The following is a 55,212-nucleotide window of genomic DNA, read 5'->3' as shown; positions in this document are numbered from 1 at the left end:
TAATATGAGGAAATGAAACCAAAAACATTCACCATTTGAAAGTAATAATTGTTATAACTTCTGCAGTTTAACATTATTGCATCTGACTGGAACAACCCAGTGCTGGGCCCTTCATATATAGTGCAGCATGTTGAAATATACACTTCACTGCACCAAAACAGTAACATATACATATACAGTAACATGTACATATGCATGTAAAGTGTGTTTCTGCCTGTATGTCCCATATGTATAATCCTCTGTCTTAGTGCCATACATGTAGTGCTGAAAGTGATACCGGACAGGTCCTTTCCTGACTTTGCATAATCCACTTAACACTGCTTCTTGATACCAGAGATTCACATATAAAGTAGGTGACTGACCTGATTGTGGTATATATATATATATATATATATATATGTATATAGCATCATGTATAAAGTTACTTTGTGCTCAATTTTGAATTCTGTTTTTGGTTGTGACAGAATTCAGCAGATCTTAATGAATAATCTCATGGTACTACTTTTTATTCTGTTAAAGTTAGTAACGTATTAAAGTCAGTAACTTACATTAAATGCAGATTGATGACATTTACAGCAAAATTAATATTAATTGATGCAGCACTTACTGTACTTTCTTGATGTAGCAGGGAATCAATTAATTAAATCCAACTGGGAGGATCCAACATATAATTTCTTCTTGCCTTCTGCTCCTTTTCCTTCTATTAAATAAAAGGCATGTCTGTCCTGTCAGAGTCTCGGTCACACTTGCTCTCTCCTTACGGCACACTCGAACCTGCAGTGCAGCGTGTTGAAAAGAGTGCAGAATCAGGTTGAAGTTTACTCTGCACCTGAAATCCTACTTTGCACTTCATTAGGTGGTGAGGATTACACCCTGACATTATTGGAGAGAGCAACTAGGCAGAAGCTATTAGTGTAACTCAGGAGCAGTGGCAGTGATTACTAATGAGGAATCCTAATCTAACTCTCTAAGCACCACTGAACTAGAAAGAAGAAAGGCATATTTAATATTAAAAAGGGGCAAAAATATGACCCATGACTCCTAAATTATACTATCATGACTGAAACAGTGCAGCTGATGAATATTACAAATACTTTGTCTCAGTTTTCACAATAGAATTTAATTTAGCATAGGAAAACTTTGACTTCAACGTCTAACAAAATATGTTGTATCCTCCAGTCCAGCAATGCAAATAATGCAATGTGTCAGTTTATGTGTTCTGTTCTGAATTAACAATAAAGTTTGCTCTTACTCAAGACACCAAATCTTATTTTAGTTTCATCATCTAAACACTCTACATTAAATAAATATGCTGGAGAGTTTGTGCAACAATGATACATAACAACATATAATCAAGATGCAATACATTTTTCAGTGCATTTCAAATGTGGTAGTAAAGAAATGTGCAATAAGGAGAATTATTGATGCATTTCTGCGCAGACTTTAAATGCTTGCGTTTCCACCTGTTAACTCCCACTTGCAGGTTAGTTGAGCTGATTATTCTAAATTCCATGTATGTGTGAATGTGAGTGTGAATAGTTGTCTGTGTACGTGTGTTAGACTGCTGACCTGTCCTAAGTGTACCCTGCCTACCACTCAATGTCAACTGGTAAATCCTATTTAAAGTGGGCGAGGGTGGGGTGAAACAGGTTTTACTTTCAGGTCTAATCCAGCTAAAAAAAGAAGAACACACCTGAACAATCACATGAACAGATATCAGTACCAAAACTTATCTGGTTACTCTTCCACCAGGGCACTGCTACAGTTTTATTCAGCTCGACTGGTTCAACTTAACAATGTCATGTTTCTGTTTCGCTGTGCATTTGCAGCTAGTGGATAATCTTTTCCTGTAAAATTCCCATCACATACACACACACACACTGAAATTGTGAAAATGTCTTTGAACCTTGGACAGCTGGGCTCTTGAGCTGATTAAACAGAGATGTGGTTAAAAACAGCATTGGAAGTCACAGTTATCCCTCAGACAGTAATCTAATTGATTTATGGCACTGTCCTAGTGACCCAGTACTTACCTGAGCTCACTTCACTTCACTAAGGAGAACTCCAACAGAAATACTAAAAAAAACGTGAGTCAAGTGAAGGTCAGCATCAGCATCACACATCAGCGTTCACTGTCATAAATATGTACATGTATGTTCAGCTTAAATGTTCAATTCAAACTGTCGCAGATAGGTGAACTGAGAAGCTTTTCGCATCTTTAATGGTATTAATGATCAATTAACTTCTTGCAACCAGCCTTAACTTACACAAATGAGGCAAAGACACATTTCTGTCCACATCCAGTACATAACAACTATTGCAAATAGAATTGTTCTCTTCTGATAGAGGCGGGATCATGTGTAGATAATCTTAGAGAGACTATCTTTCCTTAACCAGAGCACCAACAGCTTATCTGCTAGGAGCTGACATTTGACCTCCAAATGTGTCCAGTCCTATGTACATCTCACTTGTGGCATCATGCAGGCAGCAGATAAATATTTTATCAGAGATTCTGGTATTTACCTAAAAGATTTCAGAGACAGTTGATCTATAACAGTGTATTTAACTGGAATATTTAAGTATCATAAAGCGACATAAAACCTTTAAGTGATGTTTGTTAAACTTACACTACTTTCTTTCTTGTATTTGAACTACTGGTGCAGAATTTCTTTATTTGAGAGAGTGAGTCTACAAGGCTGGCCAGCCCAAATCAGATTAATGTGATTGCATATAAACTGAAGCCAACAACAATTAGCCCTTTGGAGAGTGCATACAAGCAATAGGTTTGGTTTGATGACATTAAATCTGGATGGGATCTAACGCATGTGTGTGTGTGTGTGTGTGTGTGTGTGTGTGTCTCTGTAACTGCATGTGCAGCTGTTAAAAGCTGTCTGCTCCACTGCAGCTTCGCGTCTCTGCCACCTGATGTCCCTCTCTGCTGCCGTACGGACGAGGCCTGTTCAAGGAGAACTCCTAGTCCTCCAGCCCGAGCAGCTGAAACCGAGGCTGAACACCAGTTTTCATTGGCTCATGAGACGAGCGTCAAACCTACGTACGCGATTGTTACGACTGTGGAGGACCAGTCTCCGAGATGAGGCGTTCAAGGGATGGATAACGTGTGCGCACTTAGGCTACTCAAACTTAGTATTTAATTTATTCTTACAGTTACCTCATATAAACAACGCTGTTCACTTATTTTTTTTTGTTTTAAGTCAGAAGATGTTTTTTTCTGTATCTCTACCTTTTCATCCAGCGTTAAAGGATTGTCCGGAGAGTTCCTCTTGGCCAAAATGCATGCGGTCAAACGGTGATGTAAAATGTACAAATGTAATACAATACAATTAATTAAACCTTTTTTTTTTGTAAAATTGGCAACAAAATGTAAAAATTGTTGTTGATTTTAAATGCAAAGAGCTGAAACAGAAATCCTATTTTCCTTGGACATTTACAGCAACAATGACAATGAATCGTTGTTTTTATATATTTGGAAGTGTGTTAAATGTGAAAGCTAATTAAATCACCCCAACAATGCCTCAATACCACTTACTGATTACAAATATAAGAAGTATTTATATTAAAGTATAAAAGACAACTGGGAATTTCCACTTTACGCAGAGCCCCTGAAGTACTCCTATGTCTGCACCCTGATGTAACTCACTGTTGTCTGTGTGAGAAAGATAGTACAGTATGTCTTTATGTGGGCGGAGGAATCGCTGCTGAGGAGACGTCCACAGAGGTGGAGGACAGATCGGAGGACAGCTCCTCTGAGACCCACATGCGTCCTCCTGCCGGCCGGACGCGATGGATTTCGCTCTGAGCGGCGTGGCGGCGTGCGCAGCCTGTCTGTTCACCAACCCGCTGGAGGTGGTCAAAACGCGGATGCAGCTGCAAGGGGAGCTCCAGAGCCGGGGCACTTACCAGGTTTATTATCGCAATGTGTTCCACGCGTTTTACACCATCGGCAAAGTGGACGGACTGGCCGGCTTACAGAAAGGACTGGCGCCCGGGCTGGTGTATCAGTTCTTTATGAACGGAGTCAGACTCGGCTCTTACGCCATCATCGAGTCCTCTGGATACATACACACAAATGGAAGAGTGAGCACCGTCAAAACCACGATAGCAGGGGCTGTAGCTGGAGTGGTGGGAGCCGTGATGGGCAGCCCCGTATACATGGTAAGAAGCTGGATCCACTGTGGCCCCCCCCCGCAGCTTTCTGTGGCTTTACATTGTTGGAGGTGTCACATTTCAAGGTGAGCTGTCACTGTGGTATAAACAAAAGTTGTGGTTCACAGGTGAAGACTCATCTACAGAGTCAGTCTACCTCCTCTATTGCAGTTGGACACCAGTATAAACACCAGGTAACAACACAATTCAAAGTGAAGGTATTAAATATGAGTCAGGGCATCATCAGTCTCCTCACGTGTTCCTCCTCTTTCTGTCAGGGGATGATCCATGCTCTGGCAGCCATCTACAGGGAGCATGGTCTTCTGGGACTGTGGAGGGGCTCCAGTGCTGCTGTGCCAAGGGTCAGCGTGGGGTCAGCTGCACAGCTCTCCACCTTCTCCTCTGCCAAGGAGCTCGTGATTGACTTAGAGGTTAGATGCAGCTCGCGGTGGGTTGATCTCAACGTGAAAGGCATCCACACTTAGTTTCCGCAGCCGTCCACCGTGTGTGCAGACTTTCAGATGACGGCTCTGTTCAAGAATACACATGACTGCTTTGGGGGTTCAGACTGTACTCAGTATAGTTTAATTCATTCATTTAATTATAAATAGCTAAAAAAGCTTAAATACTAAACATGCTCAGATTTTAGCTTGTAAAATGTTAGGATTTGCTTTTCTTTGCCTTATGTGATCATAACTCCAATATCTTTGGGCTGTTGGTTGGATAAATCAAGTGATCTAAATATGTCATATTAGCTCTGAGCATCTGTGATGGACAGTTTTCACCGTCTGAATCGAACTTATCATAAAATGATCATTACTTCCAGCCCTCAGTTCAGACATGAAGGCTTGAGAAGGGATCATTTACAGTCAGTAGCTGTGTACAGAATACAAAAGCAGCGATTGTGGCATTGACAAAGCACTGCTCTCTTCTGGAATAGGAATTTGACACCTTTCATTGGCCCCATTCCTGAAAACATCGAGCTCACTCAACCAGTGCACTGGTCTCCTGGGTGACCAGGAGTTGTTTGCTGAACCCCAGAGTCTTTCATACTAAATGCTAGAACCACACTGACAACAGACGTGTTCAGAAAATTATCCAAACGATGCTGTGAATGCTTTTCTTGTACTACTCTCGACATCTTTAGCTGTTTAGCTGGTTGTGGAGGGTGGGGTAGGTGGAGTCTTTTGACTCCACACTTCCCAACATCATCTGCAACACTCACACTGCCTCTTGCATAAGTTGCTACATTACTGCTGTGAAGTGCAGTTTTGTTTTTAACATTACCCGCTCTGATATTTCATATTAACTTGTATCACAATGTTAATACAGTCGTCTGCAGGTGAAAGACTTGTGAAAACTGTCTTTACTGTAGCTATTGGTAGAGTGTGTGAGTAACATAAGCACTAAAGATAGAGCCATTCTGTTGTACTTCATATGGGAGATCATGACCAGTTAAAATTAGAAATGGCTGCACACATGGTGGTACCCTGATGACTGGTCTAGTTTCACTGCACTGGTTGGAAGAATGTGCCACATCTTCATTTCTCACGTGTGTCACGCTGCTTCCTGATCCTCACATAATCTTAAGAGCGCTCACTGTCTTCCCTTTTTTTGAGGTTGTTGTCTTACAGCATTATTTTTCTTCCTCCCAAGGTCTTCTCTAAGGACAGCTGGTTGGTGGCTCTGAGTGCCGGCTTGATGAGCAGTGTGGTGGTGGTGCTGGCTATGACACCTTTTGATGTGGTGAGCACACGACTGTACAACCAGCCTGTGGACCACCTGGGCAAGGTAAGAAGACACACCTGGAGCATTATAACAGATGCAGTAATCATGGGAGCTCAAATGCTCATCATACTGTATCTTGCTGTGACATGGGATGACTGATCAGATCCTTGCTTAATTTCAGGGGCAGCTTTATAAAGGATTTGTCGACTGCTTTTCTAAGACACTGAGGAAAGAGGGCTTGACGGGACTCTACAAAGGATTGGGAGCGTCTTATTTCCGACTTGGTCCTCACACTATTCTGTCTTTGTTCTTCTGGGACGAACTGCGCAAATTGTACAAGCAGTTCAGATAACAGCAGGAACAAGGAACTTGGAGGTGGTCACTCATTAAGCTCAGACTGCATAGTTTAGATGAGTCCTTTAACGAAAAACCAGGGGATGCGCTCCTTTCTTGATGGGAAAGAGCAAAGGTAATACTATACACTCCCATTAGAAAACACTGTAGAACAAACAAAATGTGTCAGCTAGGAAGGTGAACATGCTGAAATCCACTCAGGAGCTCTAACAGATATCATAAATGCATTTTTATGTGACATGCGCAGATATGATGATAACCTTCATGGGAACGTATGTTAGTTCTGTAATTCCAAAACGTATGAAAATACACACAAAAGCAATATGTATCTTCTACAGAAAGCATCAAATATGGCCCACAGAGGCACTTTTATATAATGTTAAATGATAATGCCAAAGTAACACAGGCAACAGTCTAAACCAATGTGTTGCAGTCACACTGATTATGTGCAACAGAGGCAGCTAATAAGGATAATATGGACAGTAGTAAGGATTCTGTGGGTGGGGGGGTTCTGTAAGAACCATTCAAGTAGAAAGTGTGAAGTCAGTACCTTGGGAAAAAAGGGAAAGTCAGTTTTTGAAAGGACAAAACATTTTAGGTAAATAAAGCATGTGCAGTGAAACTGCAAAAACCAAACTGATAGCAAACACAGTTAGTTTGCAGCTGTTGTTTGTTCCCTTTGGGATGTTAAGAAAAATTTACCATTACAAATATTTGCTTTAAGGCCATTGGTGGGAGAAATAGAGATACATTTTCATTAGTCTTTGTCAACATAATACAGGAACATACAGTAAAAAGGAACCAACTGTTCTACAAGGGCAAAAACAGAATATTTTCACTCTCACTACATTTGTGATCAGTATCTTTGTAAATACTATACTTGTACAACATACAGTTTAGAACATCTTCATTGTCAAAGTTACTTATCTGTTCATCCATTTTTAAAGGGACACATACTGAACTGTCCAAATCTGCAGTTAGAAGCAAATAGACTGATGTCATACAGCATTTCACTAAAGCCTGAGCTAATGCATTATGCCTCATCTGGCTTTTCTGAAAGAATGAATATACAGTGCCATAAAGAGCCAAACTGTAAATAGATAATGCTAGTTTAGAAAAAAAGCACCTGCTGTTTGACGTGTTTTTTTATATATATATATATATTTGCCATACGTGCCAACCTGAAGCTTACAGTGTGTTTTTTTAATAACTTGCTTCCTGTCCAACAGCATTTTCTATAATTAGATCCTTGTGATTTATATCCATTGTTCCAGTGCAACCCTCATAAAACTGTTGCTTTGTGCCCTAACCTCTCAGCAAGAGTAAAATACGATAAAGAAAATTGTTTAAATTCAAGTTATTTAAGTCAAGCAGTCGTTTTCTTTTTGATATGTTTAGGTCATCAGTTGTTATGAAAGAAATCAAGAATGAATACTTTCAATTTAGGGAATACTGTTGATCGAATTACACAGCTGTGCCAGAGACACTGACATTTATTCTGTACCAATTGCCTTATTTATTGGATTTGACACACACATATTAAATGACTTACTAACAGCAGTGTGGTACAGCCAGCGCTAAAGAATCCAGCTAGTCCAGTTTTTAGCATTGTTCTTCAACAGCTTTCTGTCCTCTTAGGTATGAGCCAGATTTGATGCTTTCTCCACAAAGTGAACAATATTCTGCAAAGTGTCAATTACATTATTAGTTATAAGTAATTTTACCAGTGACTGAACATCTGTTGACATGACAGCACAATGTGTTTGTCAAGACATGATAATAAAAACGCTGTAGCTATGACAACACCATTAAATTTACCATTTAATTTCCATAACAGACTTTTAGTTTCCTATGTAATGTGAAGTTGAAGTTTTGATCTTCTTAGATACAGAATATTCTTGCAGCGTGTGTTCTCTTTCTGCTCTCCACACATGGGGAGGGGGGGGGACGGGGGGGGGGACGCCACAGCGGATTATGGTCAGCACATTTATTTGGCGCAGGTTTTACACCGGGTGCCCTTCCTGACACCACTCTGAACAGCATGGAGTGTTACGTTCAAGGACACTAACGTCCAGTACGAGTCGGGCTGTGAACTACTGCTTGATGGGCACAGGATATTCTTGCAGCAAGTGTTGAAATTTTCATACTTGGACTTTGTCTTCTCATTGTATATGGGTCATAAGGGAGATTTCTTAGGTCTGTTCATTTTTTTATTATCTTCTAGGGTAAAGTCAATTCAAATGGACCAGGACACTGTACTGTACAGTGCACAACTTAAAAGAAAAGCTCCAGCAATTCCAACCAGAAATGATTCCTGTTAGGGAAGAATTCATGTCAAACACATGCTAAACATACTTTTGATGGTTCCCGTGTACCATCTGCAGATGGACACAGGACAAATGTGATAACAGGGGGTTGAATGAATGTTACACGCTGTGGCTTGGTAATGTTTCATGAACGTTTAGCTAAATGCATTTATTATTATGGACAGCCTGTATTTCTGTGCACTTGACATGAAGAGCAAATAAATTATCTGACTTTTTTTTTGATTGCCAGACCTTGTGGCGTCTCTGTGATTCATATGGCCTGAACTAAAGATGAGGCATACTCATCTTTAGTTCAGCTAAGCCGTGGGTGGCTTGAGATTCATTTCCTAAATTTCCAAAAGAATTGTAGCAATCATCACCACTACATGCAAAATTGACCAACTGATAAATTTCCTGTCAGCTGATGGGAGAAGAGAACAGAAAGTGCAGCACACATTTTTATTTTGTTCGTTTGTTTCATGTGTCTGATGCAGCCAGCAAGTGACATCACAAAACTGAAAAGTTCATTCCTTTTGAATGACAGATTGTGGTTAGCGTGCAGAATTGTTAAAATAAGGTAACTAGTTTGTGTACAACCCCAGGAGTGCCTCAGGCGTGTGCAGTTCACAATGGTTTACTGGCAGTTAAAACAGTGTTGTTCAGAAAGTTAGCTGTATGAAACAAACATATTACATAATCTTAACAGGCTGGGGTGTAACATGACTCTGAGAAATGCATGTACACACAGGCCTGACTGAAGGTGACTGAAGGTGACTTAAGGTGACACCTCTGTTAATTCTGTATTCTGCTTTCTGTCAAAATAATAATTCTTATATTGGTGCGTTATGTTTTATTAATGAATGTAGTAGAAATACAACGTACAAATCTAAAACTACCTGTGGAGCAGAAGTCGACGCCAAAACAAACACGGTTAACATATCACCGGTGCATGTGTGCTGCCACAGTTAGTTGTGTCTTTGTAGAGCTCCTGCTCAGTGTTAATCAGCAACAACCTTCACTTTGTGGCAGTAGCAGAGGAGTTTATGAAAAGATACTCACATCGAAGCTTGCAGCTATAAACAGTTAACACTTCTGGTATTTTCTAGACTGTGCACAGAGGAAAAAATGGTTTTGATCACCTTTGGCATAATTTAAGCAGGCTGTAGCAGTACGTTCTCACAGAGCAAGGTTAATAATGTTCAATCTCTCAGACCAGCAGGGAAAAGCAGAGCAGAGAAATTATTGACTAACATTTACACTTAACCTTGATGTGAGTTGTCATATCAACAGACAGTACGTATGAGGTTTTATTTTTTAAATTCCTAGTTATTGTAGGTCTGTTTAGAGTTCAGAACAAGCTTTATCTTAAACTGGGTGGTCTGACAATCAAATGTGTAATCTGGAGAAGGCCTGGTTTGCGGTAGACCCATTAAAAAGCACCGTACCTAAAATTTATCCTTGAATATAGTGAAACCAAATGGAAAACAGCGCGAGGCCACAATCAAAGAGCAATTGGTTTATTCTGACAGTACCCTGCTGCCTCCTTGAATTCTGTTCCCCCTGAGAGTAAAGTCATTCTTATTTCAATCACTAGAGGGCAACAAAACCTTTATTTTTCTGAATTACAATTGTAGGATGGAACAAGTGATGACAAATAACAGAAACACCCTCAACTCTTGACCCCTACAGATCCGGTGTTCGTCCTGTGTTGCGGGGGTGTTTTGCAGACATGGTTTGGTTCCACTTGTTCTTTTTGAGTCACTGCCAATCAATAGAAAGTTGTTCTGAATAATCGCCTTTATCCTATGGTAAAACATTCTTATCCCGATCCATGTCCACATCCATGCCCCACCCCAAATGGTGTGAAGGGTCACTCGGTGGTTTAATGAGTATGAAAATGATGTCATTCGATCTCAAAACAGTTAAACACCTATAAGGGATTTTGGACCGACATGCTAGACGCAATAAAGAATGGTGTTCCCTCTCTGAGTTCTCGAGACTTGTAGCAATGCCAAGGCACTTGGCTGCTTGTGGTGGTCATTCTTCTAAAAGATATTCTGTACTTTGTATTGATTTGCAGGTTGTATTTCTTCCAAGAGCTCAAAGAAGCACCAGGTCAGGCATTAAAGGCTTTCCTTTTAATTCACCCAGCTGTAACTGCAAAATTGAAATTTAAAAGCTATTGAACAGAATAACAACGAGAGTTTTAATTTACACAAATGCCAATATGTTTCACAGTAGAAAAAAAAACAGTGTAAACTTTTTCTCCATAGCACAGAATAAGAAAACATTTCTAGAGTATATGTTTAAAAATCAAGTGTTCACTTTGCTGCTGTCCTCCTCGTCTATTCACGCTTCGCTTTAGTGGTGGTGCTTCTCTTGTACCAGAGGGCCTGGCCCAGGAGGACGCAGCTGAGACAGGCTGACAGTGTGTGTGACAGGGTCGCAAAAGAGCCTCCCGTCTCCTATATGCAACATTTGAAGCAGCCACAGTTAAGGAAAAGCAACAGAAACAGATTAGAACAGTGTAAAATAAGCATTTAGCTGCCATGTTGGTGTGTGATTCCTGACTGTGTACCTGTAGAGATGTAAAGCAAACTCCCAGAGAGCCTGCCCATGTTAGTAACAGAGACAGAGTGGACAGCTGGCCTGTGTGACCATTGCAGTAGTTAGTTCCAGCCTGGAGAGCCTGGAATCAACACACCCAACAAACAAATTCAGCTTTTGTCACATTTACTGTGAATAATCACTTTGCAATTAAGGCTCACGTGTCTTAATCAATCATAGAACAGCACAGATATTGAGCTATGATGACAAGATAAGGCACCTTGCTTGCAATTAGAGCCGCCAAGCTGGATGTCTGCATCGATGATATGACTGCTGCTGCTGCACAGGAGCCGAGGAGGAATATTACACAGCTGTAAGCCGAGAGGAACAGCATGCCTGCCAGGTAAAACACAAAACAGGCTTATAAAACGTGGATGAGGATGTTGATTCTTCCTGCACAGGAAACACTAAAACATGAAACCAAGAATTACAGACAGATGGCTGCTGCTCCATCACCCAGATTGGTACACACAAAATCAGTAGTTGCCTGACACAATGAATTTTTGAATAGCCACATATACATCTACATTAATACAGTTTTATACAAATGCATGTCAAGAGAACTGTTGTTATTACTCACACAGCTCACACAGATACAGACAGAACTAATATGGTTATTGTTTGTGAAGTTTATGGCTCCTGTAATGTTTGATTAATTGATTAAATTGATTCATTTTTTAAAATGTCTCACAAAAGTTCACTTTAAGTAGAAGCAGACACGTGTGTGCTTTGTCAAGTCCTATGTAGAGTCAACTATTATCTGAAGCCAAACTTTGCATGTGGATTGTGTTTGCTAACCTGTGAGGGTTTCACCGCGGTAGTGCAGGACGAGAAATACAATTGAAGCTGTCTGAGCCAATGTGAGGAACCTCTCAGCCCAGGCACTGTGGAACAGAGTGAAACACGTGAGAACAAAAAATATTGTCTTATCTATTAAAGGTTTTGAAGGTGATTGTGAAACACAACACGTAAAATCACCAACAGAAGGCAAAAAGGAGTTTCTGTTCTAGACATGTGTGTGCTAAGGTACAGCAACACGTCGACCAGTGTGACCATAACTTGGTCTTTGGCTTAATTGCTGATTACATACAAGAGAGGGAAGTTGTTGGCCATGGCGTAGACGACAGGACATGAGAACGCATAAAGTTGCAGAAGAACAGAGGCCAGACTCAGGCCCTCTGCACTTCCTCTCCACAGTATCTTCAACAGCTGAGGTAGCTGAGCTGAAGGGAGACAGCCGACAAGGTGATATGTGTGATGAAGAGAAGATTAAAAAGAATTTGCTGGTTGCACAAGTAGCAAATTAACAATCAATATGCAAACAGTAAGAATTACAGTATCAGTCTATTCACTCAAAGAAGTTAATACAATAGAAATCTGCAGCTAAAAAAAGCACAATTTCCTATGATCATGATTATTGTTGTCCATAGAAAGAGTGGTGAGACAGTAGTGTTTGTACATAATAACAATAATAATAATAATAACACTTAAACAGTTAAGTGGGGGATGGGAGCAGGAACTTTTTTTTTTATCCCTCCTGCTGTGTCCAGCTGCAGCTGTCATGTGATAGGTTTGGACTGAGGAGAGATCTTACCCAGTAGTATGTCCAGTAAAATCCAAAATCCGGCAAATTTATTCAGTACAAACTTAAGGCAGGGAACTGTGACACAAACAACAGAGGTTAGACAACAATCACATTTCAGCAGATGTTCATCGAGTTAGTTAGTAAGTGAAGAGAACACCAGATATCTCAGTTTTAAGTTACTAAATATGTTTGTAATGTTGAATTGGTAGAGAGAGAGAGAGAGAGAGAGAGAGAGGCGAAAACATCTTCAGTCCGCCCCACATCTGGAAACATGTGTTGCAACATTTCACCCGTTTCCGCCGAGAGTTCCTCGACAAACCTCACCGTGCAAGTGGAAGTGGACCAAAAGCTCCTCGTAGCATTTCTCTGGCATTAAATATGTGACCAGGAACTCTTTGACGGGAGACGAGGACATTGTAACGCAGCTATGTGGCCAGGAGCGATCCTCGGTGTCGGGGGGTGGGAGTAGTTCAAAGGTTGTTTACTGCGTTAAGAGGGGCTCTCTGCGGTATTTGTAGTCCGGAAGTCCACGGTGAAGAAAGTCACAGTCCTGATAAAACTCCATTAACTCTGCTTTCATGTTAATAAGCTACAAATGCAACTCTAAAAATAGTATAGTCTGTGTATTTGAATTTAAAACTAACAATATATTTTGCTATACGTGGGCGAGCAGAGTAGAAATATGAAAGAATGCAGCTGCACCGTCAGTGCAACAAGAAAACATTGTGTACAACACCCACCTCCTCCATACCCTGCACATTATGACAGATTTATCACAGGGATAACACCTACTGTCCCCATGCTGAAGTTCAATTTGACAAAACATTTCACATACAGTATTTTGAACACAATTTAAAAGGTTATAGTGCATCTAAAAGCCTTAATTATTATTAAGTGTGATGCAAAAGTTCAGAGCATGTGTTGAAATTTACATTTACGAACATTGGTGCTTGAAAGTTAACTTTTCAGCACCCAAAACATCATTTGTATGCAACTCCTAAAACAAGATGAATTAATCGAAACACACAGAAATATAGATTTTATTTATCTAATATGGAAACTTAGAATTGGAAAAATGTGCATTGCACTGTCAACATTAATTTACTTCGGTTTTAGAACAACTTATAAGTTTAGTCATTATCTTGGAGCATGAGCTGAGTGTTTCAGTTCAAATTCAGTGGGGTGGTGCACAAATTGAAAAACATATCGTTGTCAACGTTATCAACATAAAATTTGTATTTAGCTGCCAATGCAGCTGAAAGGTCAAAGAGGAGGTATTTAGATGTCGTGAGAGAGGACATGAAGTTAAATGGAGGCATTTGATTCGATGTGCAGCCCCATCAGACAGAGAACAGAGGGAAGGAGAAAGAAGAAGAAGCTGCAAAAACCAGACTTTAATCTATTTCAATGCACTTCGAGTGGAGCTACTCTGAGGAAGAGGAAGGATTTAAGCTGAAGCGCACACAACAAGAGGTTTAACAGTTAGTTTTTTACTCTGACAGCATGTGTAGTGGAAAATGCTCCCGTGTCATTGCAGGTAGTCTGTACCCGTTAGTGCTCCTTTCCATCATCTGCAACATTATGTTGTTCTTTCCCGGCTGGGATGTCAAGTATGCCAAAGAAGGACATGTTACTGAGGAGGTGAAATACTTGGGGGGAATCGCTGGAGGGGGTATACTGGTGAGTTTTTTAAATTTGTTTGCAGTGGTTGCTGCTAATTTGGTGCCTCAGTGATAACAATCAGAGTTCGTCTTAATCCAGCAACACTTTCAATAAACTGCGTGAACACATTTCTTTCAAAGATTCTGACTTTTATATTTTCTTTTCCACAAAGTTTCTCAAGTACAGAATTGTTTCACCAAAATTTATGAACCTATAATACAGTAAGATGATGCTGCAACGTATTTCCTGTCATTACAGGTGTTGGTCGCAGCACTTTACATCCAGGTCACTGGAGAACATGGGTGCTGTGGGAATCGCTTAGGGGTGAGTCAGTCAGAAGTCAGACATTTCAGAAAGCTCGCAAGAGCATCATCAGTTCAAGAATGAACATTTATACAAATTTAAGTGTCCAGCTGTAAAATGGCTCAGTAAGAAATACCGCTGTGTCACTATTGCAAGTCATACTAACAGTTTGTCCTCTTGAGACATCGCAACCACACAACACAGAACGTTTCTTGTTTTCTCGTCAGAAATAGAGTTTATTTACAGATAAGGAGTTAAAACTCACAACATCACTAAAATAAATGATCGCATAACTTTCAAAACTATGGAAGATTGACATTGCAGAAAAAAAATTAATATACAAAATGAGACACATTGCATATTGCACATATTATCATACACTTATCTTTATTTATGATTACCCTGTCACAACATAATGAAAAGCAATAGGATCAAAAAGGATCAAAAATAGGATCAAAAGTTAACTTTAATTTTTTTTAACATAATGTTCACTTACAGTAAATGTATAAATGTATGTTCACATGCAGAATGTTCATCAGTTTATTAAGGAAACATTGAGCTTACATGGCACGCGTGTGTGTGTGTGTACAACTACAATAAATAATATTCCCGACTTTTGGTTGTCCTTTAACTTCTGCAGATGTTCTTTTCAATTATATTCGCTGCAGTGGGTGCGGCTGGTGGTCTGTACAGTTTTATTGTGGCAGCGCTGGGTTTGGCTAATGGGCCTCTCTGCTACAATGGTAAAGAATGGATAACGCCTTTTAAAAACAGGTGATTCACAGAAATAATTTTATAATAATATTTAACATTATGATGTTTTGGTGTCTAATACTTTTTTTTTTTGTAGTTCAAACGACGCCGACCTAACTAAGATTTCCAATCAATGCACTGAGCCCAAGAATGTAGTGATGTTCAATACTGCACTGTTCATCACTCTGATGGCTGCCAGCTGTTTGCAGGTGTTGCTCTGTGCCATTCAGGCGATCAACGGCCTTGTTGGCTGCCTGTGTGGAGCCTGCAACAAGAAGGAGGTAAAGACAAACAAGTCTCACAAGTTTTCCGCGCCACTTTGATATCTGAATCCAGACATTTGTTGCAAAAGTTGTGTGTAATTTGAGAGAAACTTCTGTTCTACTCTATTCAACTCATTTTACTGTTCATTATTTGTTTGCTCTCTAACTTACAGGAAGCCTCTGATCAGTCATACCGCATGTGAAGAGCTGACTAGATCTCTCTTCTGGAGGACTACGAGTACTGTTTCTTGCTGCATCTGTATGAAATATTCACTTTTTGTTGGCACGTCGTTTCTGTTTTTATTCTGGGATGTATTTCACGCTGCTTCATGCTGCAATGCATTGGAAATCTTGTGGGAACAGCACAGTAGTAATAAAAATATAAGCTCCTGCTTTATCATTTGTCTTTTTAAAAGCAAATTCCACTTTATTGTGTTGAAATGTAAAATCTGATATGATTCAGGTGATGAAAGAGAATAAAGGACGTTGTCCAACGCTCATTAAGAATCAATATTTCCCCTTTTCTGTCTCCTCCTCTAAATATTGTACAGTATGTCTTTACTACAGCATGTTTTAAATGTGATAGAAACATGTTATAAAAAAAGAAGAAGGTGGATATAACCAAATGAGTTATTGTCATAGTGAATTCGTAGGGGGAGAGGGTTCCATTATCACAGGAGGAAGGAAGCTTATAATTTGCATACTTTCTATATTAACGTTTGTTAATCACTGATGAGTAATGCTGCCTCACCCAAGTGTTGCTTAGAAACAGCACATGTTTTGGGACACCTGACCTTTTGCCTTCCTTTTTTTTAACTTTTAAAAAAAGTGCTGTTTGAAGAGTAATTGTTCAAAATGACCGAAGACCGACTTTCACGATGAAGTACTGACAACCCATCTGTCCTGTGGCAGGTATTGCCAGGAACACTTTGACGGGAGACGAGGACATTGTAACGCAGCTATGTGGCCAGGAGCGATCCTCGGTGTCGGGGGGTGGGAGTAGTTCAAAGGTTGTTTACTGCGTTAAGAGGGGCTCTCTGCGGTATTTGTAGTCCGGAAGTCCACGGTGAAGAAAGTCACAGTCCTGATAAAACTCCATTAACTCTGCTTTCATGTTAATAAGCTACAAATGCAACTCTAAAAATAGTATAGTCTGTGTATTTGAATTTAAAACTAACAATATATTTTGCTATACATGGGCGAGCAGAGTAGAAATATGAAAGAGTGCAGCTGCACCGTCAGTGCAACAAGAAAACATTGTGTACAACACCCACCTCCTCCATACCCTGCACATTATGACAGATTTATCACAGGGATAACACCTACTGTCCCCATGTTGAAGTTCAATTTGACAAAACATTTCACATACAGTATTTTGAACACAATTTAAAAGGTTATAGTGCATCTAAAAGCCTTAATTATTATTAAGTGTGATGCAAAAGTTCAGAGCATGTGTTGAAATTTACATTTAGGAACATTGGTGCTTGAAAGTTAACTTTTCAGCACCCAAAACATCAGATTTGCATGCAACTCCTAAAACAAGATGAATTAATCGAAACACACAGAAATATAGATTTTATTTATCTAATATGGAAACTTAGAATTGGAAAAATGGGCATTGCACTGTGCCTTAACTAATTGATGCTACCACTTTTTCCAGCCTTAAAAAGTCAACATTAATTTACTTCACAAATTGAAAAACATATCGTTGTCAACGTTATCAACTAAAAAATTGTATTTAGCTGCCAATGCAGCTGAAAGGTCAAAGAGGAGGTATTTAGATGTCGTGAGAGAGGACATGAAGTTAAATGGAGGCATTTGATTCGATGTGCAGCCCCATCAGACAGAGAACAGAGGGAAGGAGAAAGAAGAAGAAGATGCAAAAACCAGACTTTAATCTATTTCAATGCACTTCGAGTGGAGCTACTCTGAGGAAGAGGAAGGATTTAAGCTGAAGCGCATAGAACAAGAGGTTTAACAGTTAGTTTTCACTCTGACAGCATGTGTAGTGGAAAATGCTCCCGTGTCATTGCAGGTAGTCTGTACCCGTTAGTGCTCCTTTCCATCCTCTGCAACACTATGTTGTTCTTTCGCGGCTGGGATGTCAAGTATGCCAAAGAAGGACATGTTACTGAGGAGGTGAAATACTTGGGGGGAATCGCTGGAGGGGGTATACTGGTGAGTTTTTTTTTATTTGTTTGCAGTGGTTGCTGCTAATTTGGTGCCTCAGTGATAACAATCAGAGTTCGTCTTAATCCAGCAACACTTTCAATAAACTGCATGAACACATTTCTTTCAAAGATTCTGACTTTTATATTTTCTTTTCCACAAAGTTTCTCAAGTACAGAATTGTTTCACCAAAATTTATGAACCTATAATACAGTAAGATGATGCTGCAACGTATTTCCTGTCATTACAGGTGTTGGTCGCAGCACTTTACATCCAGGTCACTGGAGAACATGGGTGCTGTGGGAATCGCTTAGGGGTGAGTCAGTCAGAAGTCAGACATTTCAAAAAGCTGGCAAGAGCATCATCAGTTCAAGAATGAACATTTATACAAAAGTGTCCAGCTGTAAAATGGCTCAGTAAGAAATACCGCTGTGTCACTATTGCAAGTCATACTAACAGTTTGTCCTCTTGAGACATCGCAACCACACAACACAGAACGTTTCTTGTTTTCTCGTCAGAAAGAGAGTTTATTTACAGATAAGGAGTTAAAACTCACAACATCACTAAAATAAATGATCTGAAAATGTTTTGAATGAGATAAAAATCGGAATTTTCATTTTATGTTGCGCATAACTTTCAAAACTATGGAAGATTTACATTCCAGAAAAAATATAAATATACAAAATGAGACACATTGCATATTGCACATATTATCATACACTTCTTTATTTATGATTACTCTGTCACAACATAATGAAAAGCAAATGTTAATGGGATAAAAAGTTTACTTACTATTATTACTACTTACTAGTAATAATTCTTTTAACATGATGTTTATTTACAGTAAATGTATAAATGCATGCAGAATGTTCATCAGTTTATTAAGGAAACATTGAGCTTACATGGCACACGTGTGTGTGTGTGTGTGTGTGTGTCTGTGTGTGTGTGTGTCTGTGTGTGTGTGTGTGTGTGTGTATAAATAATATTCCCGACTTTTGGTTGTCCTTTAACTTCTGCAGATGTTCTTTTCAATTATATTCGCTGCAGTGGGTGCAGCTGGTGGTCTGTACAGTTTTATTGTGGCAGCGCTGGGTTTGGCTAATGGGCCTCTCTGCTACAATAGTAAAGAATGGATAACACCTTTTAAAAACAGGTGATTCACAGAAATAATTTTATAATAATATTTAACATTATGATGTTTTGGTGTCTAATACTTTTTTTTTTTTGTAGTTCAAACTACGTCTCCCTGACTAAGAGTGACCATCAATGCATTGAGCCTAAGAATGTAGTGATGTTCGATACTGTACTGTTCATTGCTCTGATGGCTGCCAGCTGTTTGCAGGTGTTGCTCTGTGCCATTCAGGTGATCAACGGCCTTGTTGGCTGCCTGTGTGGAACCTGCAACAAGAAGGAGGTAAAGACAAACAAGTCTCACAAGTTTTCCGCGCCACTTTGATATCTGAATCCAGACATTTGTTGCAAAAGTTGTGTGTAATTTGAGAGAAACTTCTGTTCTACTCTATTCAACTCATTTTACTGTTCATTATTTGTTTGCTCTCTAACTTACAGGAAGCCTCTAATCAGTAATGCCACATGTGAAGAGTTTCTGTTTTTATTCTGGGATGTATTTCACGCTGCTTCATGCTGCAATGTACTGGGAATCTTGTGGGAACAGCACAGTAGTAATAAAAATATAAGCTCCTGCTTTATCATTTGTCTTTTTAAAAGCAAATTCCACTTTATTGTGTTGAAATGTAAAATCTGATATGATTCAGGTGATGAAAGAGAATAAAGGACGTTGTCCAACGCTCATTAAGAATCAATATTTCCCCTTTTCTGTCTCCTCCTCTAAATATTGTACAGTATATCTTTACTACAGCATTTTTTAAATGTGATAGAAACATGTTATAAAAAAAGAAGAAGGTGGATATAACCATATGAGTTATTGTCATAGTGAATTCGTAGGGGGAGAGGGTTCCATTATCACAGGAGGAAGGAAGCTTATAATTTGCATACTTTCTATATTAACGTTTGTTAATCACTGATTAGTAATGCTGCCTCACCCAAGCGTTGCTTAGAAACAGGACATGTTTTGGGACACCTGACCTTGTGCCTTCCCTTTTTTTAAACTTTACTCAGTTGATTGATAAAACATGGAAACTGCAACTGCAAGCGCAACGTCTGACTTCAGAAACTAAAAAATGTAGCCCGCCCAGTCACCTGTTTGATTACAAACAAACTGGTAATTTATCGGTGGTTTCCTCTACATGTCAATGACACATTGTTTTTGCTCTTTTCAACATGCTGCCACAGGTTAAAGTGCAACCGTGCTGCGATCGTGCAGTCACAAAGTCAATACATCACTGTGAGACTGTATGCAAAGGGTGGAGCTAACACACGTCTCACAATAAATCTGAGCTTTCTTTGTGACCAATTATTCCAAATACAGTGGCACTTAACCACAACAATCCTCATTAAATTAAACTTAAGTATATCACAGCGATGCGACCTTGTGACCAACGCGTCACTTGTCACTGTGACTTGAACGCATTCACATTTTTTACCAAAAAAATGTGCATCTGCACATTATCTCTAATGACTCAACAAAACAACCATTGTCTCTCGGAGATACCTTGGAATGCGTCACATTTACTGCTGGCCAACCTATCCCTGACTCTGTTTGTCTGTGTTATCATTGGCTTGTCATTACACCTCCCACACCCTAACATCAATCACCTCATTTAGCTTCTGTTACCAGTGCAAATACGTTTCGTCTTCAAGCCTCTATTTAGGTTTCAGCTGGGACAGCAGAGCTAAAATTTGCAGAACAGGACATTTAACTAGCAGTTAGTTAATATTCTCTCTCACAACATGTGTACTGGAAAGTGTTCCCTTTGCATTTCCAGCTCTCTGTATCCATTAGCGGTGATATCCATCATCTGTAACATAGTGTTGTTCTTTCCTGGAGGACAAGTCAAGTATGCTCAAGATGGACATATTACTGAGGAGGTGAAGTACATGGGGGGACTCGTTGGAGGAGGTTTAATGGTGAGTTGACTTTTCTCTGTCCTGTTACTGAAGAGTGTGACACTGGACCACAGCAAGCTGTACATTTCATACTTAAATATAGTGTGCAGCTTCAGAGAGCTGTTATTTTCATATGCAAAGTTAAAACAGAAAATGATAGATGGTATTTGGATTTTAACTGTGTAACTAAGTGTTTAATTATCATCTCACAAGCTGAGTTCTAGTTTTGTGCGTCAGCTTCTACTTCATGTCGTGTTAAACTCACTAATCAAAACCGACCAAAGCAAACTCGGTTAGTGCTGTTTGAAGAGTAATTGTTCAAAATGACCAAAGACAGACTTCCACAATATCTGATTTTCACTAAACTGAGCTGATGAAGTACTGATCACCCATCTGTCCTGTGGCAGGTATTGGTCCCAGCACTTTACATTCACTTGACTGGAAAACAAGGATGCTGTGGAAATCGCTGTGGGGTGAGTCAGTCACAACTACTAATTAGAGGTTAAAGGAGGTGATGATAGCTGGTTTTAAAACCACTGTATGTAATGTGTTTAGTTTTTCGTTTTTTACAAATATGTTTCAATAGAAATATGCTCCGAAACCCAACTTAATGTAGAGAGGGGCTCTTAAAGTCTCTTGTGACGCAGACTTATTCAACAGCATGTGAGGCGTTTATGACCAGTCAGAGAATTTGGGGCATTCTCATTTACTGCCTGACACACTGTGCAGAGCGTTCAGGTGTTTTATATATGTACATATCTCAAGATGGGAAACATATTCCTGTTCTATGAGATCTTCAGATTGGTAAATCGTTGTAATTGTTGTAGTAGTCGTAGTATAGCAAAAGCAGCGCAGAACATAGAGTATAAATGAGGTTTAAAAATAGAACAAGACACTAGACTGGCTTCCAGCAAAGGGATGCTGGACACACTGATGCATGTTTGGCTTAGTTTGTAGTTTATGTGGGGAATAAATATTAGTGAGAGACATTAAACACAAGCCAGTGGACCACAGAGTCTCCTTGAGCATGTAAACACTCACTTATCAAAATGTAAGGGGAAGTGGAGAGTGAGGATTGCCAAGAGTTCAGTGTTAATCATTAAGCTGAATTAAACATGAATTAAATAACAGAAATGTTTCTGACCTTTGCTTATCTGTTCATTTCTGCAGATGTTCTTATCAATTGCGTTTGCTGCAGTGGGTGTGGCTGGTGCCCTGTACAGTCTCGTTGTAGCGGTGCTCGGTTTGCAGAATGGCCCCCTCTGCAAAGTTATTCTGATCTGGTCAACGCCCTTTAAGAACAGGTGAGACACACGGGAGTAATTTGCAGATGGCACCATATACGTTTTTAAAACTTCTGAACACTCATAAACCTCTCTGTCGCACAGTGACCCTAGTTACCTGACTGACAACACATGGTGGGGACAATGCACAGAGCCTAAGAACATTGTGCAGTTCAACACTGGGTTGTTCGGTACTCTGCTGGCCACAAGCTGTCTGCAGCTGATTCTGTGTGCCATCCAGATGATCAACGGGCTCTTTGGCTGCCTGTGTGGAACCTGCATTGACAAAGGGGTAAGATGGACCTGAAGTTAAACACAGTCACATTTTTCAGGCAAATGATTCAGAGAAACTCAATGTGTGTTTTTCCACTTGCAGCCACTGTGAGAGTCCCTGACAGCTGACTAGCACTCCCTGCTGGAAGACTGAGGCCAGTCTTCTTTGCTGCATTTATATATATAAGTATTTTTAGATTTTGTTTTATATTTTTGTTTATGTTATGATGCTTTGAACGCCTTAATGTGCTTTAAAATGCTAGGAAGATTTACACTGCAGAAAAACTTTTCACATGTGCTCTTCAGTTAAAATAGTTAGCTACACAAGACAAACAGTATAATAAATGACAGCAACATTAGTCTCCATTGACACCTTTAATGTAGGTTATTTTACTACAATTTATATAATGATTGTTATCTATACAAATATTTCACAGTCATCTAAAATTGTTTGGATTTTCTAAATAAAATATCTTCCTTTCTCAAATTAAAAAATGAAGGAATATGACTGAGAATTCAAAACGGTCAACTACTAAATACTGGGAAAAGAATCCTGCACATGGAGCACAGTGTAAAAAAGGACATATATTCGATGGAGCAGCAGCTACAGCATTTTCCTTCCAGACTTACACAATATACACACACACACACAAAGGCAAAATGTAGTAACTTAAAAGGCAAACACTGGGTCAACATATTAGGCTCACATGTAAAACACTTCTATCTGTATCGTTCAAGGCACGTGAAACCTATTTATGTCAACACTTTCTAAACAGTATAGCTGTTCCATGTGACACATAAGAAAGAGTTTAAGGATATTTTTTTAAGCTATTTTTTCATTTTTTGTAACCTAAATGAACTAAAAAAAAAAAAAAAAAAGGATTTAATCCAAAGATCACAAGAGAAGTGTAAAACATAATTAAAAACAAGTCACCGCAACAAATTTAGGCAACTTAAAATAATTAGTGTGTGCCACATCACATTTTAGGCAAAATCTTTAACATACGATCTTAAGGAAAATTTTAGGAGCAGACATCAAAAACAATATCACAACCCAACAGATGCGGTACATACAGTGTACAGCATATAAAGTAAAGAGCCATCTGAAATGACTGTGCGATCGTGACTTTGCTGAGGTAGACATAAAATATTCTGTAGTGGCTACAGTTCTTCATGATATGGCTGTTAATGTCGCTCAGTACTAAACTGTCGTTAGACTTCTGCACAGTTTGTTGGCTGTAGCATTTTCGGAGTGCTAACAACAGAATCCTCATAGACAAAATACATTAAAATTAGGTTTTAGAAGAAGTAAACGCTATAACAAATCTTGATTAGGAGTATTGATAAAATTAAAGGGCTCTTGAGTCTGTGTACTTTCAGCCAACAGATTTTGATTGTAAAATGTGGAAACAAATCTTAATCTATTTATGTAGAAATTAGGAATTAAAACACACATGTGGAACAATTGTTTTCTAAGTTTTGCTTTATTCTATTTATTGTGACCCAGAAGTTAAAAGTATGTGTGACTTTTTTAAGGCTTGACTCATCATAACTACATTTTAATAATCTGATTTAAAAACTACACAGACGTGCAACGTTTGTGGACATGATCTCACGAAAAACATTTTTTCTAGTTTTTTCTAAATTTTCAAAGTTTTTCTACAACTCTGTTGTCTGCAGTAAAAACTACACTTGGTCCAAGGCCACATTGTTAAGGTTATTGCCATCCAGCCACATACGTACAGTAGCACACTGAAGTAATGCAGCAAAGTGTGTATTCCTTATGACGACTTCCAGGTCACAACAATAAATAAATAGATAATAAAAGTAATACTGAGACAGAAAATTTCCACGCATATTTTAGCTTCTGACTTCTATGTTTGTAGATAAAAAAAATAAAATCAGATAGTGGCTCATTTCTTCTTTTACCATATTTTATCATCAAAACAAAAAACAACCAAATAACCAGTTTTCTGTTTCTTGTTTTCCTATTTCTAAATGGCAGTTTTCTTGTTTCAAAATAAAAATCTGTTGACCGCTAAGTACACAGACTCTATAATACGCCACTTGTGCTTGATGACAGGCTGTTTTAGTCAAACTGCTTCATCATGAGCTTCCGACTGGCCTCATAACCCAGGAACAGGGCTCCATTCGCAGGGAAGGTGCGGATCATGGTTGGGGTAAGACCGGAGTAGAGTGCCCGCACACCTAAACACAAGAGACAGAAAACATCACTCTGTGATCTATAAAGGAAGCAGGGGATTTTTATTTGTATTCACAAACAAGGCTATACCGAGATCACAATACACACATCCTACGATTATAAGATAAAGCAAACTGAACGTCTGCCTACCTTCAGTACGAGCAATGGTCATGAAGGTTTTGAAAAACCCTGCCTGTCGTCCTGTCATAGACATGACCTGAATACGAGACTTGACACAGTCCATGGGATAGACCACCAGCCACAGGCAAGCACCTCCGAAACCTCCACTGACCACAATTGGAAACATACCTTCAACACACACAGTGACAACCTGTTAAACATTAACTCAATGACAGGTGTGTGTGTGTGTGGGTGGTGAAAGCAAATATGAAAAAGAAAAAAGGTTTTAGATGGGTAACAAATCGTGAGTAAGGAAGGAAATACTGCTCGTGAAAAGATTTATCCACCAATACATTTGTAGTTAACTGTTCTAATTATTACTGCTTATTTTAATGTATCAAGTTTCAAAACCGTCTTTTAATCAATACTAATGAGAATATTTGGTCAGTACCTATGTTGTCCTTGTCACATTTCATGTAGTCTGCAAAAGCGGTGCGGCAGAGTTCGTAGGCACCGAAGAAGCAGAAGTATCCAGGTACCTCTCTTGCTATAGTTGTGGTCAGGCCCTGGAAGAAGCCCTGCGGTCCCTCATTCTTCATGATAGATTTGACCACAGACCACACTGTGCTGAAGAGTGAGGTGACGTTTGGTGCAGTCAGTACACACATTACATTATAACAGGATACAAACGTGTTAAGGGGACCATATTTGAATCTCTGTTTTATATGGAATAAAATAGATTAACAGCAAATTATTTATGTACAGCACAAGACCAAAACCAAGATGTTTAGCTCTTAAAATCAATCTTGTCATCATGGGTAATGATAGATTAATTGTATAGGCTCTTTTTTCCTTCTTATCTTAATCTACTAGATGTTAGCCCATACACAGTTGTAGAATTTGACTTAAAAAAAACATATGTGCCTTATTTCAAAACCACTTACTTCTGGCTCTTTGCGATCTTGCCTGATGCCTCCATTTCATACATGGCTTGCAGCCGACACTTGACGAGCTCAGTGGGGCACAGTACTAGTGAGGAGAAGATGGATGCTACCGAGCCAGAACAGGCTTTCTGCATATCACTAACAGAAAGACAGGGATAAACAGAAGACTGTTAAAGATCTGATGTATTCTCAGTGTAAAGTTGGGTCTGCTTAACACTGGTCTACCTCAGAGCTGCATCGCTGGGCAGTCCGCTTGTGAAGCGGACCACCTGCTGGCAGAAGCCGTAGCTCATGAAGAGCACAGAGTTCTCTGCAATGTTGGCCACCAGTGCTGGTGTGGTGCCCTGGTAGAGACCAGAAAGACCCACTTGCTTGTAGGTGGACACGACACAGTGGATGAAACCTCGGTACAGGGCAGGAAAGGTCTGCATCTTGACTTTGGCTGTGTCCAGAGGCTGTCCACTGAAGACACATGCAGCTCCCCCTGGGAGTAGGTTGGTGAAAAGACAAAAAACACAAGTGATCCACAAACAGAAATGTGTGTCCCCCCCCACACAGTTTTTGGTCATAATATCACAGAAGAATCACAGAAGCTTTGCAGATGTTCAGATGCACTTGAGTACAAATGAAACGTTTACAAACTAAACCTAGAGAGAAGTCAACTGGAAAAAGACAGGAGTCATCACAAAGTGCTGTTGTGTCAGACACAGACGTAGCTAGAACGCTGTTTGGGAAAGCAGTGAACAAGGCACCACTGCTATCTCACAACAATTCAAAACTGTACATGGTGTCTACTATGAAAGCGTTCATTGTATTTACCTATTGCTCCTGCCGAGAGGTCAATGATGGCCTGGACGACCGGGTGTGGGGCCATGGTGTCAAAATGTTGTCCCAAGAGGCCTGTTTCTCTCTCAACTACCTGACAGACAACAGGTGTTGACACTATCAACATCCACTGTCTACAATGATTACAGTATAAACATACACACACTATAAGTCATGTGGAGAACATCTGTACAGATAAACCTGCTCTTATTTAAGTAAGAGGGTGTGTAAGTAAGTTTATTTAAGTATTTTGAGACTTGAAGGTGGTCTCATATTTCTAACTCTGTTCAATTGAAATGAAGTCTAGTAACTAGACTAAACTAGTCCTGCTCTCTAGCACACTGTTAGCACTGTTAGCACTAGCTGATGTAACACCTCTGGCTGGTTTCCATTAGCTGAAGGTTACCACTGGACGGCGACAAAAAGCAGAACTATATCTTTCAAACATCCAAACCAATGACACGTGTGAGCTCCTACTGATGTTCAGCACAAAAGGACAGCAAAAAAAAGTCTGCTAAAGTTTGTCACTTACATCTCTTGAGTGATGTAAGTTATCAAAAACAGCCCTTAGCACAACTGTCAAGTCAAGCTAACGTTAGCAGCGTCTGAAAGGTTTCTACAGAACCCACGATAACTTTATACGTGTGAAGGCTAAACGGACAATAACAGCAGGAATGATGATAATAATAATTTAACCAGATTTCACAGTGGATCGACGAGACGAGCCCGGAGCATCAGACCGTGTGGGACCGTGGTGAAGTTGACGTTAGTTAGTCCCACACAGACGCGGCACGGCACCGTTAACCCGGTGAGCTGCTGGCGGAAGCTAACGTCGCCCGCGGCTGACTGCATGCTAACTTACAACACCGCACCGAGCTCACGCAGTTTATCTCATTGTTATCGCATCTGCAGTCTCCACTCCGGTGTTCAGCCACGGATCAATGAATGGATCGGACATCAGCGATAAAGCAGCTGTGGAGGAGACTGTGGAGGGAGTCGTGTGACATCAGAGAGAATGAAAATCATAAGAGCACCCACTCTGCTCCAAATAACAGGCATCAAATCCGCCTCAGCGTTGTGTTTCTAGTCTGATGTAACGTTACATCCACGCTGAAAAAATCAAAATGATTATTTGGATTATTAACTGTTTGTTTTGTGGACTTGTACTTTACTTAACTATTTAAATTGGAATTAAATTTTCCATCTAAAATGCGCATTCACAAAAACTTGCACTTTCAAGGAGAATTGGGACATTAGTGCAGTGGTTAACTATTTACATAGACGGTAGCAGCATGGTTACGGTTCACAGGAATGACTACGGAGTGATCTTCTTCATATTCGTAAGATCTATGACGTGTGAGTCAGTACAGCTTCCGGTTCACGAGTCCTACACCGCCACCTGCTGGCTGTTTGTAGCTCCTGAAAAAATAAAGGATACTGCAAAAAGTCCATGTTGTTTTAAAATGTTTACAGTGATAAATCCTATGTGCACTTTGTTGGAGAACTAGGGACAAATAAAAAAAAGTCGCTAAAATGTTTTCTCTAATTACCACATTTAAAGTATTGTGTGCCTGTGTTTTCCTTTGTTTGGCAACAATTAGACCTGAACGAGAGGAGAGTATTCATTTCATAATGCATTTTTTCTTAATGCTGCACGATCAAAACCCTAAGGATCAATCCATTTTTGTTCACCTTTCAGACTGATCTGACCTAATGCATGCTCACTAAAGTCATCGTGCATGTTACACTGAAACATTTTTGAAACATTTAGCCAACACGTACATCATACATAATCCAAACATCTAATTTGTATGAATAGATCATCTTCTCAGACTTCACTGCTCTTGGTCAGAGCTGCTCTGGGTGTGTTTAGCTTCAACACGAGCTTGTATTCACTCAGACACTCTTAGCCAGTGCTTTCAACTCTTCAGTTGAATAATCTTATGAGTTTCATCCATTGTAAAGCATATACTATCTTCACCATTTGGCAAACAAAGCTATGTAACAGTATGAGTTTGCACAAGTTGCCATGTTGAAACTTCATCTCCTGCAGTGTTTGCAATGCTCTCATCTGCTTTGGTCAATGTTTGAAGTTAGCCAGAAGGTATGACGAATTGATCAACAAAAAATAATTTCATAAAATAACTTTTTTTTAGCATGTGATCACTTTAATAACCTCCCGACCTCAGAGAATGGAAATTTTCAAAACACTGCTTGTGTAATGTGAACTACATAGCTGACAAAGGTCAAAACAGCTAATCAATGAATTTCTTTACCTCAAGTACTTTTTAACACCTCTGCTAGATAGAAACTCTGTGATACACAGTAAATTATAGTGCAGCCATTACCTGATTTCACTTTCAAATCTGCAACATGTTTGTATGAAAAGCAAAACTAACCAGAACAAGAGTTGAGTAGTAGAAAACATCATTCATTCTCTTAATATTTTGATACTTTTAGAAAATTCAGCTATTGATCGCAATCACTTAACGTGTAGTAGCAGGTCTGCCTCGTTCTGTGCATCTTTAGATTGGTGATTTAATTGCAAAACATGGCCGTTAAATAACAGAAAGCCAACAAAGCCACTCTGTTGTTCTTCACTTATGAACTTAAAAGCTGCCAAAAACCATCTGTTGAAACAGAGTAGCCTGGGATTAAATACATGTGCCTGCTGTCCACAGGCTTATCCTTTGCAACTCTGACCAGCGATGGCTTACTCCACTCACTTGACTTCATGTTGTACCACCTCATGTGTGACTGACCTTTATGTTCAGACATTTAGTCAATAAAAGACACACACCTTTTCCATTTCATTTAGCCTTTTATCAAAAAAACAAACAAAAAAAACATTGACGTTGTCTACATCACAGACAAGAATCATCAATATTCTGTGTTAAAACATTTTGCCATGAACAGAATGAACCCCATGCCCATCCCACCCCTGGAGCAAACTCCTCTATAAAGTATACTTTACATACCTATAGTTCCTGTTCAGTCTTTTTACATTTTACATCATTATCAAAGTAGTATCAATAGCTTTAAAATACATACAATGCTCTTTCCATTGTATTTATAATTGCAGTCTTGATTGTACATGTATCATTTCCCACAGTTAGAGTCGTTTTCAGCGTCCTGTGTGTTTTCACATGACTGCCATATGTCATGAGAATGGAAACACTGTAGAGAAGCTCATGCTGTTCGACCAGGTTTGGATGCACAATATATAAAATATATATCCAATTTTTTTTATTTGTTCCTCATGTAATATCCTGAACCCTTCTCAGACTCTCCATGGGGTTGACTACCAACTGCTATGTCTGCTCGGACATGAGATTATGAGGTACAGTCAGAGAATCTCCGTAATCCCCAATTACAAGAGTTCCAGTGAAGGAACAACAAAGAGATTATAAACAACCACTTTAACAAAAGAGCAAAACACAAGTGTAGCAGAAATCAGAAAAGTGGAACTCCTCCACATATCTACCATATATGTATTTGTTATACAATAATGTCCTCTGTTTTAAGCACTAGCTGTTGGCAGTAGTGGGATGTGCTCAGTCAAGTCACACTTTCTTACATCATTGGATAAAAACAGTGACTGATAAGTGCCTCACAAATGCCTGAAAAACATCATTCTAGATGAAATTTTAGTTAAAAAGACAGTTAGTTAGTTTGATGTGAACCAGAGCCCCGTGTGAAATAAAAATTCAATCTAAATGTGGGAAAAGCTACCGGTGTCAAAAATACATCAAGAAAGCCTTCGTCATTTGTACCCTGTATACACACAGCCAGAGCCCTGGATAAGACGAGTCTGGACACGGCGATTAGTGAAGCATTTTGGCATCAGAACAACACATCCAGTAGATTTTTTTTTTTTAACATTTGCTCCCAACACATCCTGTTCGAGTGCACAGCATCACTAATGTCAAAACATGGCCAAACTCTCTATCAGCGGCTCAGCGGCTCATACAGTACACAACCACTCATAAACTAGAAGTCACACGACCTTAGGAAAAACACAGTTTGCTTAAAAAACGTTGGACTCCATTTACATTTTTAACAACTTCTTTTTTGGCCTATCAAGTGGCTATCAAGTGAAGAAGTGAGTTTTCTTCTTTTTCATTAAATCAGACGACTGATTTTGTTTGTCTACTCTTATCTTTACAGTAGACCTTTGAATTGTTGTCAGACGTTGTATTTTTTTGGCAATTTCTTTGACAGCAGCAGAATGTTAGAAATGGAAGAAGAAAGAAGAAGAAAGTAATGTGACTATTTTGTGTGTGTGTGTGTGTGTGTGTGTTAGTAAGAACATCCCAAGTCCCTTGTTTGAGTGTAGAGAGAGTGAGAGAAGAGTAGCACTTTTCACACCTACTGGGAAGTTAAACCACGTCCTGAAAAGCCAGATTGAAACATGTTCATACAGTTTGAGGACAGAGAGCTGTCTGAGGAGTCTGTCTGTCTATTACAGAATAAGATCCTGTTTTAATGCTGGCGACCGTGTTTTTTTAATATCTTAACTAACTATGCAAAATCCTCATGAACAAGGCTAATTTGATATTTTTTCTGCAAGCTATCTGCTGCACGCTGTCCACTAACAATCAGCTTCAGATGGCTGGTGTCCCATCTGCAACAGGCCGTCAGCTTTCACACTGAACAAGTGGCTTGTTGGTTGTGCACAAGAGTAAAAAATAACAACAGAGCTTGAAGTGGCGACGTCCCAGGGTATGAAACTACTGAAAGAAAGAGATGCTAGTTTTTGTTTTTGGCCAAACCTCAGATTGATAAAGCCAAACAAAGAGTGAGGGAGTGCTTACATTGAGGCTGAAGTTTTAGGCACTGCAAAAAAAGAGTTTTGTTCCCTGTGTTTCTGATAAACACAGTAAGGCAATTTGATTATGGTTGACTAATGGCAATATAAGTTTCCAGGCTGTCTTGACATATGAACAATTTTGATTCAGGAGAGAGACAACACGTTTTTTTTTTTTCAATGTACACAACTTATTTTAAGATTATTTGTGTAAAAACAGCTACAATCAAAAATGAGGCACTTTATAAAAGAGTATATAGATATCTAGGCTAAATAGTATTAATCATTATATGTATACTGTATATCTCATATACCATTGTAATGTCACTTTATATAAGAATTGTGTTAACTGTTATGCAAATGAGGAAAACAAATGACAGTATATACTATAGTTTGTGTCTACCATAGTATACCCTGTAGTATAATATACAGCTATAATAAAAAAAAGCACAGTTGCCAAAAAAGCATTTACACTTAACCAAACATTTGTGCTACACATAGGTTCAAAATGTATTAATACGAGGTTCTATAGTTATAATTAAATCATAAAACTAAATTATTCTATACTGAAATGGAACAGCTGTTCAGTTTCTAAGTTAGGGACTGTAGTCAGGGCAGGAAAGGGTCTTTCTCTCAGTGACATCACAACAAAGGCTTTTATTTTACCTTATTTCCACTCTTTGGAAGAGCTATCTTAACCTCTTCAACACAGCTGGCTTGAGCATTATGTAATTGATCTTACAGTCACCTGTCAGTCTCATGCATCATACTGTTTTAAAGCTGAATTCTAATGACTGCAGTAGCTCTATCTTTCAGAAGCCAAGGAGCTGCCGCATGAGCTTGGTTCACTTACTTGTGCTTACTTATGTGTCCTTGGGCTCTTACTTAGCAGATCTTTGTTCAAAAATAAAAAGTGGCTGAAATATTCCCAGTTCTGCTAAAATTATTTTGAGATGGGAACTTGCTTTTTCAGGAAATTTGAAATAGGTTTCAGTCTTCCACCTCAGTAACTTAGATACAGCAGCTAAGCTGTTTAAAAACGTTTTCTGCTCAAATCTGTAATTTTCAGCTTCCCTCACTAGCCAAGTTCATTATGAGCTCCCTTCAGCATCATCTGAGCACATTTACACATGTGCAGCCTAATTACTGTCCTTACTGTCTGTTTGCATCCAATGGGATTAAGTTAGTTACATGCATAGCAGAGGAATGCTATGTTATTATGCTGATTTAGTTTATGTAATGTTCCATTACATGACTATTGAATAAACACATTGTGAAGAAATCATTTAAAAAAAAAAGGGAAACAATAGCCACTGTGTGACAGGTAATCATGTAACTTTACCTTTAAGCCTTGAACATCAGATAGTGAATAAGCAAATACACCAAAAGTCCTAAAATACCACTGAGAAGCACTGACTTACTGCTCTTACTGGCACCATTTGATAATCAGCCAGAGGACAAGACAGGACATGTGTAGTTTAAGCATAATCAAAGCTGGGACATGTAAACATGTATCCTGTGCGAGGGCATATCTGGAGATTTAGGGATAAAACTTAATTCTGTGTGAAAAACATCAAATTATGGTATGCCAATTTCAAAAGAATGGAAAGATCAGCTAGAGATCAGCTTTGAGCATAGGTACACCGATGTGATGTGAAAATGAAAATGTAATACTATATCATATAATATCCATGTAATAAAGATAACACTCCTTTGAATTCTGCAAAGACTGAATTAGCTGTATCTATAGTTCATTTGTATTTGTGTAACATAATGTCAATGCTAATTTTATGAAGTAAGTCATATTATAGCTCAAACATGGAATATATTTTGAGGTCCTTCAGTAGCACAAGAAAAATGGTCAAGACATATAAAAGCTTTTTTGGGCATCTGTGTATAATAAATCAAATATGTTTACAGTGACAGTGAGATCTCTCCTAGTTATGTTTCCCTTCTTATGTTGATCCAAAGTGACACTTGATGATCATTTGACTCAAAGACTGATGTGATCAATGAATGAAGACATACTGTAAATCTTGAAGACTGCAGTTTGTAACAGGAGTCAGTACATAAAAACGTTATACTGCAGCTCGGACTGTTGACGCAATAGCTGCCACTTTAATCCTTGATTTACTGGAGTTCAATACTGTAGACTGTCTCATGCACCAGTCATAAGCAAAATGTGTTTGAAATTAAGATATGCAGATGGAGGTTTTTGCCACTTGTGCGTTTCCCTGAAAGCCTTTCTGATGTATGACTTTGACCACATGACTGATAAAGTGTTGCAATCAGGTGGATCAGGTTAAACAAAAACAAGCTCTTTGTTGTCTATATTAGGTTAAATGATGATCAAATGTCATTTTTATTCAAAAGAAGGTAAAAACAAAGCTTTTTCCTTACCCTGTGTGTATGTGTGTGTGCATGTGTTAGTGTGTGTGTGTGTGTTTGGCACACGTTTAGTTGACAGAAAACAGCCGACAGGATGGGGATGAGTTCTCCAGGGTTTCAGTGTTCGGTGTACAGTTCTGTTGTGGCAACAGATCGGGCATCTGACCGTCCCATCGCAGACAGAGTGTGGAGCTGTCACTTCGGAGTCACACTCAGATGTAGGACAAGGACAGAGATTAACAATCTGGAAGGGAAAGAGTCAAAAATAGGCAGGCATTAAATCATATATATTTTAAATACAAGGCTTACAATACATTTTAAAACATTAAAGCATTTTATTATTACAGTCTATATAATGTTAGGCTAAAACTAATTAAATCCCGCCTTCCAAATACAGCAGGTACAGCAGTTTAGACTATATTACTCTCCGAAGCATATTGCTTTTGTTTAATCTAGAGCTGCTGCTGGCTGCTTGGGTAAATATCACATGACACATGATATCTTTCTAAAAAAGAGTTTTGCGCACACTGTTGCCGATGTCAATATCACGTGTCTTGTCTTATCAGTTTATGGATTTTGTACTGTTTCTTCTTTTTAAAGAGCCACCTGAACAGCACACAGTCACAGTGGGTTAAATAGCAGAAACACCCATCTGAATAATGCAGCACGGCTCAAAAGCAGCGCAGCAACTACAGCCTCCTAAATGATCATATAGCTCATCAATACCTCTCTAACACAGTTTGAACAATACCGAATAATATCACCCTCATGAAACAGGGTTTTACGCAGGACTGGTTCACTACACTGCATCAGTATTAGCTTGATCTTCTGAATAATAAAGTGATAACTGAGTGTTAAAGTCCACCCACTCTTTGTCAACTTTTTGGAGCAGATATTTATTATTACAATTTCATGCTGTCTTAAAGAATAAAGGGTTGACCACTGCAGGCTGGTTATACTCAGTTAGAGTGTAAGTGCTAGAATCAGTGTAGTTATGTAGTACACATGTGTGTACTATCAAATACACATATCAGTGTAAGAAAAGGTAATTATTAAAAAGATCAGATATTCCCAAAGATTTAATTTATTAATTTTGATTTTGCATGCTCCGACAGTAATCTGACTTCCTGTCAATGTCTGTAGAGCCAAAAAGTCTTCACATGAACACTTACACTTGCTCATAATGCAGTCATGACAGTACTACAATTAAAACAGGGGCACAAATAAACATCTTAATCTAATTCTGATATTGAATTCAACATTTAATTTAAACATCTAATTAACATGGAGTAATATAATATCACAGAAGTATTTGAGAGTTGATTGTACATTTGAGCACCAAGCCTGTTTTTTATAAAGTGCAGTACAGCCACCGTCCTCACTTTGTACTGCCTTCATATACGGAGCTCTGGTACTTTAACAGATCTTCAGTTAATGGAAACAGGATAAACACTGTAGCCTATAAGAGGAAAGGTAAAATCATTTATTATGTAATTTTTCACACATCAATAGTGTGAAAAATTACATGAAAGAGTAATTTACACACTATTAAGAGAGACTTCTTGCTTTGCATGTTAAATGCATAAGCTATCCCCAATTGAAATAATTAGGCAATTATTATGCTTATACATGTACATGTAGCGACTGAATAGCATTAAATAAATCAATCATGCAAATGTTGTAGCTGCTCTGAATGAATACAATGCACAAGTTGTTGTTCTATTTAGATCTGTGATTAATATTTATATATACCTGCATGTCTCCATTTTCACATACTTCCTCTCAAGGCTTTGATTTCTTGACATGTAAAATGCATCTCCATCTCATCAAAAATGTTTAACCAAAAACATTAACCATTTACCAGTTATCTGTACAATGTGGGGGAAACCTCAGAGCTGCTATGTGAAATCTTGCAGCAGATAGCACACCCACACATAAACATAAACACCTGGCCCGTATTCTGACCCCTCTAGCTCCATTTATGTGAAATGGCTCATTACCAGCAGACAAATCAATTGGCTTTGCTCTCTGAACACCCACTTGTGATAATAAGAGACTCTACAGACAACCCACAGCCTGGAAACATGGTGCTATCCACCAGCTTGAAGCAAAGGTACACATCGGTGAAGGATGAAAGCAGAAGGAGTGACTAAGACCCAGACATGAGTTTTGTCTGTGAATTACGCCCAAAACATCTAAATCTAACAAGCAGCTGGTCAAATATTACCAGGAATAATATCATTTTTCTTTTGTGTATTTTGAAATATTTCTTTCATCTATTTAGGTGTAAGTTAATGAGAACTGAGGCTACAGCTAACAATTATTATCCAGTTTATCATCATTTATTATATTTAGTTTACTAAAAATGCAGCAAATATTCACACTTCAAAATCTAGAAACCGAGAATTCTTTAACAAAACTAAATTTTGTTTCAAATGTGGAAGTCATCAACTGGTTTTGCAATGATTAATCTCATTGTTATTTTCTTGAGTAGTCATTGTCAGGAAATAACAACAAATTATTTTTATAATTTATTAAAAGTCTTGGGTTACATCTTCAAATTTCTAACGTTCACATCATATGTGACAGCACATCATCACATCTAAAGAGAGATGCTTTCCTTTTTGCCTTGAAAGTGTCTGAAACAATGAACTGAATATTAATATAATTGGCAAATACCATTCTCATGATCAATTAATTGATTATTCCTGTTTTATTGACACTCTGTAAATATATATTTGTCATATACTGTACAGCTTTTATTGATATGATTATTGTATTAATAGCTATATCTGTAAATGTGAAGAGTCTTTATAGACATTGTCTTGCCACCTCTATTTCTGCTATAGTAACCACTTTCTTTAAATTGTGGCCAAAACCACCACCAATACCTTCACTGTCTACATGGAAAACTACCCTAATGGAAGATGTCTCAATCAGTAATATCATAAAGAGAGATATACCTCAGTCACATCTCAAATGTTATGATCAAAATAAAATTTTTTCAGATGTGTAGTGCTTACCTTGACCATCCTTTTTACTGTTCTGGTGTGCTCTCAGTTCTTCTGATTTACAGAAATCAATACTGGCGTAAGTATTGAGGCTGGAGCCAGCACTGCTACCCAAAGCGTTTCCTCCGACATATGGAGTAGAGGTACACTCCACGCCGGCTTGAGGGCTATCTTTAATGGCCAAGTCAAGGTCAATATAGTTAAGGCCTTGTTCAGTGGATGAGGTGGAGGCTTGTGGTGGAGGTGTGGCAGACAAACTAGCTGCCTGCTCGTTCTCCCACAGTGAGCAGTCCAAAACATGCCGATGACTCGCTGCCTGGCTGCTCTCTGGGAAAAGCGAGGTAGAAGAGGGTTGGTGGCGTGGTAAAGAGGGAGGTGAGTTAAAAGTCTCAGAGCGGTGGCTTCGCCGTCCCTGCTGGTCACCTCGAACCAATCTGCTGCTTCGCTCAGGAGACTGGAAGGACTTGACTGGGGAAAAACCTAAACCTGTCTCCTGTTCTACAGGTAAGGGTTGACCAGAGTGAATGGCAGGTCTTGCTGAAATGCTGGGGTCTGAACCTTTGCTGTCTGTAAACGAAGCAGGTACATCTGTTGGCATTACTACCATCTTTGCTTTTGTTCTGTACCCCACGTTACCCTCTGCTGCCAGAGGAAAGGATGTGCCGTGTTCCTGTCGAGCCTTGGTGGAAACAGCTAGTGAGCCCTGTGGGGTGCTGAATGTGGACCTAACAGGTGTCAACGGTTTTGAGGACTTCCCTAAATCCATGCTGACATATTCAGCAGAGGTGGACAACGGTGCAGAGAAGCTACGAGGAAGGTTAGCAGGATTATCGTGGCAGAGGAGTGGTTGATTCAAAGGCCGGAGGGTTCCATGGATTACAGGTTGTCCACGTTCAGACCCCACACGTCGTCTTCCATCATACTTATTGTCTTCTTTGAACACAATACTGACATACTCACCAACGTTTTGAGACACAGATGGTGGAAGATTCTCCTTCACCCTGGGCAGGGTGTTTGCTTTAGTAATGTCTGAAGACATACTGAGGGAACGGTCCCTCCTCTGTTGTTTTGGGCTCTTACTACTTGACCCACGTTTTTGATGGTGACGCCCATCTTTTGTTGATGTTCCTGCACTCTTGTACTCTGCTCCAGTTCTTAATAAACTTAACCCTCTCCCCGCCGATATGGTCTTGTCTTCTAGGCTTTCACTGCTGGCAGAGCTGGAGGAGAAAGAAGAGGAAGACATTGAGAGTCTGCAGCCTCCTACTGAACCCACTGCAATTTTGTTTCTCTTGCTGTATCCAACTCCTCCTCCTTGTCCAGCACTATCATGCCCACCGTCCTTTTTTGCTTCCCCTTTGTTTAAGTCCTCCTCAAAGCGAGTGTAAAGAGTGTGTTGATAAGCTCGTGGCAGGGAAAAATAGGAATTGAACATTTTTGGTTGCAGTTGGTGCTGCTCGGGGTGGGAAGGTGGCGTGCTGCAGGCGGAGTGGCTGCTGACAGGTGAGATGTTCATGTAGTCACTGGCTGCCCGGCTCTCCATGCTGGCCCTACTATCCCATATGCCCAGTCCATGCAGGTCTGTGGAGCTGCTGCTATTGGGAGACATGACCATGTAGCCCTCAGAGCTACGCTGGCACATATGCTGCGGGGGGGACACACTATTGTTGGGCGTCATTGCCATATACTCATCATCTGCCCCAGGTTTAGCACTAGTGTCAGACATATCTATGGAGAGAGAAAGTGAAACAGGTGGAGACGTCACTCCAGGCAGCATTGACATATAGCCACTATCCATGGCTACTCCTGCACTCACTTCTCCCCTGCTTTTGTCAGCTCTCTTCCTATTTCCCCCTGCTATGTCAAGCTGCCCACCTCCAACTGGCAGACCCCCTGAGCCATGGTGCAAATCAGCTCTCTCTCTATTTGCACTCTGTGACATGATGGTATATTCTTCATCATCTTCATCATCTTCATCTTTTCTATGAGGGGTAAGTCGTTCGTGGGCAGCCAGAGGCAGGGAAGCCCTCTTACTAAGTAGTCTGCGTTCTGCCTCGGATTCACGACTGGATGAGCGCCGCAGAATCCGTCTTCCTTTGGACCGATGATGGTAACCAAGGTGTCCTTCTCGCTGTCCCATGACTATATAGCTAGAGGAGCCTTCTCCGTGTACATGGTGTCCAGACAGACTGGGTACTAGGAGAGAGTGTTCCCCAGGACTGGAGCCGTACTCATCTGAGGATCCATAGTCGCTTGGTGAACCTGAAACAGAAACTCTCTGAGAAACACGAGGGTAGGAGCAGATCGTCATGCCTCCCACTGCTGCTCCCACTAGGCCACATTCTGAGCCATGACCAGAGCTGGAGGATAGACTTGGGGCAGGAGAGGGAGCAGGGTTAGGTGTGTAACGTGCAAGGCTGAGGGTAATCTTAGCAGGGGTAGGGGCTCTGGTGGGCTTGGGCCTTAGAGTTGGTGTAGTTGAGCAGGATCCATTAAGACTTGGGCTAGAGCTGGCCCATGTCCCTTTGGCACTAGCTCCACTCTCTTCCGACCTGGCCCCGATGCTGGCTGTTCGCGCCCTCGGAAACCCATGGCGTGACGTAGGTGAAGTGCTTGTGCTGCCACTTCCTGTTCCAGGTGTCTCTGTGCGGGCTCGTCTGGAAAAGCCAACCTGGCTTGGTGGCAGGTTTGGATGATGACGACGACTCGGGACACTGATAGGGTTCGAAGCAGTACCACCTCCACATGATGTTCCCACGGACTGAGATTTACTGCGCTGACGAAACTCCTCACTTAAAGCCTTCATGGCCTCCAGTAGGGTCTCATGCATGTTCTGAGCCACAACAGAGTCATCCACCTGCATCCAGAACTCTCCAGGTCCAGTAATCGCTGAGCGACCCACCTCAATGAAGAAGAAATTCTCTGAATGGCCACACCTGCGAACGTTCATCAGCTGCAACACCACAGCGGCCACATCAGAGTTGAGTTTGACAAAGTTGACGGTTTTGTCAGTTAGGCACAGCCGGTAGATGCCCACTAAGTTCCTTGCATGTCCAAGACCTTTAGGCCAAACCTTGACCTGCCATACTTCTTTGAAGGTTGGAACAGGCGACGGAGAGCTACACTCTCCACTACTGCCATAGTCTTCAGGGGTTTTACCTAAGAAAACAATAACAAATAAATAAAGACATTTAAGACACAGAGTGACCATTTAGAAAAAACACAACCTTTGAAACAATTGGTTAAAGCAAAATTGACAAATTAGTATAGGTAACAGTGATAAGTAATATTTAACACTAAATTACTAGGTACAATAATGACTTTCCAGCAGCTGTGCTTCACCCAATTGTTGCCTGTTTTTTAGAAGATAGAATACATTTAGTGAAAACCACCATACGCGACAAAATACACAAGTATAATTATTATTTTATCACAGTCACTGTTTTCTTTTCCCACTGTTTGCTCCTATGCTCAAGAAAAATATTTAAATAATTAGAGATGGTCCCCACTGGAATCACTATAACCTATATATTACTGTATTTCCATCTCCATGTGTATGTGCTTATGCACATTATGAGGATACATTTAAAACAGTATGTCACTGTGGTCATGAGACATATTCTTAACAAAATGGGGGTCTGTACTCCGGCGTGTGTCTATTTAGAGGTCCACAACATGACAACATTGGAGCTGGGCATAACAGAGAGGATGGGTGGTGGTATTCAGCTCCTGCATAAGGATAACAACGTAAACACGAGGATAACCAACAGAAACACATTTTCTAGTAAGAGCGCATTTACGATGCCCTCTCCTCCCTAGCAGCAGCACCGCCGTGCAACTGAAATGTAGGTTAGGCGAGCGGCAGTCAGAGCTGTGCAGAAAAACAAAAACACAGGCTCCAGCGGAGTGCACCACGATAGGCTACTACTATATGATGCATCCCTTGGATGGTTGCTATATGCCCACTGCGCCATGCAAAATACATCGTCGTATTAAACGGGCTGCACTGTGGTCCGAACATGCGTAAATATCATTACATCCGAAACGGGATTTAATGCACACAATTAAAATCTGCAGGCAGAAGATGATCCGCAGGTTATAACTGTATTAAACCGCCGCTGATTGAGATTGTGCTGCACAAACACAGCACATGCCGCCCATAGTGTTGGTCTACCCCCGTTCAGTCGTATGCACCTGCCTCTTGGCTAAAAACACACCGTGCACATTTGATGATCTGGGAGAATTTGTCCACATTAAATGGCTAAACTAGACCTGCAGTAAAAAAAAAAAAAAAAAAATCAAACAATTCAAGTCAGTCATATGCCATGAACAATCCGGAATGGCCGAGCCAAATAGTATGGGGAGAACAAACAGCCTAGGGCAGGATGGGCCTGATGCAGAAACAGACAGTGGAAATCACATCACACTCTTCCTATCTTACAGTTGCACTGGAGGTCCAGCATCGCCTGGTACCACTCATTCTGGACCTCCTCGCTGTCCGCAGCGATGGCAAAGCTCTCGCTGCGGGTGTAAAGGACGATCATGTACTTGTTCTTGGAATCTGCCCGCTTGTTGATGTTGAAGCAAGTCTCCAGGTTCACGACTTTTTTGGGCACAGGTGATTTACTGCGGAATTTCTTCTCGTTCTCATAATACTCAAGACGAGCGAGACCATGCTCAGAGGCCGCCCTCAGCACGAAGAATCGCCGGTGCATAGATTTATGCTTGCGGAGGTACCCGCTTTTCTGTACATCTTCATAGTTCTGCGGCTCGGCTGCTTGGTTCTCCATGGCCAAGGCAGGGTGATGGATATTATAAGCCAGAAATCTCAGGGAAGAAGATCGAAGCCCATGTGCACTCCTCGTTAATCCACCGCAACTACATCCTCCGTCCTCCTCGTGTCCACATTTAAGCGTCCAGCATGTGTGCGAAGGCTAAGGATGGGAAAATCAGCCAAGCCACGTTTTGGATCTGGTGTCATACTGGGAATCCAGCAGCTGCAGGAAGATCCGCGCACCGAGCGTGCACAGCATCCACCGCTGCACGCCCTGCAGCCCAGCCCAGTCCTGCTCGATCAGGTCCAACCACGGTGCAGCTCAGCTGCTTAAGGATGTCTCCTCCACCTGTCTGAGGTTGCCCACAGTCAATCTTAACCCGCTGTCAAGTTTCGCACAATTGAAACCTCACTTCCGATAGATACCTTCAAAATAAAACTACTTTTCTAGACTGGAATTAGGCCTTCTAGCTATGTGCATTTCTGCATTTCCCCCTTATCCAGGTCTGCAGCAGTGCTTTAAAATGACGAGCATAACACATATGCACACCTCATTTTAAACATCTACGTGTTCTGCAGTAATTGCGTGAGCCATTTCTGCAGTGTCTCCCAAATCTGCATTTAAGAGAAGAGAGTTAAACTATTTATTTGAGCTCTTCCACGTATGGAGGAGCAGCATGTCTGTCACTGCAGCTCTCCAAAGTTCACTCTTGAACCTGTCACAATGAGTGAAGGTCATCAACTCTGCTGTGAAAAATCGTTTGTATTCACCTAAATGAAGGGATCTCTCAGCGTAAAAGCTCTTCTAATAACCACAAAAGTGCCTTTTTAACCACACATGTGAATCTATGAGTCACTAAGTGTTTTATTTTATTGTTGTAACCACTAACGACCTGAAATGCTTTAATTGTGAAAGTCACCGTACTACGTTTCCGGTTTGTCCTGGCTCTCTCTGGCTGATTTGACTGACACCTTCGGGCCGGTGCCAGTCAAATGTCAGGAGGGTCCAGAAATGACGAGGTGCACGGTGCTCAGCAGAGGAAGATGATCGTGTGGGTGATGGAAAATGAATTCAGCTTTTATTTTGGTCACTTTGGCCCCTGACTGTATCTTGATTCTTTGTTTCTCAATTCAAATTAGTTTAATTAATCAATTTAGAAAATAAACAACAGGTCAGTTGCAAGAAACTACATGCTGAGCTGACGATGATGTAGCTTACATGAATTCAATGACTACAACACACTAACATACACCATTATACTGTATATTATATATAAATATATATATGTATGCATGTATGTACAGCATATGTTAGTTGCCTGACTGTGGGATAATAATAATAATAACAATCAACAAATAAAGACATTAATTGACTGGGTTGGTCAAACCAGTAGTACCCAGTGCACACAATATAATAATGGTTAACTTGATATCGCAGATTACAATATGTTTTGTATTTTTATTATTAATTCAGTGACCTATACACACACATCATTTATGGAATAGTGCCACATCAGTCAAAACAACAAACACAATTACACAACATAGCAGTTTAGAATGATATCACTACATACTGTCGATGATACAGTCTGTGATTAAATCACAGAGGTGTGACTGTATCGCCAAAGTGCCATAAAAGGTTTGGCATAGCAACCTGTCAAACGGTGCAAGCTGTCCTCATGCAAACCCTTGTTAGTGGCAGAAATAATAATAGCTTATGAGCTGACATTGTCCTCAGGGCACTGATATTTCTTGTAGATATTCCTGCTAGCAACGCAGACTGGATCTGCTCATATTCTGGACTGGATAGTAACATCTTAATAATTTCACAGTCACCTTTAAAAAGCTTATCTTCAGTAGTAGCTGACACTTGGACATGTTTGTGAGTTTAAAGGTCCTAAAGCAGGAAATATGCTCTATCACTGACAGAATAATAATAATCATTTTTAAATATTTAGGAAACATTTTAAATACAACATCTGGGTAAACTCTTGGGATTGCAGCAAGATGCACAGTGCAGATTAAAAAACAACCTCCACTGAAGTTGAATTTAAATAAATTGCACTAAAAGTACTAGAGTTCAAATCCACAGGTTGGCCGGGTGCCTTTCTGTGTGGAGTTTGCATGTTCTCTCTACATCTGTGTGGGTTCTCTCCGGGTACTCTGGCTTTCTTCCACATACATGTTAGGTTGATTGGTGACCCTTAATTGCCTAAAGGTGTGAATGTGAGTGTGAATGGTTGTCTGTGATGTCTGTGTACCCTGCCTGGCTCCAGCATTCCCGTGTCCCTTCAGAGGACAGGCGGTTAAGATAATAGATGGATGAAACTGTGACATAAACACTGAAAGTGTCTGTTTACAACACATTCAGTAGCACATTGCCCAGAAGTAGAATTATAAGCAATCCTTGCACGTTAATTGGATTGTTCCACTACATAATAACACACACCAGCCCAAGTCAGTCAAACCATCCCCAAACCAGTTAGCATTACTTTCACTTGCTTTGGGATTTATGTTGAAATGCTGAGGTAAGTTTAATGTTGCTGTTGCAAGTCTTCTGTAATGTCCTGTGATTACAGTGCTGCAATTTCCACACATAAAACACACAATAACTGAGAAACACAGAAGCGGTATGGATCAGAAATTAGAGATAAAAGCCACTGACTTAGAACTGTCAAGCTTACCTGCATGATTTAGTGGCTTTCACTGAACACATGATTTATGGGTCCACTTGTTTTGGGTCATCGTGTAGTGTCAGGGTGACATCATAATACAAGAGCAGACACACAGAGTGACACAGACACAGTCTTCACTAAAACCATGATTTATTTACAGAAACACATTAAGATCACTTTCAAAATAAACAATACAGTCCATTGAATTTTGATTATATCTATTTGGCAAATTGATTAAAAATCTAGAGAATGTAGGTTCTACCTATGAAATACAATACGTTTTCATTCTTTATATATCCATCAGACAGCTTTCCCCATGATTTTCATTATGATTCAGAATCCTGCATGTTCTCGTCTTTATCCCAGGGGTTTTATCATGTTTGAAGAGCCAGTGCTGGTGCTAAACACACAAGAAGCAACGTGATAATCCAACCCTCAGATATCTGTTTGTCTTTTTGTTTCAACTCTTCCTCAGAATGATTTTACGTCATCGTAGACACAGATAAACCAGGACCTGTCTTCAGCTTGTTCTTCTGTATCAGATTTGCTTCATCTACATGCTCAACTACAGAAACAAGTCACTGGATGTGAGAAGTGGTCTGCACTGGGTTCCCAAGGACAAAATGTCCACAGACAGAAACTATCACTGGAGGAAAATAACATCCCGACACTGCTTGATTGTTAGTGCTGCGGCGGACAATTAGCAAGCCGACAGACAGCGAGAGAGAGAGAGCATCTTGATAGTGTGTGCTGTGTTTTGTTGAGATCTGCTTGCGTGTCAAGGGTTTAGGAAGGTTTAGAAAAAGAAACTCCACAAAAAAACTGCTAAATCCTGCAGGGCACAAAGACAAACTATGTACACATTTACAGTGCATACAGTGCACATTCCCAGGCCTCTGTCCTCCCCTTTTTTATAAGCACGCTCCCCCATATGTTCTGTGAAATAGGGTTCCCTGGGGGTGGGCATGGGAGATGGACTTCATGAACATTTGTTCTCAGAGGACCTTCAGATACAGCTGCTGTTTGGGATCCAAGAGAGCCCAAACAGAAGATAATGGCTGGAAAACTGAGCTGTAGCCAGACATTTCCCCCCAGAAAATGACCATACTTTAGAAAAGCCTCAATCTGTTCGAGCACATTATTGGAGATGATGATTTCAGTCAGTTGACTCAGATATTCTGCAGTAGTGCAGTGCAGATATAATGTTTGTCACTGAAGTATGGTTCCCGTCATTGTTCTGTTAAGCATGCTGTACAGTTCATTCAGCATGCAGTATTTCAGGAATTAGCTACGTGAAATTAAACCATTGGGAATGACTCTATTTTGGTTCTTGTTTCCATGTTGGCGTATATCTACTATGTTTAAGTAAAAAAAAAAAAATTAAAATCAATATACTCATTATTAAAAACACTACACCCTGAATGCAGTATCATAAGAGATAATGTGCAAATCTAATGTAATTAATCTTTTGAATAACAACATCACATGGATGCCATGGTAAATATATAACTGTTGTTAGACATTGGAGTTTATTTATTACTTCTAGCTTTGCATGTGTTTTGGCCCCCAAGACTATTTCAAACTATTTAAAATTTGGATTTGGAGAATTTTGTACCAATTACCAATTTTAGAGCACATTATTGTGGTTACAGACATAATTTATCTGCTCTCTTAGTAAAAAACTGCACTATAGGGCAACTATCAACTAAAGCTGATTATTTCTATTAATCTATATAATTAGGATATTGTGTTCATTTTCTTAAATCTTACTGTTAATGTTGAAAATGTCAGTTTAATGTTAAACAACACATTTTGACCCCGTGAGGTGATATGGCTTCATTTAACACGTGTGATAATTACAGTAATGTGTTACAAAAGCAAACTCTTGACCTGACCTCTAAATCTGACTGATTTATTCAAGTATTTTCCTGTTTAAATAACTGTAAAAATGTTTTAACGTATCAATACATTACGTTGTAGTAAAACTGCATTATACCTAAGATCAAGCAGTGGCTGTTTTGGCTCATTGTTGCGTCTTGGAGAAAGTGTTTAGTGTGGCACCAATGTGCTAAAACAATCAGCGAACAGAATAATAATCTCTAAGGAAGATTATTCTTATGTATTTTGTATTATGACAAATCCATCACATATGAATTCCCATGTCTCAGATTTCATAATGTGCATTAAAAACAAATTATAGCAGATTTGGGATCATTTCAAAATGTTGCATTGGTCTTTTCGTTCACACTTGTCTTTGAGTACTTTCTATGTAGAACAATGTTGTTGTAGAAAATATTCACACTCAATATTCACGCATCAAGCTAGCCCATTCTCTTCTGTCGATCCAGGAATTTTTGTCTTCTGTCAACAGGTATCTCCTCTAAACTTATACCATGATTGCTTCCCCTGTTGTAAGAAAAAAGAAAATCTTTTTAGGCAACGTAACTGCATAACACAGCGGGAAGTACATAAAATAACAGTCCATTTGATTACATCAATTTGTGTGAAATCTACTTGTTCACAGTATAAATGCAATTAAAATTGACACATCATATGTAAGCATGAATGGATGAGGAAAGTAAGTGTCCTCTTACCCTTGAAGGTCTGGAGGAATAGGCAGAGGCTTTTGGAAATCTTCTCTCCCAACCAACCAGTATGTGTTCTCAATACCTTTTCCCTAGAAATAAATTACCATTAGAATTCACATGCACCTATTAGCACACCAGTGTGACAGTGGATATGTTGTCTATGATCTGTGCACACATTAAACAGTTTCTCATCTTTTATTTTATTTACCTTTAACTCTGTCAGACCTCTGACTTGAATTTTGTATCCCAGCTTCAAGCTGTTCAGGACATCAACTGTGCTTTGGTTGACATGGATTCTGTAAGCTGTGATGACAAACACAGAAAAATACTCAACATTAGTATTATTACCTTAAAATGTTTTTTCACATAAAATCTGTATCTTAAAATCTGCATCTTCCTAAGGTTGACAAGTATTTAAAAATGTTAAGTTGTCATTTTTGTGTCAAGCCACTGAGTGGCAGCAGACTACCCACTAATACAGTGCTCCAAATGTCAATGTACAGTATGTTCATGCTTTAATGCATTATTTTTAAGATGTACAGTAGTAAATTGTAAATGCTACTGACTGGTAAATAGTGTAATAAATAGTTTAATATATTACAGTATAATCTAGTCATTAAATGTAAACATTTTATTGTTATACGTATATATAGTAAAATGTTTTAATAGCTAATACTTAAGTTTGTACTTAATTTATAAAGTATTCAGAGGGTAACCAAGGCAAACTTGGTAATTGACGACATATTCGCTGAAACTTCAAATTGGCTTCCAATTCTGCTGATGGTCTTAAAGGATTAGCAGGACTGTTCACCTAAAGCCCTGTTCAGCCTCAAGCAGCATGAACACAAAGTGCCATACACCTGTACTCACAGCCACAATGTTGATTTTAAAATTAGATCCATCTGTTCTGTATGATATGTGAGACACTCACGCAACCCTGTGGACTCCATTCGTGATGCTGTGTTGACAGTGTCGCCAAACAGACAGTACCGAGGCATTGTAAGACCCACTACTCCTGCCACGACTGGGCCTGCAAATATAGCGTGCAAGAAAAGCTGAAAGGTTGAATAGGCTGCCTCATTGTGGCATCTTTTACCATTTGTGTGTCAAATGCTTAGACTGTAGTATGTGACCATAACCCTGAACATACCACTTTCCAAATATTTTGTCTTTATGTCTTTTTTTAGTCTATTTTTAAGTCTTAGCCTTTTAATAAAAAGTGCACAATTATTTAAACAGAACATAACATTAAATGTGTGCACTGCCACTTCTGTGTGCATGAAGAATGTCATAGAATAGAGTTCAAAATCCAGAGTATGCAGTGTGTTAATTGGATGACAGCACTCTAAGTGGATAGCGTTTCACTGTTCCAGGACTAAGTTCCAGACAAAGATAAAGGAGGTAAAAATAACTCGTAGCCTTAACTGCTTGGATTCATGTATTCTCATTCTTTTGCAACAAATGAACATTTATACACTCTGAAATCAGAATTGAATTTATTATCCTAGCACAGAAAGGACTGACATATTGCTCACCTGAGTGCAGGCCAATACGGATTCGGACTTTTAGTTCAGGCATGTGCCTCATCTTAAAGGTGCCAATGCAGTGGAGGATGTCAAGAGACATGTTGGCCATCTCAGCTGCGTGACGGTTACCATTCCTAGTGGGCACTCCTGAGGCTACCATGTAGGCATCTCCAATAGTTTCCACCTAAGTTGCATGAAAATAAGAGTTGAATACACATAAAATTGGTAGTGTTATAAATTCTAAATATTGCCCTAATATCAAAAACAACAACAGCACAACATAGCTATAAGTAGGTTGTGAGTGAAACTCACCTTGTAGACATCATGCAGTCCAATGATAGCATCAAAGAGTGAGTAGAGGTCATTGAGTAGGTCGACCACCTCGATGGGCTCGCTGAGCGCTGAGATGGTGGTGAAGCCCACAATGTCACTGAAGTATAGAGTGACCTCCTTAAAATGTTCAGGCTTGACAGGCTTGCCTGTCTTCAGTGCTTGAGCCACAGACCTGAAAGATAAAGATGATGAGTGGAGGACACTTTTTGTTGCTTGATTTCTCAGCACACACAGACCACGGTTGTCCCTTTCTCATCCCATAAATACGACAATGTCAGATTTTCTTCAAATCTCATTCCTACTCACTGCATCACTGCAAGCATGTGAAGTGAAAACCTGTTACAGATTTCTTGTAAATTAACACAACAATAGAAACAGATGACCAGTGAATGAATTCTAACAACTCAGCTGAAACGTTTAGCTGAGTAGAATCATTTGTATGAGCAGGCAAAATTTAAATAAGGTTACAGCGATAGTTTACTACCAGTGCAGTGAGAGATATAATAAAATAACATCTCACAACATTTTATCTGTAGGCTTGGTACAGATGCATTTGGCACAGCTGCCATTTGTTAAATCACAACAGAAAAATTCTAACCTCTCCTGTTTGTCTGAATCTCCACCAGCTTCAATCTGCAACTATCTTTGACTTTTTCTGAGAGATTAAAAGAAGAATTCATTTTTACTTGATACCTTGAAGGTATCACATCGCTATTGCAATGCTACTGCTGTACAGGAAACCTGAAGTTGTTGTTGCTCATCAATCTCAAAATCTGTGTGAAACATGTGAAACATGATTCTGCAGCATGACACCACAGTGTTATCATGTCTTGCTGGACACTCACTTGGGCAACATCTGAGCCACCAGGTTGTCGGTCTTCTGTCTCTCCACCTCCAGCTCCTCTGTCCTCTCTCTGATCAGATCCTCCAGATTGGATGAGTACTGTTCCAACATTCGCAGCATCGAGTCAATGATGTTGGTCTTTTTACCCTTAGTGATGCTCTTGAACTGAAGGAATACATAGGAACAGGAACAGTGTCACCATTTAGTTGTGCGTAGCATACATAAAGTGTGTGTATAGTGTATATAGGACGTGTAGATCTGTGTCAAAAGGGGTTTTCAGTTCTTTTACCCGTTTGAAGATGTCCTCAAAGGTCAGCCTCTTCTCTGGCTCTTCACTCCACGCCTGTTTCATGACCTGTATCACATCCAGTGGGGCCTCATCCACTGACACAACGGGCCGACACAAAGGAGGAGGCTCTTTGATCTTGTTGATAATCTCTGTTAACACACACAGAAAACAGATGTGTTGAAAACAGGCACATTTAATGCAGCTAGCCTCTTAATTATGAATCAACGTGACAATTTAAAAAGCTGGCACAGAGTGTACATTCACATGTCGAACTACACATGCATTTCGGAAAACACCCCAAACTATCTTTGAGTTTCTGTGGTATAAAAATCGAATCATTAAGGACAACATTAGTTTTAGGATGATTACATCTTAATAAGCTTTTAATTTCTTAGTCTAAGTTGCTTTACATTAATGCTAAATGATGAAGTGAAGCATCTCTGTGCACTAAATGAAAGAGTCTTGCATGTTTTTTAATGGCATAGTGGTCATTGCAAATCCTACAATGTGCCATTGTTTTCAAAGGCACATTACAAGCATTTTAGCAACCAACTCAGTTGGTTTTATGACGAAATGATCGATTATTTGCATATTGCTGAGCTCTGGTATTGTCAAAATTCCAGCTGGTTGCACACTGACTGATTGAGAAGTTTACATAATACTCATTGAAACATTAAAAGAAAAGGAGACATTACATCCTGAAAACAGGAATAGGGCTCAATAATGAATCCATCTTCTTCAGGAATATACTTACTAGTTTGCAACTCAAACACTATTTCTTAATGAATATCTTCACTTGATTTTCTAATTCATCTCTTTTGAAGCTTACTAAGTTTTTCTTAGTGTTTTCCCTGCATTCTTCTTTGTGTGACATGACTGGCTGTTTGTAAGGATGATACTGAATCCCTATTTAACTTCAGCTTATAATAATTCATAATTATAACTCATCTTTAGCTTCATTGTTTCCTTTCATATTCCCATGTGTCACTCACCTTTGGGAGGCATGTCCAGCATGCAGAAAGGTGCAGAGCGAGAGATGACTTCCTGCACAATGATGGCAAAGCTGTAGACATCACCTAAGTAAGTACCCCTCCGCCTCAGACTAGAACTTCGCAACAGCTCAGGAGCTGTCCAAAGGAGATCTTTAGAAAAAAAAAAAGCCCAATTATTACAACTATTGTTAAGAAAATGTATCTGGCTAAGAAAACTTACTCAATTATTCAGTCACTTAATCACACAGAAACTCACCCTCTGGCTTTTCCTCGTCATTGTCAATGCTTTGGGCAATCATAATTTCATTGAATCCATAATCTGTCACCTTTAACACAAAGCGCCCATCTACCATACAGTTACGGGATTTGAGCCGTCCATGGATGATGTCCCGGTTGTGGAGGTACTTCATTCCCTGATGACAGGTGATAAAAAGGAGTGAATGATGAAAAAACATGAAAATTAAACATTAGCAGGATATGTTTTGTGTCACTTACCCGGATCAGATCCATTAACAGGGAAGACTTGAACATCCAGTCAAGGCGCACATCCTCGTTACTGAGCAAATCCTCCAAGCTGCCCCTGGAGCAGTGTTCAGTCACAACACCAAAGATCCCAGAATCAAAGAATAGTCCCAGGAACAGATTGATGTTCTCGTGCCTCATGTCTCTGAGCTGAGAGGAACCAAATGAAAACATCAAATCTGTAACTTGTCTATTGCAATTTTATTCTAAAACATTATATCACTCAGCTTGATACAGTTTTGTGGCCAGGCACGATTCAGACAGTGAGTTTTTAACATCTGTTTCCTTGGATTTTCTACAATGGCTACAATGGTAGGTCTGCGCGCCAGTGACATTCACATTCAGTTACCTTAACAAAGACAAGCTCAGCGCTGCCATTGACAGATGATACTGATCCACTGGGACATTTCTTCAACCAAACCCAGTCACCCTGAGAGGTAAACAGACCGACACACGCAAAGAGGTGAGCTCCAAAATGGCAAACAAGAGTTTACTAAATTTATCACGTTAGAGTCGTCCCACCTCAAACACGGCAACATTGGAGCTGTCTGGTGTTGAAGCCAAGTAGCTGCGACCAGACACAGAGTGGTGGGGCGTCTTCATATCCAGTTGGCTTTTCAGGATACTTTCATCAGTAAGCTTCTGCTCACAGCGCAAGGGGGGAGGGACAAGTGTCCATAACAGACCATAATAAAATATAGACCATCACAAAAACACTGTGAGATATAGTTTAGAACTGACCCTTTTGCTGATTTGAGTGTTGATGAAAACCAGGTCATCCAACGTCAGGACTATTTTTTTTAATCCACCATTACCACCACCTCCAAAGCTGAAACCAACCCTGCCACCTCTCCTAGACAGACAAAACAAAATCAAAGAGTTCTGCAAATCACACAAGACTGTGGTGAATCACAGAGCATGCTTTAGTATTCTACTGTACATACTTTAAGTGAATGAAGATGTTAGCTCCGATTCCAGCCAATGAAATGAACAGAAGGCAAAGAAAGAAGAAAGTGACTGTGTCCATGCCTTTGGGAAGAGAAGACAGTTTGAATGCACCTACTTCAACAATGCACTGCATACAAGGTTTTATTTATAGTTTCTATTACGATACCATTAGCACACTCACCTCCAGAACAGGCAAAGTAAGGGCTAAACCAGCAAGTTGAGTCTCTGTAGGGTGTGCTGCCTGCAAAATGAATCGATCTGCCGAGGTATTTCACGCCCCCTGTCTTGCCATCTGTATGAGCTGCATTCAGAGCATGAGTGGAGTAGAGAGAGTTCCCCAAGCCACTGTAGTCCAGTACCACATAGGAAACCTGCATGCCTTCACCATTCCTGCCGGCCCTCACGGGCTGATTAAAGCCTTCAAATTCAAAGTTGCCCTCACTGTCCCCCAGGATCTGACCGGTTACCCAGCGGCCTCCTTTGGCACGCGCCTGCTCAGTAGCCATAGCTATGTAGTATATCATGTTGTAGATGGTGCCAAAAAATGGAGAAACCTAACAGAGGGCACAGTGATGTAATGATTTTTATCAAATTCCAATACTTTTGTAAGTGTTTTTCCATTTTCTGTGACACACATAACACAGCCTTACCTGCTCTGCTGGGGTACTGCTCCGGATTTCATAGCTGTCTTGAGCGTCTTTGAAGGCCTCATAGAAATTGGTTTCTCCAGAGTCCACAGTGATTGTGAGGACCCCATCATAGGCTTTCCGCAATTTTGTGTCATTGCCTAGCATATAATAGGCTGCATCTTTGTATGGTAATGAGTAGAGGAGGGTGTCATAGGGGATGAACACATAGCCACGATCGATCATGCGCATGGCCAATGCTGTTGTCAAAAGTTGGTACTGGGCTTCACCACCGATCAGGACAGAAGGCATGCACATGATGATCACTGATGAAATAAAATGGTTTCAAGTAAGTTTATTTGCATGATCCATTTAGTATAAAGCAGTGTGTTGGTAGTTTTAATGTTGTTAAACATTAAGAGTTATGTATGTGTGTAACTCACCTCTGACCCGGTCTGCTTCTCGTACTTTTGTCAGGGCTCTGCGCGGTCCTTCTTTATCAGCCTCCATCGTGACCACAGGGTTCACAGGCAGGCCAAGGGCCCTCAGTGAAGAGGCCAGCTCCTGCCCTGTAGACTCCCATATGTCCGTCTCTTCTGAGATTATAGCCACATGGGCCCATCTGAAGTATCGCAACACAGTGAAAAGTACATGTGACGATAGTGGCAGTGGCCTCAGGAAAGTGGGGTACATCCCTCCATTCATGTTGGGCTTCAGGCAACCCCAAGAAAGAATCCCAACATCCCATTGTTTTGCATACAACGCTGCTGAGGGACAATAACCTGGGTTGGCAGGACCAAGAAAAGCTGCACCAAAACCTTCCAGCTCAGCAAAGCGAGCAAGGGCGCGCGATGACTTGCAATCCTCATTGATCAATGTGTAGTCATACCAGTAGCCTTTGTTGAGGTATGGGTCTTTGTTTATGCGGGTTGTGGCGAGACGTGCTGCCAAGTCAGGGAGAGCTTTGGAGTATAAGAGATCACATGTCCAGGGTCCAACCAGAGCCACTTTGAAGGTCGTCGCCCAGGCTTGACAGGGCAGAAATGAGACCATGAGTAAGGGCAGAAGAAACCAGGTCCCCCATAAGTTCCTACAGCACTGAACAGGGGTTGATGGCAACTGTGGTTTTACTGACAATGATCTTGATGACAATAATGATGATGGTGATGATGATTTAAACAGACTACACCCACTGTAACTATTTGTAACCTCTGTCCTTAATAGTCTTTTTCTTTTCACTTGCACTGAATCATGCTGCCATCGCGGGTGGTAAGACAGGTTGTGCAGAAATCGAGGGTCTCTGTGACTTGCCATTTCCTCACACTGCTATTCTGGTGCTTTAGACACAGAAGAAGAGTGGAGAGTTTGTGGTGATTGGTGTGTCTTTGTCGATGGGTCTGTCTCTCTTGGCCCTCAGCGAGTCTCTAGTCCAAAGCTGGACAGGTGACAACACGACCCCAAGCCATCACTGCCTCCAAGAAAATAAGAAAAAAGGTGGAATGAATTAGATATGTTGCAGCATGACAATAAAATATGATGAATATTTGCCTTCTACTGTTCTGTGATTCCAGCTAGACCATCTTGAAGACATGAGCCCTGACCTGAACTTGCATCTTGCTGAGCTGTTTAACAGAATGTGATTCTTATCAGCATCCATCTGTCTCACTGGGACATGGTTCCTGGAGTGCCAGTACTATTTCTTGGAGAATTAATAGCATGAGTGTAACAAGCTGATTAGCTCTGTCGGGGCCGTTGAGTTTAAAATCAAGTGCCAGGTAACGTGGGGCTAAATCTGGCCTTGATGTCTCTATTTGGTCCTGGATTCTCTTTTCCCTACTAAAGTCAATCTCTTAAGATCTTCTCAGCCCATCTTTTCTGGCTGATTTAGGTTCTAAATGTGTTTCAGCTGAAATAAATACCTCAATTGAATGATATTTTTGTCTGGCTGCTCAGGCTAATTTATAAAAGACAGCTGGATTCTCTTGATCTTCAAGAATTAACAGAACAAAAAATTATTTGTTTTCTGTTCTGTCTTTTTCTGCTTTAGCTTTCTACTAGCTGCATTTACCTTTAAGAAATTAAAGACTAAAACTGATATAACTATAATCATCTGCTGCATTTCCAGTATTCAACTAAATCAATTTCAAGATTTTACAATTTGAAATCCTACTTTTACACACAAATACAGGTGATACTTTCTTTAAATACAGACTTTTAAAAACAGCTTCTCCCTTCAAATGGATTGACACTGACGGCTAAGGAAAAGACCTGCCCAGTCTTACAGTGGTAAAGAAGATTTAAATTGCAGCCACTGCTAAAA

At 40.0% G+C, this 55,212-nt stretch overlaps 8 protein-coding genes across 12 annotated transcripts; 4 read left to right on the top strand and 4 right to left on the bottom strand.

Moving 5' to 3' along the window:
* Positions 1-3,637: 3,637 nt before the first annotated feature.
* slc25a35 (solute carrier family 25 member 35) lies at positions 3,638-7,563 on the top strand. The gene is made up of 5 exons (XM_026372632.1): positions 3,638-4,173; positions 4,293-4,358; positions 4,443-4,595; positions 5,821-5,955; positions 6,074-7,563. Exons 1-5 carry the CDS (start codon positions 3,802-3,804, stop codon positions 6,242-6,244), a joined length of 897 nt encoding a protein of 298 aa, XP_026228417.1. The 5' UTR covers positions 3,638-3,801; the 3' UTR covers positions 6,245-7,563.
* A 2,580-nt stretch (positions 7,564-10,143) lies between these two features.
* LOC113168880 (mannose-P-dolichol utilization defect 1 protein-like) lies at positions 10,144-13,239 on the bottom strand. The gene is made up of 7 exons (XM_026369938.1): positions 13,069-13,239; positions 12,754-12,819; positions 12,250-12,382; positions 11,958-12,043; positions 11,380-11,495; positions 11,131-11,241; positions 10,144-11,017 (listed from the first exon to the last, which is right to left on the bottom strand). The coding sequence occupies exons 1-7, from the start codon at positions 13,157-13,159 to the stop codon at positions 10,898-10,900; spliced, it is 723 nt and encodes a 240-aa protein (XP_026225723.1). The 5' UTR covers positions 13,160-13,239; the 3' UTR covers positions 10,144-10,897.
* An 875-nt stretch (positions 13,240-14,114) lies between these two features.
* LOC113170216 (transmembrane 4 L6 family member 1-like) lies at positions 14,115-16,216 on the top strand. Its single transcript, XM_026372206.1, has 5 exons — positions 14,115-14,424; positions 14,665-14,730; positions 15,350-15,483; positions 15,560-15,743; positions 15,899-16,216. Exons 1-5 carry the CDS (start codon positions 14,248-14,250, stop codon positions 15,926-15,928), a joined length of 591 nt encoding a protein of 196 aa, XP_026227991.1. The 5' UTR covers positions 14,115-14,247; the 3' UTR covers positions 15,929-16,216.
* A 1,412-nt stretch (positions 16,217-17,628) lies between these two features.
* On the top strand, positions 17,629-20,005 carry LOC113170065 (transmembrane 4 L6 family member 1-like). 2 transcript variants are annotated; one of them, XM_026371955.1, is made up of 5 exons: positions 17,629-17,903; positions 18,145-18,210; positions 18,914-19,047; positions 19,125-19,308; positions 19,464-20,005. In XM_026371955.1, exons 1-5 carry the CDS (start codon positions 17,727-17,729, stop codon positions 19,479-19,481), a joined length of 579 nt encoding a protein of 192 aa, XP_026227740.1. In that variant the 5' UTR covers positions 17,629-17,726; the 3' UTR covers positions 19,482-20,005. The 2 variants fall into 2 exon arrangements, with proteins under 2 accessions (XP_026227740.1, XP_026227739.1); XM_026371954.1 differs by having other exon boundaries at positions 19,125-20,005.
* Positions 20,006-20,623: 618 nt separating this feature from the next.
* Positions 20,624-23,356, top strand: si:ch211-137i24.10 (L6_membrane domain-containing protein). The gene is made up of 5 exons (XM_026371956.1): positions 20,624-20,942; positions 21,329-21,394; positions 22,092-22,225; positions 22,310-22,496; positions 22,581-23,356. Exons 1-5 carry the CDS (start codon positions 20,766-20,768, stop codon positions 22,587-22,589), a joined length of 573 nt encoding a protein of 190 aa, XP_026227741.1. The 5' UTR covers positions 20,624-20,765; the 3' UTR covers positions 22,590-23,356.
* On the bottom strand, positions 22,838-27,587 carry slc25a15b (solute carrier family 25 member 15b). 4 transcript variants are annotated; one of them, XM_026371950.1, is made up of 7 exons: positions 27,266-27,587; positions 26,564-26,663; positions 25,970-26,228; positions 25,745-25,882; positions 25,252-25,427; positions 24,831-24,989; positions 22,838-24,685 (listed from the first exon to the last, which is right to left on the bottom strand). In XM_026371950.1, exons 2-7 carry the CDS (start codon positions 26,616-26,618, stop codon positions 24,567-24,569), a joined length of 906 nt encoding a protein of 301 aa, XP_026227735.1. In that variant the 5' UTR covers positions 26,619-26,663; positions 27,266-27,587; the 3' UTR covers positions 22,838-24,566. The 4 variants fall into 4 exon arrangements, with proteins under 4 accessions (XP_026227735.1, XP_026227737.1, XP_026227738.1 ...); XM_026371952.1 differs by having other exon boundaries at positions 26,564-26,659; XM_026371953.1 differs by having other exon boundaries at positions 27,276-27,587.
* A 1,929-nt stretch (positions 27,588-29,516) lies between these two features.
* si:ch211-284e13.4 (insulin receptor substrate 1-B) lies at positions 29,517-41,861 on the bottom strand. The gene is made up of 3 exons (XM_026373285.1): positions 41,217-41,861; positions 36,788-39,934; positions 29,517-34,008 (listed from the first exon to the last, which is right to left on the bottom strand). Exons 1-3 carry the CDS (start codon positions 41,563-41,565, stop codon positions 34,001-34,003), a joined length of 3,504 nt encoding a protein of 1,167 aa, XP_026229070.1. The 5' UTR covers positions 41,566-41,861; the 3' UTR covers positions 29,517-34,000.
* Positions 41,862-46,545: 4,684 nt separating this feature from the next.
* Positions 46,546-54,206, bottom strand: gucy2d (guanylate cyclase 2D, retinal). The gene is made up of 18 exons (XM_026373286.1): positions 53,336-54,206; positions 52,917-53,218; positions 52,448-52,820; positions 52,263-52,347; positions 52,060-52,171; positions 51,841-51,960; positions 51,668-51,748; positions 51,292-51,468; positions 51,053-51,209; positions 50,797-50,946; positions 49,805-49,953; positions 49,517-49,680; positions 48,651-48,843; positions 48,348-48,522; positions 47,744-47,842; positions 47,021-47,115; positions 46,819-46,901; positions 46,546-46,630 (listed from the first exon to the last, which is right to left on the bottom strand). The coding sequence occupies exons 1-18, from the start codon at positions 54,204-54,206 to the stop codon at positions 46,546-46,548; spliced, it is 3,471 nt and encodes a 1,156-aa protein (XP_026229071.1).
* Positions 54,207-55,212: the final 1,006 nt, after the last annotated feature.

This window comes from Anabas testudineus, chromosome 14 (assembly GCF_900324465.2).
Source record: "Anabas testudineus chromosome 14, fAnaTes1.2, whole genome shotgun sequence".
Lineage (NCBI taxonomy): Eukaryota > Metazoa > Chordata > Actinopteri > Anabantiformes > Anabantidae > Anabas > Anabas testudineus.
The sequence above is the reverse complement of the archived record's forward strand: the minus strand, read 5'-3'. Positions and strand labels throughout refer to the sequence as shown.

Coding starts and splice junctions, on each gene's coding strand:
- slc25a35 (XM_026372632.1), top strand. CDS start 3,802: ATGGATTTCGCTCTGAGCGGCGTGGCGGCGTGCGCAGCCTGTCTGTTC. Junction 4,174..4,292: donor TGGGCAGCCCCGTATACATG/GTAAGAAGCTGG, acceptor TGTGGTTCACAG/GTGAAGACTCATCTACAGAG. Junction 4,596..5,820: donor AGCTCGTGATTGACTTAGAG/GTTAGATGCAGC, acceptor CTTCCTCCCAAG/GTCTTCTCTAAGGACAGCTG.
- LOC113168880 (XM_026369938.1), bottom strand. CDS start 13,159: ATGTCCTCGTCTCCCGTCAAAGAGTTCCTGGTCACATATTTAATGCCA. Junction 12,383..12,753: donor TTTACTGGACATACTACTGG/GTAAGATCTCTC, acceptor GTCTCCCTTCAG/CTCAGCTACCTCAGCTGTTG. Junction 12,044..12,249: donor GCCAACAACTTCCCTCTCTT/GTATGTAATCAG, acceptor TCTGTTCCACAG/TGCCTGGGCTGAGAGGTTCC.
- LOC113170216 (XM_026372206.1), top strand. CDS start 14,248: ATGTGTAGTGGAAAATGCTCCCGTGTCATTGCAGGTAGTCTGTACCCG. Junction 14,425..14,664: donor TCGCTGGAGGGGGTATACTG/GTGAGTTTTTTA, acceptor CTGTCATTACAG/GTGTTGGTCGCAGCACTTTA. Junction 15,744..15,898: donor GAGCCTGCAACAAGAAGGAG/GTAAAGACAAAC, acceptor TCTAACTTACAG/GAAGCCTCTGATCAGTCATA.
- LOC113170065 (XM_026371954.1), top strand. CDS start 17,727: ATGTGTAGTGGAAAATGCTCCCGTGTCATTGCAGGTAGTCTGTACCCG. Junction 17,904..18,144: donor TCGCTGGAGGGGGTATACTG/GTGAGTTTTTTT, acceptor CTGTCATTACAG/GTGTTGGTCGCAGCACTTTA. Junction 18,211..18,913: donor GCTGTGGGAATCGCTTAGGG/GTGAGTCAGTCA, acceptor TAACTTCTGCAG/ATGTTCTTTTCAATTATATT.
- si:ch211-137i24.10 (XM_026371956.1), top strand. CDS start 20,766: ATGTGTACTGGAAAGTGTTCCCTTTGCATTTCCAGCTCTCTGTATCCA. Junction 20,943..21,328: donor TCGTTGGAGGAGGTTTAATG/GTGAGTTGACTT, acceptor GTCCTGTGGCAG/GTATTGGTCCCAGCACTTTA. Junction 21,395..22,091: donor GCTGTGGAAATCGCTGTGGG/GTGAGTCAGTCA, acceptor TCATTTCTGCAG/ATGTTCTTATCAATTGCGTT.
- slc25a15b (XM_026371949.1), bottom strand. CDS start 26,696: ATGTTGATAGTGTCAACACCTGTTGTCTGTCAGGTAGTTGAGAGAGAA. Junction 26,229..26,563: donor CCTCTCGGCAGGAGCAATAG/GTAAATACAATG, acceptor ACCTACTCCCAG/GGGGAGCTGCATGTGTCTTC. Junction 25,883..25,969: donor CCCAGCGATGCAGCTCTGAG/GTAGACCAGTGT, acceptor TCTTTCTGTTAG/TGATATGCAGAAAGCCTGTT.
- si:ch211-284e13.4 (XM_026373285.1), bottom strand. CDS start 41,565: ATGGAGAACCAAGCAGCCGAGCCGCAGAACTATGAAGATGTACAGAAA. Junction 39,935..41,216: donor GCTGGACCTCCAGTGCAACT/GTAAGATAGGAA, acceptor TTGTTTTCTTAG/GTAAAACCCCTGAAGACTAT.
- gucy2d (XM_026373286.1), bottom strand. CDS start 54,206: ATGGCAAGTCACAGAGACCCTCGATTTCTGCACAACCTGTCTTACCAC. Junction 51,749..51,840: donor CCAATGTTGCCGTGTTTGAG/GTGGGACGACTC, acceptor TTTACCTCTCAG/GGTGACTGGGTTTGGTTGAA. Junction 47,116..47,743: donor AATGGAGTCCACAGGGTTGC/GTGAGTGTCTCA, acceptor TTGTCATCACAG/CTTACAGAATCCATGTCAAC.